Below are 72,089 nucleotides of genomic sequence, written 5' to 3' on the forward strand. Positions count from 1 at the left end.
ACGTCATCAATAACGGGCAATGGATATTGCTCGGTGGCACAAGCTGGAATCAAAGAGGCTTTAAACTCACCGCAGATTCGACCGTGCCGCTTTTCTTTACCACAACTGCAATTGCTGTTGCCCATTCGGAATGCTTCACTGGCGACAGCACGCCAGTAGAAACTAGCCTGTCCAACTCCAGTGTCCCTTTATCGCTTAAAGCATAAGGAATGGGCCGGGCCTTGCAAAACCTGGGAATGACTCCCTCTTTAAGGTGCAGACTAGCGGGTGTCCCATTGATCAGGCCTAGATCGGTAGAAAAGACGTCCTGGTAGTCTTCGAAAATGCTGTTGATGCGGTAGCTGCTTTTGCGGCCTTCCGGCGAGACGTCTTGAGCTGCTATCTACCAGATTGGAGCTCCTGCGTTGTTGAGTAGACTAAGCAAGTCACGCCCACAGAGGCTCGGTCCCACACAATCTAACACAGTTAAAGGGCAGACCACGGACGCCCCTCGGTAGCGGATGGGTAACTAAAGTTCACCCAGGGCAGGGAGGCGGCCTACGTAGCAGGACAACTTCATGTTTAATGATTACAGAGTTCGCCACTGCTTGCGGTATTTCTCAGAGTTCGCGAGGGATGACGCAAATTGGCGACCCGGTAGCTACCTCCATTGTCGATTCCACGCCTCCCCACGAGAATACTCTGCGAATATGTGGCTCTAGAAAGTTATCTTTCAGACGCTAGTGTCCAAATATGCGACGTCTCTGTGTCACCGCTCGACGAGCCTTCTGTGACAGCCCGCGTCTTGTCTGCATGCGACACACCCCGTCGGCACATCTGCGTGAGATGATCTTTCTTCCCGCACCGGTAACACCGCGACTTGGCCCACGAACAGGCGTTTTCGTCGTGTTTCTCACTGCCGCATCTACTGCAAGTTTCGGTGATAGAACGCTTCTGTTCAACTCGATCCGGCGTCTTTCCGCATGCCTCTACTTCGAGTAGTGGTGTCACCTCTGCGTTCATCCTTTTTTACATCGGTTTCTGCGCCCCACCGGGGTGGAGCAGTGGTTACGGAGCTCGACTTCTGTTCCCATGAACGCGGGATCGAATCCAGGCCTCGGCGGCCGCTTTTCGATGGAGGCGAAAAGCAAGGCGCCCGTGTGCTGTGCGATGTCTTCAGTTTTAGCGCAGTCAAGTCGGGTCTGATGATTTGCAACGGCTCAACTGATCAGGGTCTTAAAATACAAGGCTATGAAATGCCCAGAGTCCAGTTGAGTTGAGTCGTTCAGTCATGTCCGACTCTTCGTGACCCTATGGACCATATCACGCCACGCTTTCCGGTCTCTCACTATCTTCCTAGCATCACATAACTTCATCTGCAGTGCCTCGAGGATGCCATCTAACCATCGCGTTCGCTGCCTACCCTCATCGTTCCCAACATCAAATCTTTCTCCAGCGACTCCTCTCTTCTCATCAGATGACCAAAGTAGCTGCAGCTTTAACTTTAGAATTTGACCCTACAATGAACAGTCAGCGTTTATGGTCGACAATATCGACTGATCTGATCTTCTGGCCATCAGAGGAACTGTCAGCAGTCTCCGCCAGCACCACAATTTAAACACGTCAATTCTTCGGCGGTCAGCCTTCTTCACAGTCCAACTCTCGCATCCATGCATCACAACTGGAAAGACCATAGCACGAGTTATACGGATCTTGGTTGGCAGTGTAATGTCTCCGCTCTTAATTAGGGGGTCAAGGCTAGCCATGGCTCTCTTTCCCAGAAGCAGGCGTCTCCTAAATTCATGGCTGCAGTCTCCTTCCAGGGTAATCTAGAAGCCCAAGAAGTGAAAATCTCTCACAGCCTCCACTTCTTGTCCCTTGATGATCCAGTACTTGATAGGGCAAGACGCCATGATCTTTGTCTTTTTAATGTTTACTTTAAGCCCAAACCTCTCTCTCTTCTTGTATGCGCAACAGATGTCTTTTGAGTTCCACTTCACTTTCTGCCATTTAAGTGGTATCATCCGCATATCTAAGGTTGTTGATACGTTTTCCAGCAATCTTCACTCCAGTTGAAGACTCGTCCAGACCGGCCTTCCTCATGATGCACTCAGCATATAGGTTAAATAGGCAGGGGGCGACAGTATGCAACCTTGTCTCACTCCTTTTTCAATCAGAAACCAATCAGTAAGATCATGCCCAGTTCTGACTGTGGCCTCTTGCCCTTCACACAGGTTCCTGAGGAGACAGATGAGGTAATTTGGAACTCCCATCTCTAGGAAAGCTTGCCGCAATCTGCTGTGATCTACGCAGTCAAACGTTTTCGCATAATCAATAAAGCAGAAGTAGATGGGTTTCTGGAGCTCTCTTGCTTTTTTCATGATCCAGCGAAGGTTGGCAATCTGGTCTCTAGTTCCCCTGCCCTTGCGAAACCCAGCTTGCACGTCCGGAAGCTCCCGATCCCCATACTGCTGAAGTCTACCTTGTAGGATTTTCAGCATCACCTTGCTAGCTTGCGAAATAAGCGCGATCATGTGACAGTTGGAACAATCTTTGGCACTGCATTTCTTTGGGATGAGGATGTAAACTGACCTCCTCCAATCCTATTTGCTGACATAATGTATACAGAACGTTAACAGCGTCATCATGGTAGAGTTCTGAAGCAACTCAGCTGGAATGCCATCAATTCCGCTAGCTTTGTTCTTAGCAAGGCTGGCTAAGGCCCATTCAACTTCACTCTTCAGGATGCCCGGCTCGAGATCAGTAAGCACAGCCGTCTTATGTTGGGTTTGCACATCCGTGTCCTTGTACACTTCTTCTATGTAGTCCTACCAACTCTTCTTTATCTCTGAGGCTACATTGAGGTCCCTGCCTCGTTTATCCTTTATCACGCCCATCTTAGCACAGAAGCTTCCTTAGATATCTTTGATTGTCTTATACAGAGCTCTTGTGTTCCTCAATTGGCCGTTGTCCTCACTGCTTAGCACTGCGTGTTTAGGCTTCTTGCTATTTTCTGGAAATCCGCATTGAGAACCTTGTATCTCTCTCTTTCCCCCTTCACTTTTGCGTCCTCCTATTCTCAGCTATTTGCAAAGCCTCTTCAGATAACTAGTTTGCTTCAGGCTCTCTGTCTTCTAGATTTAATTCTTGAAATCGATTCCTTACTTCCACAGCATATTCTGATGGAATTTGATCCAGATCATACCTGAAAGGTATGATCTCAAGTTACCGACATTCTCAAGTGAACTCAAGTTACCGACATTCTAGTGGAAATTAAGAGGAAAAAATGGACATGGGCAGGACATGTAGTGCGAAGAAAGGATAACCGATGGTCGCTGAGGGTAACAAACTGGATTCCAAGGTAAGGAAAGCGTAGCAGGGGGCGGCAGAAAGTTAGGTGGGCGGATGAGATTAAGAAGTTCGCAGGGGTCAAGTGGATGCAGCTAGCACAGAACCGGGTTAAGTGGAGAAATATGGGAGAGGCCTTCGCCCTGCAGTGGGTATAATCAGGCTGATGATGATCATGATCATGATGATACCTGAAAGGCCTTCTAGTTTTTTGCGTTTTCCTCAATCGAAGCTTAGGTTTGGCAACAAGAAGCTGATGATCGGTGCCACAATCGGCCCCAGCCCTTGTTTTTACTGCTTGTATAGCGCTTCTCAATCTCTGCCGGCCCCAGCCCTTGCTTTTACTGCTTGTATAGCGCTTCTCAATCTCTGCCGGCAAAGAATATAATCAATCTGAATCCTGTGCAGACCGTCCGGCGAAGTCCATGTGTACAGGTGCCGCTTGAGCTGTTGAAAATGAGTATTCGCTATGGTCAGGTTGTTTTCTTGACAAAACTCTACTAGCCTCTGTCCAGCTTCATTTGGCTCACCAAGACCGAACTTGCCTGTAATTCCGGATATTTCTTCACTCCCCACCTTAGCATTCCAGTCTCCGGTGAGAAAAACGACGTCTGATGATGGAGCGCGGTATAAAAGGCATTGCAGGTCAGCATAAAATCTCTCAACGTCAGCTTCTTCAGCAGTAGTGGTCGGTGCATAGACTTGGATAACGGTTATGTTGAAAAGGCGACCTTGGATCCGAAGTGAAATCATTCGGTCGTTTTTGGGGTTGTACCCTAGCACTGCTTTGCTCATTCTTCTGTTTACTATGAGAGCGACCCCATTCCTTCTCCTCGATTCGCGCCCACAATAGACATAATGGTCGCCGGAATTCAATTTTCCCACTCCGGTCCACTTGAGCTCGCTGATACCCATGATATCAATGTTCAATCTGTCCATTTCTCGCTTGACGACATCCAGTTTACATTGCGTCATAGATCTTACATTCCATGTTGCTATGTGATATATCTCCTTGCAACATCGGGCTTTCCGGTCGCTTCCCGACACATCTACCACTGAGCGTCCTTTTGGCTTTAGCCCAGCCGCTTCACTCGTCCTGGAGCTACTAGTAATCGCCCTTTGTTCATCCCCAGTAACATGTGGGACGCCTTCCAATCTGGGGGACTCATCTGCCAGCGCGATATCATTAATGCTATTGTGACTGATAATAGGGTTTTCTTGGCAGGAAATACTGGAGCGGGTTGCCATTACCTTCTCCAGTGAATCACATTTTGTCAGAACTCTCTGCCATGACCTGTTTATCTTGGGTGGCCCTACACAGCAGAGCTCACGACTTCATCGAGTTTCGCAAGCCCCTCCGCCACGACAAGGTAGTCATCCAGAGTAGCAGAGTATAAATATCTCGGGGTATGGGTAAACGAAGAATTGGCATACATTGGAAAGCATCAGCAATCACTTAAGGCCAAAGGGTGAAGAAATGCCGGGATTATTATGCATAGGGCGTTGTTGGGATACAACAGGACGTTTTGAGGGCTATTTGTAAAGTTATTATGGTGCCCGGGTTTACTTTCGGAAATGCGGTTTTGTGCCTAAAATCAAGGTACAGTCAACATTTGAAATAAATCAGAGAGACGTCGGACGATTAGCACTAGGTGCCCGCTGCAAAACCAAAAATGAGGCTATACAGGGAGATGTTGGCTGGGCGTCTTTCGGTGTATGGGAAGCTCAGAGTAATATATTAAATGAGGAACGCCTGAGGCAATCGGACAGTAACAGATAGGCAGCTAAAGTATCTAAAAACCAATACCTAAAAAGCGTTGACTAAAAATGGAGGAAAAGAACTAGGAAACTAAACTAACCAGTACGTATGCTGGTCACAAGGACGAAGAAATAAAGAGCGTTAAGCAACACGTGAAAAACACTGAAGGTAAAAATTGGACAAATTCGAAGGAAAAGGAACAGAGTGTGGAATTTTACCAAAAGTGAAAAAGGCAGTTCACGAAGGAAGCTTGCTTTGATAACTCAAAAGGCAGTGCCCTACGTTTTGAAGCTAGATCAGGGTGCGTTAGAACACGCAGCTACAAAAAGAAATTTCGCAATCAAGATCACGCATATGTGGTGTATGTGGTCGCTCAAGTGAAACAATTGACCATATTATACTTGAATGTAATGGTATGCATCCGGAAGTCAATGCACGCGCAGTCATTCTTCCTGAAGCTTTGGCGTTTAGAGAAACCAGTGGCCGAGTGAAAGGTAGCAAAAAACCAGTGGCCGGCGGTGGAAGCTAACAAACGACTGAAATATTGGTGGCTTTAAAGAAGAAAAGTGACATAATGTTAGTAATGTAGAAACAAACATTCAATAAATTGCATGATGGTATAGTTACCAATCTAAAATAATAGTTAGGATTTAAGGAAAAAAATCAACATGATAGCTACTGCTACTACCCTGTTTCAAAGGGGACGCTCCTATATTTATTCCAACCAACTGAGGACAAGTACCCCATCTTCAATGTAGCTTGCGCATATCTCGCCGAGCCGCTGTGATCAGCCGCGTAGGAATTCTACGGCGCGGAACTAGCACACACGACTACCAAACACGGTTGTAAATTGAACTTGATAGAGACCCAAATCGTGAGACAGACTTCGTGGTTCCGATATATCGCTGGTTCGCCACTTCGGTGAAAAAAATACATAAATTTCGTTAACTTCGTGGAGTCGTCCCTTTTGTATGAACTCGAACGAAAGTGTTGCTGGGCTAGGTGGGTACAGTTCATAGCAAGTTACAGGCGCGAAAACACACACAGACACAAGAAAGATAATGGGACGGAGCGCCACTCAAAACTGCTTTATTGAGGGATTCACCTTACACACAAGGAACATCATCGTGATTCAAGGGTGATATTATACTGCGCGGGTCAAGTAGTTCTTTTCGGCCGTGTACAAAGTTATCGACGTATCATTGACACACATGCTTGATTTCTTTTCAATAAAAATGCCTAAATTACCTCCCTAGCTTTTGTGTCTTTACGTTTCAACCTCCGCACGTCAGAAGACCATGGCCCAAAAGAGCGTGACGGGCAAGACCTTATATGCTAGGGTACATTTTCCCCTTGTTTATTTTTTCAACGTTTCTCTCATGCTCCTTGATTCACTCATTAACACAGCGCCGAGTTTGTCCAACATTTCATACACCACCCCTTCGGGCACTTCATAAACGGTCGCCAGTAATTAGTGCCACAGCCTCCTTATTTCTTTCTTTCGCTTTTCTATGCGTGAGCAAACGTTTCCGAGCTTACCAGGGGCGGAAAAGACAAGCGGAACACCTTGCCTGCTCGCGACGTCCATTAAGTTGTGAGCCAACTTGTTTATGTAGGGCACCACCAGAGGTCTTCCTACCTCTTTTCGAGGAACATCTTTCACCGCTTTCAATGCCTTTGCCTTCAGTTTCTGCAGGAGGCTTTCGACAACCTCCCTCACAAGCGAATCAGAGAACCCGGCGAAAAACCCAAGATGCATGAAAGCTTTTAGAACCAATTGCGAATGCTGTTTTCAGCCGGGGTCCCCTATTTCCTTGCGGATGGGGTCGCCGAAAGACTCCTGGAGAAAATGAAGGCAAAGGCAGTGAGTGCGAGGAAAGACGCTCCTCGTAAAGAGGTAATAAGATATATTGTTCGCCCTACATACACAATGTGGCCCACAATTAAAAGAAGGCCGCGAGCAGCATGGCGCGCTGCTTGTCTTTTCCGCCCCTAGTAAGCTCGGAAGCGCTTGCTCACGCACCGAAAAATGAAGGAAAGAATGAGGCTCCAACACTAAGCACGTGCGACCGATTATGAAGCGCGCCGAAGGGGTGGTGTATGAAATGCGCCTCTCGTGTGGCCACTCCTATTTTACAAACTCGGCGCTGTGTTATTAAGTGAATTTGGGCGAATAAAATAAACGTTGAAAACAAAATAAAGCAGAATCAAATTTACCCATACAAACAAGGTCTTCCCCGTCACGCTCTTGTGAGCCATAGCTCTCCAGGGGCTAAAACAAATATAAATTGCAGAGAAACCTGGGAAGCCCTGCTGCGGAGCGAGGTCTCTGCTCCACAGCTACAAGCCATCCGCCTGGCGGAAGAAGCCGCGAAGAGCCAAGACCTCTCTGCCTGCTTCTGATCGCGGAGGTCTCTGCTCCCGTCCCTTAGGCCTGCGTGCCGGGGGCGGGAATTGGGGGCCTCCTTATCTGGTGGAAAAATACAGTTGTTATCATCATCAGCCATGATTTTCTGATGCGCGGTTTCTTTCAAAAAGAAAAGACAAAAAAGCTAGGGAGTTATTTGAGGCTTTTTTATCAATAAGAAAGCAAGAATGTGTGTCAGTGATACGTCGATATCTTTTTACAAGGCCGGAAAGAACTTCACCCGCGTAGTATCATATGAATATTGAATCACTATGATGATCCTTGTGTGTACTGCGACTATATATTTGCGTTTTTAATTCAATAAAGCAGTTGTTAGTGGCCTTTCTTTATCTTTATTGTGTCTGTGTGTGTTTTCGCGCCTTTAATTAACGTTGAACTGTCACTCATATGAAGCAAGCTAGTCATCATAATGTCATCAGTCCTACTGAAGAGCACGGGGTCACGCGTAGGCAGTCGAAGCAGAGGACCGGCATGGACATCGGAGCAGCCGGTGGGTGTCTGTCTTCTGCCATAGGATTTGCCGGTGGCATCAGGGTGAGGCGGGGATATTAAGCTCCACCTCTAACAAATGTAGGTTTAATTTACGACGCCGAGGTCAGCGGGAACAGCGGGGCGATCCAGATCAGCACGATCTGTGCGATTGCAATGCAACTGACTGCGTCTTCGTCGTCAGCGTTTAGCGAGGGTTCCGACATCTTCACAAAAACAAAATCGGACCCAAGAGGAGCCCCCAGGAACGCCCACAGCGACTGGTTCAAAATCAGAACTCAAACCGATAAGTTGTACTATTTGGCGCCTGTTATTGAGGTAAATTCTAAAACACTCAAAGCCAATACCTTTAAAGCCATAATCAACTAGATTCCTGAGTAAGATTAAGTGATCTATGGTGTCAAACGCTTTACTAATACTCAAAGATTTACCAAGTACTATTTTATTGTCGTTTCAGAAATAATTTATTGCATTCGTACGGATACAGCCGTTCCGGTCGATCGTTTGGATCAAATGTCATGTTTGTAAGGGGATAAGAGTGCTTTCTGTTCTAGAAAAGCCCTCGCTGTAATAGATATAAGTGTTCTGAAAACTGCATTCACGCAGCTTAACACACAGATTAGACGTTAATTTTCAATAAGGTTGAAATCTTCATTCCTACGAATTAGCACTATTCTCGCTAGCTTAAATTTGCATAGATGGAGAAATAGAACGCGAGGTTATATATTTTTTTCAAGCGGTACACATAAGATATGAATGCTTTTCTTCCGCACAGTTGCGATAATGCTGTTGCCAAGAAGAAGGTCGCCAGTGGCGCGAGAGCAGCCCTCGCGCTAGGCCAGACATTAAATCATCGTTCATCCTGTCGCCATGTTGTGCCGTCTCTTTGCTTGTCCCCACGTAACATTTTGGTGGAAGTGCGGGGTTGGGAACTCGCGCACTGCTCGAACTTTGTCAGCGTCGGGCTGGAAATCATTAGCATCAAACATATAACCTAGGACTTTGATTTGGCGCCGGCCGAAGCTGCATTTTTTGGCATTCAGTTGAAGACCGGCGAAAAACGACCACGAGAGTAGAAAGTCGATCAAGGTGGGTTTCGAACGTGGGGGAGAAAACGACGACGTCATCTTAGTAACACGAACATGTCCATTTGAAGCCATAGAGGAGCCAGTCCATCATGCGCTCGAATGTCGCAGGAGCGTTACAGAGACCAAATGGCATAACCTTGAATTAATAGAGTCCGTCGGGGGTGACAAATGCGGTTTTCTCGCGATCCCGTTCGTCGACAGCAGTTTGCCAGTAGCCTGAACTCATGTCAATGGAACAAAACAGCTGGCACCATGCAAACAGTCAAGCGCGTCGTCAGTTCGCGGGAGAGGATAAACATCTTTCTTTGTTATTCGATTAAGGTGGCAATAGTCAACACAAAATCTCCAACTTTGGTCTTTCTTTTTGATTAAAACGACAGGAGACACCCAGGGACTGCAGGAAGGTTCAATAATGTTTTGCGCCAGCACCTTGTCAACTTCTTTTGTATAACATGCAGCTCAGTAAGACAGACACGATAAGGCCTTATGTGGATGGGGCTGGCGTCACCCTTATTGATGCGATGGGTCACAACGGATGTTTGGCCCAATGGTCGGTCCCCGAAATCAAATATATCAGTGTACGATAGCAAAAGGTCGGAGAGAGTGCTGGCTTGGTCATCTGGCAGATCCTCGGCTATCATGCCTGAAAAGAGGTTCGAATGGGCAGAAACCAATATATTGTCACGGTGTTGGCGACAGGGGGTAGATTAACAGAGCCGGTACAGGTAGAATCACACGGTCCAAGGTTTAGATACGTCCTGCGAGTCCGAAGCCGATTCACTTCAACGTCGTCTTTCACTCTGAACGCCCCCTGGCATTCCTCCCTCCTTAAGCGTAACGCACACAGTTACACGTGCACACAAGCGTACAAAAGCAACCTCCTCCCCTCAAAAAAAAGTTTGTAGATGTAGTTTGTCAGTCACCGTGCAAAGTACGGCTTCAGTCGCAAGACATGAACTGTCTCTGGACGAGGTAGCCGACGGCCTGTGTGCTCTGATCCATCCGGGAGCACCTCTTAATTGACGTTACTGATGCGTCGCACGATTTTATACGGTCCGAAGTAGCGGCAAATTAGCTTGTCTGAAAGGCCGCGGCGTCGAACAGGAGTCCACACACACACCTGGTCCCCGGTGTTGTAGGAAGCTTGTCTGTGGCGGAGGTTGTACCGGCGTGAATCCCTGTCCTGTTGCTGGGTGATGTGGACGCGTGCTAGTTGGCGTGCTTGCTCAGCATCTTGGGCAAACTGCTCGGCGTCAGAACAAAGTTCGGTATCTGTTTGGTAAGGGAGCATTGCGTCCAGCATCGTCCGAACCTCCCTGCCGTAAACGAGGCGAAACGGCGTGAAACGTGTAGTCTCTTGGACTGCCGTATTGTATGCGAACGTCACATATGGTACGATCGCATCCCAAGTCTTGTGCTGGGCGTCGACGTACATCGCCAGCATATCCGCGATGGTCTTATTAAGCCTTTCCGTCAGCCCATTGGTCTGCGGATGGTAAGCAGTAGCTTTTCGATGCGCCGTACCACTGAGATGAAAGACTTCGGCCATCATTTTTGAAGTAAAGGCAGTCCCTCTATCAGTAATAATACAGGTAGGAGCACCGTGCCGTAGTATGATCTGGTGTACAAAGAAATGGGCAACTTCAGACGCTGTACCACTAGGTAATGCTTTGGTCTCGGCATAACGAGTCAGATAGTCTGTGGCGATGATTATCCAACGGTTGCCACCAGAGGACCGAGGGAAAGGACCGAGAAGGTCCATGCCGACTTGATCAAATGGTGCTCGTGGTGGTATTATGGGCATGAGGAGGCCCGCAGGCTTTGATTGCGGAACCTTCCGACGCTGACATTGCCGACAGCTCTTGACATAGCGCTTAACAACAGTGGCAAGGTTGGGCCAGTAGAATGTCTGTCGTATCCTAGCAAGTGTGCGAGAATAGCCCAAGTGGCCAGATGTTGGTTCATCGTGGCACGCGGAAAGGATTTCCTCTCTCAGAGCTGTGGGTACCACGAGGAGGTAGGTTCTTGACTCGGATCTAGAGTTCTGCTTATAAAGCACACCACCTCTCAGGCAGAAAGTTGAGAGGCTCCGAGAAAAGCACTTAGGTATGGTGGCTGGCTGACCTTCTAAATAATCAATCAGTGCTCGTAAATCTGGATCTGCACGCTGCTGATGTTACATATCTGAAGCATCAACAGCTCCGAGGAAACTGTCAGCGTCATCTGTGTCTGGTGGAGCGAGCTCGACAGGCGCGCGGGAGAGCGTGTCAGCATCTTCATGCTTAAGTCCGGACTTATAAACAATAGTGAGATCAAACTCCTGTAGGCGAAGGCTCCATTGCGCCAGGCGGCCGCATGGGTCACGCAGGTTGGCCAGCCAACACAAAGAATGGTGGTCAGTGACAACTTTAAATGGGCGACCATAAAGATAGGGGCGAAATTTCGCAGCAGCCCAAATAATGGCGAGGCATTCCTTTTCAGTAGTTGAATAGTTCGTCTCGGCGCGGGATAAAGTACGGCTGGCATAGGCGATGACTCGTTCAACACCCTCTTGACGTTGCACGAGAACCGCCCCAAGGCCAATGTTACTGGCGTCGGTGTGTATTTCTGTCTCCCCCTGCTCATCGAAATGGGCCAGAACAGGCGGCGATTGGAGACGGAGACGCAGCTCGGCAAAAGCAGCTTCTTGTTCGTGCGTCCAAACAAAAGGGGTGTCTCCCCGGGTGAGCTGAGTCAGCGGTTCAGCGAGATCAGCGAAGTTATCGATAAAACGCCGGTAGTAACTGCACAAGCCGAGAAATCGGCAAACAGCTTTCTTGTCACGTGGAATCGGAAATTCCGCAACAGCAGCAATCTTGTCAGGGTCGGGCTTCACGCCGGCGGCGCTGACGACATGGCCGAGAAATTTAAGCTCTCGGTAGCCAAAGTGGCATTTCTGTGGCCTAAGTGTCAAGTTAGCGGATCGAAGGGCTTCGAGTACTGACCGCAGGCGCTGAAGATGTTGTGCAAATGATTCTGCGAAGACCACCACGTCATCTAGGTAGACTAGACAACACTGCCATTTAAGGCCGGCGAGGACAGTGTCCATCATCCGCTGAAATGTGGCCGGCGCGGAACACAGGCCGAAAGGTAGAACTTTAAATTCGTAAAGGCCGTCGGGTGTGACGAAGGCCGTCTTCTCACGATCTCGCTCATCGACCTCAATCTGCCAGTAGCCACTTTTTAGATCGATGGACGAAAAATACTTTGCACGCCGAAGGCGGTCGAGAGAGTCGTCAATCCGCGGCAAGGGGTAGACATCCTTCTTGGTTACGGCGTTCAGTTTGCGGTAATCGACGCAAAAACGTAACGTGCCGTCTTTCTTTTTAACTAGAACGACCGGGGAGGACCACGGGCTATTGGAAGGCTGGATAACCTCATCTTCGAGCATTTCCTTAACTTGTGACCTAATAACTTCGCGCTCGGTCGAAGAGACGCGGTAGGGGTGCTGGCGGATTGGGCGCACATTATCGAACGTCACGATCTGGTGCTTGGCGATGGGAGTTTGATTCACTTTTGACGACGATGCAAAACACTCTTTGAATTCGAGTAACAATGAAAACAGCTGGTCGCGCTGGCTGACCGATAGCTCTGAGCTGACATCGAGATTGTCGAGGGATGTGGGCGGTGGCACGGTTTCTGCGGACAAGCACTCGGAGACATCAGATATGCGTTCGGCGAAAGCTACGGAAGTGTCACGAAAAAGGTGCCGATACTCGTGCGAAAAATTTGTAACAAGTACCTTGGAATGACCACGGTGAAGATGTATCAAACTGCGGGCCACGCAGACTCCTTGTGTCAACAGTAATGATACGTTAGTTTCGGCTATTGCGTCACCATCGTTAAGGGCATTGCATTTGACATTAACGAAGGTGCTGGTTCGGGGTGGCAGAGTGACACTGTCCTCATAAACTCGAAGCACATTGAGTGGTCGCTTTGCACCGCTGAGGGCCACTGCTTTTTCAGTAGAAAACGAGACCTTAGAATTCCGGAGGTCAATAATTGCGCCATATTCACGAAGGAAATCTACGCCCAGAATCAGGTCACGCGAACAGCTTTTCAGAACAAGGCAGCTTACCACAAATGCTGATTCTTGAATTTGAACTCCGGCCGTGCACATGCCCAGAGGAGTAATCAGATGACCACCCGCGGTGCGAACGTTTGTGCCAGCCCACGGAGTCAAAACCTTCTTGAGAACTGCGGCAAACTGGCTGCTCAAAATAGAATAATCAGCGCCAGTATCCAACAGAGCCCGAACATGGCGACCATCCAGTACTACGGGTATGTCCAACGAAATCTGCTCGCGAATGTCAGGCTTCTGAGTCTTTGAGTGCTCTGCGTTGGTGTACGCGGTCTGCTTCACCTGTAATTCGTCGTCGTTGCAGGTGCGTTGTTGCAGCGTCCGTTCCACCGGCAGTTCGTCGTCGTTGCGGGTGCCTTGTTGCGTCATGTGTCCCACCGGCAATTCGTCGTCGTTGCGGGTGCGTGGTTGCGTCGTTTGTTCCGCCGGCAATTCGTCGTCGTTGTGGGTGCGTGGTTGCGTCGTTTGTTCCACCGGCAATTCGTCGTCGTTGCGGGTGCGTCGTTTCGTCGTCGATTCCACCGGCAATTCGTCGTGGTTGCAGGTGCGTCGTGGTGGCGTCGAGGTGGCGGTATGATCGGTAACCGCGGACTTTTCCAATGTCGATGCGTAGTCTTTCCGTGTCCGCATCAATGGGGGGTCTCCCGCGCCGCGATTTCCAGCGAGCCTACCCCCGAAGGTCGCTGGTTTCAGTTTTCCCTCTGGGGACTGGGCGAGCGGCCCTGCGCTGCCCATGAGGAACTCGCAGCAGATGGCGACGGGCGAGACCTGGGGGACGGTGATCTAGATGGTCGCAGACGAGACGGAACGATCCGGCGCTGATCATTGACGAAATCTTCAACCGCTCGAGGCCGTTCGCCGTAGCGAGGCCGCGGAGAATCAGCGGAAAACCCTTCGAGACCTAGTCGACGGTAGGGACAGCGCCGATAGACATGACCCGGTTCGCCGCAGTGAAAGCATAGCGGCCGTCGGTCGGGGGTACGCCACTCGTCTGCTTTCCGTGTAGGCGGTGGAGAATCTGTGACGTACTGGATCACGGGGGCTGCTGTTTTCGGCCCAGCTACGTTCGGAGGAATCAGGGACGGCGACGAGGGCGGAGAGTATTGCAGCACCTGGGAGTATGTAGGGCGGTGACACTCTGGTGATGCAGGAGGAGGAGTAGGGCCAGGTTCACCGATTGGAAATGGAGGCCGGAGCGCTTGCTGTACCTCGTAGCGGACAACGCTGGCGATGGAGGAAGGAGCTGGTTGAGGTGTGCCATACATCAGTCGGAGTTCGTCGCGCACAACGGAACGTATGAGCTCCCGTAGCGCCGATGTGTCCATGCTATGCGATGGGAACTCAGCAGAGACGGAGGCGGCGTGGATGGTGGGATCCCGTGCCGAAGCTCGCTGTTGAAGCACTTTCTCTATAGTGGATGTTTCAGCAAAGAATTCTGCAACAGTTTTCGGCGGGCTGCGCACCAGGCCAGCGAAAAGCTGCTCTTTGACGCCACGCATGAGGTAGCGCAGCTTTTTGTCCTCGGACATCGTAGGATCCGCACGCTTAAACAGGCGCATCATGTCTTCGATATACGCCGCTACAGTTTCGTTAGGCATTTGGATCCGAGTGTGTAGAGCGCGTTCGGCCCGTTCGCGGCGATCTGAGCTTCCGTAAGTTGCCGCAAGATGACGTTTGAACTCACTCCAAGACGACAGCTGCTCTTCATGGTTCTCGAACCACGTCCGAGCGCCATCCTCGAGGCTGAAATATACATTTCGAAGCCGTGCAGCGTCATCCCAGAGGTTGAATGTAGCTACCCTTTCGTAGTGCTGCAACCAGTCGTCGACGTCTTCATAGGTGTCCCCGTGAAAGGTCTTTGGGACGCGGGGGTTTTGCAACGTCACGTACGTGGGGGTCGTGCCAGGCATTGCGACGACGTCGTGGCTACTGGTAGTCATGCCCGAGGGGGAATACTCAGGTGGTAGGCCTCGTTGCCGGCGGCTAGTGCGGTGAACGGGCGTTTCCACGAATATATGACCAGCACTCCTGCTTAGCGTAGGGGTACGGGACATCAGACTTGACCTCCACCAGATTTGTCACGGTGTTGGCGACAGGGGGTAGATTAACAGAGCCGGTACAGGTAGAATCACACGGTCCAAGGTTTAGATACGTCCTGCGAGTCCGGAGCCGATTCACTTCAACGTCGTCTTTCACTCTGAACGCCCCCTGGCAATATGCTGGTTCGATAGATGCTGAAGCGTTAGGGCAGCAACTTCGCAGTCTGCCAATTCGCAGTCTTCGCAGTCTGCAGAATTGCAAGTCTAAGCGAAGAAGCCCAGTTGGGCAGCCAATCAGGGCAGAATGGGCCGTTAAAACGTCGATGCCGAGAATCACGTCTTGAGGGCAGCGATGGATTACAGTGAACAGAACAGGAGTAGTGGGACCGGAAATGCTTATGCGAGCAGCGCAGAGTCCCACGACGGCAGCGACGCTTCCATCGGCGGCACGAACGGCGGATTAAGCGGTGGGTGTGACAACCTTTTTAAGACGGCGGCTAATGGATGAGTTGAGGACTGAAATTTGGGCACCAGTGTCAGTGAGGGCAGTAACAGGGGCAGCATCCACATAGATGTCTAGAAGGTTGCGGCGAAGAGCGAGGGTCAGCAGAAAATTTTCGGGCCGGGTCTTCAATGCAGCGTCACCTCCGGAAGCTGCATTGGCTAGTTTTCCGGATGAGATCCAGAAAAGTGGGGAGATGAGGCGCGGCGAGATTGGGGCGAGCGGGACCGCCGGATCTGAGGAGACGGTGAGCGGCTGGACATGCGCAGGGCTGGCGATTTAAATTCACGAGAGCGCGTATCACGAACATAGATTAGGCGTGGAACATAGTCGACGCTGCAATCAGAATAGTACGAGGTCGAGGTGGCGGAACCCAACGGCTGCGGCAATGGTGAGAAATGTGGCCGACCCGTGAGCAGTTGAAGCATATGGGGGGCAATGACAGGGGCAGCATCCACATAGATGTCTAGAAGGTTGCGGCGAAGAGTGAGGGCCAGCAGAAAATTTTCGTGCCAGGTCTTCAATGCAGCGTCACCTCCGGAAGCTGCATTGGTTAGTTTTCCGGATGAGGTCATCCGAGGTTCACCATTCATCCGGGTTGCGGTAGCGGTAGCGGTGTCGCTTGGGTAAGGGCGTTGTAGCAGCCGCAGCAGCTACGACTGGAACGTTAGGTTCGAGCGAGGGCTGTGGGGAAGGCTGGCCAGAGTTGAAGCCCACGTTCGTGTTGAGGCCCAAATTTGCGAACTTCTGGTGAACGACAGATTGGATTAAGGCTATAGTAGGATTTCCTGGCTTAGGAGCGAACGCAACGGGTGTCATTGCTTCTGTTTCTTGGCGAACAATCCTGGTCAAGTTGGAAGGATGAGATGGTTGCTGCAATGTTGGACCATCTTTGCACAAGGATGTAGCAGCTGTGTTTGGCAAGTGGTCGAAGCGGTGAGTAATACGGCGGTTCTTTGCCTGCTCAAACTGCCGGCAAACTTGGATGACTGAATCGACCATCGGACAGTCTTTTGAAAGCACAAGCTGTCGGGCTAGTTGGTTTTCCATAGTTTTTGCAGCGCGTAGCTCCGTCTTCGTCCTTGTCCGGCTACGCGCTGCAAAAACTTTGCAAAGCAGCAGATTGTAAACATCGTCTCTAATTCCCTTTAATATGTTGCCCACCGTGTCTAATTCGGACATGGCGTTATCCACTTTTCGGCATATGGCTACAATGTATTGAATACAAGACAAGTATGATTCCGTCGAAGACTGGGCACGGGATGAGAGAACTTTTTGTGCGCCGAACTTGCGTCCGATCGGCTTGCCAAATAGGTCTCGAAGCTTCTCCTTCACCCTATCGCCATGTTGTGCTGTCCTCTTCGCTTGGCACCACGTAACATTTTGGTTGGAGGTGCGGCGTACGTCATCCCCATCGTCGCCCTGGAGCATCGACACCATCTGTAAGCCGGGACCATCGACCGAGATCCCTGGGACATCGCCGAGCAGCTTCGCCCCAGTCCTTCCTGCCCAGATCCGACCAACTACCAGCGCCCAGCCCCAAGCCCGGATCTGAAGACAAGAAGAACAGACAGACCAACCAGACCCAAGACGAAGGACCCGTAAGACCGAAAGGACCAAAAGTAACCAGACATGTACACGCAACCCTCGCCCAGCCGCTCCTCGCGACCTCGAGCCCTCGGTCCCATGGACTCTGGTGAAGGATGATTGACAGCTCCAGGGAAGACGGATAAGCATCATCGGGCTTATCGTCATCGTGGTAGCAAGCGCATCATTCTCTCCTATCTTTTCTTGAACATCTACAGCATCATGCCACCGTCGACTTCAACGAAACGACCGGGACGATCGCTCGGTGGCCCCGGGAAGTGTTGCGAAAGAAGATCAGCAGTGGCGCGTGCGAGAGGAGCCCTCGCGCAAGGCTAGACATTCAATCATCGTTTATCTTGTCGCCATGTTGTACCGTCTCTTTGCTTATTCCCAGGTAACAATGCCGTCTCACTAGAGATGGGCAAGACGGCTCACTTGAACGGCTCACTGGCTGACTTACATCTGTAGAAGTGAGTGGGTCGCGGAGGGGCCGAATCTTCTATATATATATATAAAAGTAACATCAATTTTGGCCCTCACGTTAAACAGCAAGTGGTGGCATTTAGCATCAGTTTCTGCCGGCGGATTGTTGATTGCAATTGCGGTTTCGGCCAGTGGAGACGACTGAAGAAGGTGCTACGAAAGAACGCGAAACATTCGGACCACTTCGCTTTGTTTTTCTCCTCCCCGGAACATAGCTTTGTCTTCAAATGGCGTTGTTGCCCATGTAAACAATGCACGACCGATGAGCGTCGTGACACATTATTCGAACAGCAGCATGGTAATGAACGGCATCATTCTTTGCAAATTAAGGCTTCTTTACTCCTTCTTTCAGTGACATCGGGTATCACACTATATTACGCATACAGAGCCAAAGGGATTGCCGTGCATCCCTTTACACAGCGGACAAGTACGAGTACCGGTCCCCACTCTTCAGCATGAAACGAAAGCACAAAACTGCAAGACAAAAAAGTGTCGGCATCAGCAGCAGTGCGCCCGTGGTACACGCTCCGAAGGCAATGAGTTGGTTGTGACACTGACAAGGAAGGGTGGTATTGTTGCTGTTTGTGCATTGCGTTTTTAAAAATCGCACTCGGCCCCAACAGACAAGACTCACTGAACGAGAGAGAACCGGCTTTTCAAAAGAACCGCCGTTCCAGCCATCTAGCAGATCTATATCCATAGAACAAAAACAAAAGTACCACCTCACTTGCTCTACAAAAGAACGACGCACTCCACTCAAACGACAGCCGAGGGCGCAGACATTATTGCGAATCTTGCGAGAAAGTGCAGGGGGTTGCTTTCTCGGATCGCTAATAGATGGCGCGGAAGTTGCATCAGCCTGGGACGGGAAGGTTCACTGAACGAGAGAACCAGCAACCAGCTCTCCGAAACATCCGACGGCTCCGACCGCTCCGGCGGATCTGGCTCCGACTTTGCGGAGCCAAATGGCTCAACCGCTCTTTGAAAGGACGGCTTCGAAGATCCGGCTCGCTCCGGAGCGACCCCTCCCTACATCACAGCCCACAGACAGTTTAGATGACAAATTATTAACTTCGAAACAATGTCGTCTGTAGTAATATCATGGTAGGCAAACGATCCTGAAATATTTTGTGAAGGCGCAAGGTATTTCCTCAAATGCCAACTATTTCCCATATTACTACGAAAAGTAGCAAGTAAAAATAAATCTTGAAACTATCCCTAACACACAAGTCCATCTAAAACTAAAAGTCTGGAATGTGAAAGCCTGCCTACTCTCCATGTCATGAGATTTTGAGATTTCACACAACCTACTGAACTGAACTATCAGTGAGAGGGCAATGTCACCTGCCAGCTGCCGTCACACTTCAGTTTCGCTCATAATTCAGAGGCCACTTTAACGTTATCGCTTTAAAAGGACCACACTCTACATGACCTAATTCGTTCCGCTGTCAGGATGCTATAAAACACCATCCTATGTGCTTTTTATGCCTGCATCTATTCTGTCTTCATTCATGTCTCCGTAACATCCTCTTTTTGCTTCTCTGCCACCAGTGCAGAGTATCCGGCAAGATCTTTCATGCTCATCCTACTCGGCTTGCTGTTCTGTTTAAAAAAAACGCCTTTATTGCATCCTCACCCTCTTTGTTGAAAGGGCCCGTTCAAGCTTTTCACAGGTAGAAAATATATGATTGATAATGCATGTCAGTAATCCTGGTAATGCGAAAGGTAATGGTTTCTGTGCTGCTTTCATTACAGCTTGCCAATTCCACTGACTATATATCATCATCATCATCATCATCATCATCAGCCTGACTATACCCACTGCAGGGTGGGTATAGTCCCCATATTTCTCCCATATTTCTCCACTTAACCCGGTTCTGTGCTAGCTGCATCCACTTGACCCCTGCGAACTTCTTAACCTCATCCGCCCACCTAACTTTCTGCCTCCCCCTGCTACGCCTTCCATCCCTTGGAATCCAGTTTATTACCCTAAGCGACCATCGGTTATCCTTTCTTCGCACTACATGTACTGCCCATGCCCATTTCTTCTTCTTGATTTCCACTAGAATGCCGGTAACTTGAGTTATTTCTCTGAACCACTCTGCACGCTTCCTATCTCTTAATGTTACCCCTACCATTTTTCGTTCCATGGCCCTCTAGGTTGTCCTCAACTTAAGTAAAACTCTCTTGGTTAGCCTCCACGTTTCAGCCCCATAGGTGAGTACAGGTACGATGCAACTGTTGTATACTTTCCTCTTGAGCGATACCGGTAAGCTGCTAGTCATAATCTGCGAGTGCTTGCAAATGCGCTCCATCCCAATCTTAGAATAAGAATAAGATTGGGATGGTGCGCAGATATATACAGCAGGACATATATAGTCATCCCAATCTTAGAATAAGATTGGGATGCCTATATATGTCCTGTTGTAAATATGTCCCGGCACTTGGCTGTGTCCTTCAATACCTAATTACCTTGCCTTGAAGAAACGTTCGTCGGGAGAAGAATATTTTCTCCCATACATTTTAAAAATTGATGAAATAGAGATTTCAGCTATCTGTATGGTATCTTTTTTTTATGATTTTAAGGGTGTCATTGTACTCAACAACGCCGCTTCTAATGACATAGCCTGCATAAAAGCCTTAGATAACAAAGCTTTACATAAAAAAACGAAGGCCACGCGAGATGATCTTTCAGAATGAGCAGTCCAGAAGAACAGTTGCGATGGAGAATTTGTGCTTTTCTTTGAAATGTATTTATGATTATTCCTTGAACAAGAGTAAAGGAGACGTTTTCAATACCTCAGTAGTAAGGCAAAGAATTACACTGCAAAGATATGAAACGCAAAGCTTCGGATCAGTCAACACTGTGCTCTGATAACGTCCATTATCAATTCACGGCGCTTCTAAATATTTTCGGCGCCATTGTGTATAACTCTTTCTGTTCAGTTGGGCATATGTTTAAAACCTTTCAGTACGTCAGCCCGCATTCTAAAATGAATATAGGAATTAAAAGGTCAAATTTCCCTAATTAAAACATTGAAGCCTGGTCACTGACACTTAAATTATATACACTGCCTGTCTTTGGTAGTAGAATGGAAGTGGTCTTTTGAGAGGCCTTTAAACTTTTAAGAATTTCTATTTAACCCTCGAGTCGGGGCCACATAAACATACTGCGGAAAGGCTTGGAGGTAACCGCGCGCTTTGTTGGGGGTGTACAGGCCATTACTTGTGATGTTCTGCAATCCAGCTGCAGTGTATCGCTGCTGCTTGCTCTGTTTAATAGTACCAGTCATGTCTGCGATCGGTGCAAGCACGGAAAGGTAGGCGCAATGCTTTTATTCAAACCTTCTAATTCGTGCTCAATGCAACGTGTTTTAAAGAGAACGAGGACTTCTACAAATTTTCATATAGAAGTTCTCTGCAAGCGGACACCTTTCGAGTAATTATCCTAAAAGGAAATTGATGCATACAGAGGCATATAGAAATGCGGGCAATTGTCTTGAAAGTTTTTGAGATAATTCCCAATGTAGAAACCGACGTCGTTTAATACAAAGCATGAAATTCTATTGTAACGATGATGATGAAAATGTTTTATTGAAAGGAAAAAAGGAGGGTGTTTTATAGGAACATTTGTCGGATCATGTTGGCCAAGGCAGCCGCCCTCGTTTCACGAAGGCTCGCTGGCCCTCGAGGTCCCAGCTGGACAGGGCTGCCTCCCATCCTTCACATGTTGGCTGCTGCGCAGTTTCTAAGGCAATGTTGGCCTGACAACCTAAGCCATATAGTGCAAATCTGCTTTCTGCTGGCAAAATTTACAATCGGCTGAAATGAATTTTGGATCGATAGCCTGAAGCTATGTTGCGCTGTTACAAGACAAGGTTTGTAATGGGCGTAAATTCCACTGTTCTAATTTATCTAATCCCTTGGCTGGGCCCGGAAACTTTCGTCTTGATAAGCGAAAGTGCTGTAATACGTAAGCGTAGGTTATTAATGGTTGTATGTGATCAAAGACTTCAGGATGGAAGGAGGAGGGAATCGGATTGAGAAAGGCTCAGGCGGCGCCATGTGCACACTCATTTCCCTCGACAGCGTGATGACCTCGTAATCAAAGGAGCTCTTTGCGCGATTCGCATACGCCAGATTGTTTCAAGATCTTGCAGTAGATGCGCACTTCTGCTCCGAATTTAATTTCTGTACGCAGTCTGCGAGTCCTAAATTATGCATCCAGAATTAGTGTGCGAAGAAGCCATGGCGATCCCCACCTCCTACTACTTTGAAATTGTCCCGCGCCGAACAGAAAGTCCATTGACCGTCTGCCCATGATCCACTACCAATATGGTCGAATCCCTCTTACAGGAGCCACAGCGTCCACGAAGAATGCTCCCTCTGACTTAGAATAGCACTTTGTCCATCATCATGGCCATCGCAATCCTCCTTGCTTGATGATGTTCTACGTGCATGTTTTAAGTGAGGGGCAGTGTCCCAAACTTGCCCATCCACTTCTTCGGGATATCTTATCTTTCTTCCGCGTAGCAAAGGAAGCTGATATTTAAGTCTTCCAGCACCATGCGCCCCGGTTTGGTGCTAATAGTGTGCCATATTGACTTCAGAGGTGGGCCTCAATCAGTTAGTCCATGCTATTGAACACTCCCCACCGTATCAAGCGCTCTACAGATGTTTCTACCGACGCTTTTTATACGCTGTTGTAATTATGACGTTGAAATGGCTTAGCTCGTACTTCTTCATTAAGGTACGGGGCTAAGTGCAAGATTCAGCTGAGTATGAAGGCGTGAACCAACCGAATAGTGTGTTTCCCCATAGTCCCATTCTTTATAGGGGTAATACGGGTGATCATACGCATTATTTGATCGCAGAAAGTACGCAGCTTAGTAATCATTGGTGCGTTGGTGCCCTTGTTGTTAACTATTTGCCAGCCTTTAAAGGGACACTAAAGAGAAAAATGAAGTGGGCTTGCATCGATAGAAGGCCAGTTTATGGTTACAAAAAGGCCACTCTTACTGAAAACAGAGCTGTTATAAGGTGGTAAAAAGGAAGAACAGGAATACAGGTATCGCCGCCACAGCCGTAACGGCCGAGACTCGCAATTGCAAATCATGTGACGCGCAAGGGATCCCGGAAGCTGACAAATGCGAATTACATTGCTCGTTTGAATGCGGTAGTATTTTTGTCTCGAATATAATAACATGCTTTTATCAGACGTAAACGACAGCAAAAAGATAACATAAATGTTGCAAGGCAAATATAAAAATATACTTTGCGGTGCCACAGGCGTTCACTTCAATATCGATTATGTTCCGGCTCAGGCACTTCGTGCGCGCTCGGATTGTTTTGTTTTGGTCCTGCGGCGCCTGAAATACGAGCTCGAAGCATCAGATGCGCCTACCCTAAGTGCGTATGGAATAAAGATCATGACTCGGCACGCACCTGCGAAATATTTTCAGCTCCCCGCGCGCCCGAAATCACGGAGTCTTCTTTTGCGTCATAGTGTGCGTCGTCCTACTCTACCACGTTGTAGGAGAAAACAGTGAATTCGACGGGCGGGAATATAAAAAATCGAAACTTCTTATCAAAATATCTCAGCAATTATTCAATTTTTTGCCGCCGGACATGCGGCAACAGTGTCACCATAAGCCGTTTATTACATTTTGACAGCTTATTTAGGGGTCTTTAATATCTCATACCATCGTTCGCAGAAGGTGTCCCATTTTGCAGTCACGTGATGCCACCCATAGTGACGGCCAGAATATGCTAAGTGGTGCCACTCAAGTTTGCGGCCATCCTAAAGCCTACCCAAGGTCAAGTGATGCTATCCTAGATGGCAACCAACCAAAGCTCACCCTGGGCCCACGCCCCCCAAAGGGGGACATATTAAGGAGTAAGCCTTAATACGCTTCCATTACGTGAGAGGCGGTAGCTGGCAGCCGACATGGCTGAGCACTAACTGGACGTAGGGCTTCCTCACATTACGTTTGGCAGGAGCTGCCAACTCGGGTCTCTTTTTTTCAATTGGAAGGATATAATATCATAATCAGCCTGCCAAGGCCCTTGCATTCCCATTACCCCTAGGCGACGCAGGCACGTTCATACTGCTCGGTTAAAGCGGGGCTTTATATTGTCACGTACGCGGTGATTCGGGATACCAAGGATAATTTTATGACAGAGTGTTAGCCCAGACACAACGGCAAGCGCAAGCGACGCACAAGCGCAAGCGACACTTCGTCCTCCACTAAACTTCGTCTTCCTCCACTCCTCAATCATGCGCCACATGCGATGCTAGGTGGCATTAGCCCCCTCCCGAAAACAATGAAAAAAATGAAGATGGCAGGAAAGAACGGTGTGAAAAACCATACACTGATCACAGCGGGCTCGTTACGCTGACCTCGGTAGTACGGCTTCAGCCGCACAATGCGCACAACGTCGGAGCTGGGCTTTCAACGTTTTGCTTTTGCGGCGCCGCCTGGAATAACTTCATAACTGAGGTCACTCACACTACGCAACGCTTTGTACGGCCCGAAGTAGCGGGAAAGGAGTTTCTCTGAGAAGTAGTCAGAAAAACTTGTACTACGACGGTCTTGTACTACGGGACCTTCTTCTGTACAACTCTTACTGTGTCCATTTTTTGTATGTATGTATGAAATAAATAAACTTGAAACTTAAACTTATGTCTGGAAGGCAAACTGGTGTCCACACACAGACTTGGTCTCCAGTTTTGTAGTCAATCTGGCGGTGCCGGAGGTTGTAGCAGTGCGCGTCAGAGGTCTGCTGACGCCCAATGTGCACACGAGCGAGCTTGCGGGCTTCCGCAGCGCGGATGACCTATTCCTGGGCATCTGGGGCAAGCTGGCTATATTCTTGGTACGGGAGCATGCAACCAAGCATGCTCCGAACTTCGCGTTCATAAACACGTCGAAATGATGTGAAGAGCGTTGTTTCTTTTAAGGCTGTATTATGCGAAAATGTGACGTACGGCAGCATCTCGTCCCAGGTCTTGTGCTACACATCGATGTACATAGAGAACATGTCCACAATCGCCTTATTCAACCTTTCAGAATGTCATTGCTCTGTGGATGGTACGTTGTCGTCTTCCGATGGGTCGTGCAAATCAGCTCAAATATGTGGTCGATGAGCTGCGAAGTGAAAGCTGTCCCTCTGTCAGTAATGACGTACGATGGGGCGTCATGCTGCAAGACGGTGTTGTGCATAAAATACTCGTCTACTTCGGAAGCTGTGGCACGAGGGAATGCCTTTGTCTCAGCGTATCGAGTCAAGTAGTCAGTAGCGACTACTATCCATTTGTTTCCCGTCTGCGACAGAGGGAAAGGGTCAATGAGATCCATGCCAATTTGGTCAAATGTAGAGATGGGCAAGACGGCTCATTTTAGTGAGCGGGTCGGAGTGGCTCCGCTCACTAAAGTGACCAGACTCACTTGAACGGCTCACTGGCTCATGTACATCAGTAGAAGTGAGTGGGTCGCTCAGGAGGGGCCGAATCTTCGACTGTTGGCTTCTTTCCTTCACATATATATATATATATATATATATATATATATATATATATATATATATATATATATATATATATATATATATATATATATATGATGGTCTGGGAGAAGAAGAGGTGAAAGCGTTGGTGCCTGGGGGCTAGTAGGCTTCACCTTATCCCACTGCCATATCACTGTAAATAAACACCCCTTTGCTATTTTATCGCAGCAACTTGGTGGAAGGTGCTCCGTTCGATCCCTAAGTACGGCGCAGCAAGACCAACTGGAGTTTCGACGTAGTAGTCGCCTTGCTGGACTGCCACCGCTTCCAACCATCATGGACCACACCGAATCTAACCGTGCCAGCCGCGACGCTGCAAGCCAGGCTGGTGACAGGCCTGCCTCCTCCAGCTCTATTCCCTGTCAGCCTTACCGGGAACCACGACCGTTTGCAGGAGAAGGTGAGGACGTTGAGAAGTGGCTACTTCATTATGAAAGACTTAGTCGGTACAACCGGTGGGACCCTATCACCATGCTCACAAATGTCGTTTTCTTTCTAAGTCACACGGCTATGACCTGGTTCGAGAATAACGAGGACAATTTGACAAATTGGGAACGGTTTGCCACCGAGATCAAACACCGTTTTGGGGACTCTGTACCGAGCAAAAAGCGGGCTGAGCAGACCCTTGCTCAAAGAGCTCAATTGCTGGATGAAACTTGTACCACTTATACAGAAGAGATCCTCAGATTGTGAAAATGTGTGAATTCCAACATGCCCGAAGAAGACAGAGTCGGCCACAATGTGAAGGGCATCGCGGCTGACGTGTACAACTTTTTCATCGCCAAAGATACCCTTGAAACCGTCTCCGGTGTTATTAAACACATCCGCGCTTTTCAAGCTCTCAAAACGCGTCGTATTGCGCCAAAACCTGGACGGCTGGCCAACGTGCCTACCATGGCCAGCCTTGATAATTATGCCCAACTAGATCTTCCGTCAACGATCCGGAAAATCGTGCGGGAAGACCTCCTGCGGCTCAACCCACTTCTCCTGCAGGAATCTGCTGAGGTCTCTGTCCAGAGGCTATCTAGACGGCCGGCTTCACCACCATAAGCGATTACAGTGCAGCCTTTCCCACAAGCTCCTGAAGTTGCAGCTTCTATTGACTATCCTCCTATGCATTTCGCCAACCGGAAAGCGTCGATGCCTGAGGCCCCAAGGTATGACGTCGCCTCAAGTGCACATAGATCTTCCATTCGATCTACAAAGATTCCTGAGCAGTATGAGCATTCAGCCAGACCTACGACGCACCCAGCGTTTCCCTGCTCTTATCCACAACAGCATTTTCTACCTTCCCCGCCGATATGCTACCGCTGCGGCGTCGAAGGTCACATCGCCAGATACTGCCGCAGTAGGTTCCCACCTTGCTATAACCGTCCGGCGCTTCCGACAGTACAAAACAATCGGCAATACAGTCCCGTTTTTCAACAATCAAATACTCAGCGTGGGTATTACCGCAACATCCATAACCAGGAATCTCCGTGACCACTCCCCTGCATCTGATATAAGTGTTACTCCACCACCCGCCTTCCGTGCGAGTCGTTCTCCATCACCGCGACGGCGCTCCATGTCGCCTCAGCATCCTCAGCAGGAAAACTAACCAGCGCGACCAATGGGGGTGAGGCCGCTGGAAATGTGCTTTGTGCAAACATCCCTCCAACTATAATGCTCAAAAACAAAATTGGTGTGTTCATTGAGTGTGTGTGTACATTAGCTTTGGTGGATACGGGTGCGACTGTGTCTGTGATGAGTAATCAGTTTCGGCGCTTGTTGGGAGGCAAAGTGATGTTTTAATATGACCGTGCTTCAACGCTTTGTGGTGCGAGTGGAGAGCGTTGCGGCCACTGGGTGTGTGTAGTGCGCAAGTGTCTGTGGGTGGTGCAATTTTTCAAGCCGAATTCGTAGTCTTACCCCACTCTACGCATGACATCATTTTAGGAATGGACTTCTTGAAGTTTTGTGATGCTACCGTGGACTGCCGAAGTCAAGAGGTTCATTTCGACGGCTTGAATCTGCCGACTCTCTTTGAAAGTGGCCGCAATGAAGAAACAGTTTTTAGTGTTACCGAAGACACAGTAGTTTCACCTTTGTCTGCAATGTTCGTCCCCGTGTCCGCTCCACTTCTTGACCAGGATTCATTTCAGGCCGTGGTGCACCCTGTTCACTCAGCATGCCTGAAGAAAAATGTTATTATCCCTCACTGTATGATTTCCGTGCATCATGGCAGTGCCTCGTTATGGACAATCAATCCATCGTCCGAGCCCGCAGTTTTACCAACGGGATTGAAGCTTGCCTCCTGTGGACCCGATGCGCCCCACATCGTTGCTTTGGTCACAGATGCTACGAGTGCCACCGTACCTCTGCCTGCTGATGAAACTTTGATCTTCCGCATGATCAGCGCTATCTCAGTTCACCTCAACGCCTTACTCTTGTGGATATTATTCTACCCTTTTCTCCTATGTTTGACTTTTCTCAAACAGATGGACCGACCTCTCGCCCTGCACGTCGGACCCATCATACTATCGACAATGGTTCGGCTCGTCCAATTCGTCAAAAGCCATATCGCGTGTCCCCATCTGAGCGCAAAGTCATTAATGAACAAGTGGAGGACATGCTACGGAAGAAGGTGATACAGAAGTCAGCTAGCCCCTGGGCTGCCCCTATTATTTTTGTACGCAAGAAAGACGGTTCGTGGCGATTCTGCGTCGATTATCGGCGTCTAAATTCTGGTACGAAAAATGACGTCTATCCTCTTTCTCGCATAGACGATGCCCTTAACTGCCTCTTTGGTGCGTCATATTTTTCTTGTCTTGATCTCAGATCTGGATACTGGCAAATTCCAATGGACCCTGCGGATAAGAAAAAAACAGCCTTCGTAACACCAGATGGCCTTTATGATTTTTATGTTATGCCATTCGGGCTGTGTAATGCGCCAGCCACATTTGAACGTTTTATCGACACAGTTTTGCGCGGCTTAAAATGGGACATTTGTCTTTGCTATCTGGACGATGTCGTCATATTTGGGAAATCCTTCCAAGAACACAATGACCGTCTAGTACGCGTCTTGAATTGTCTGCACAACGCCGCCCTAATTCTGAACTCGAAAAAGTGCCGCTTTGGAGAGTGCCAAGCGCTGGTGCTAGGACACCTTGTCAATGGTGATGGTGCAATGCCGGATTCCCAGAAAACTGCCGCTGTTGAGTCTTTTAAACCCCCGCAGACAGTGAAGGAGTTGCGCAGTTTTCTAGGGTTGTGTTCGTATTTTAGACGCTTTATACATCGCTTTGCTGACATTGCTTACCCATTACGTGCCTTCTCAACAAAAACTTCACTTTTGACTGTACGCCAGACTGCGATACGTCATTGCCTCAGCTGAAGTTTCTTTTAATATTGAAGCCTATCCTACGTCAGTTTGATCCTGCTGCAGTGACAGAAGTTCACACGGACGCTAGTGGAATCGCTCGCAGGGGAGTCCTTGTCCAACGGCACGATGAGCGAGAGCATGTTATCGCGTGCGCAAGTCGTACCTTGAGCAAGCCGGAGCGAAACTACACAGTCACCGAACAGGAATGTCTGGCTGTAGTTTTCGCTGTGCAGCGTTTTCGTTCATATTTGTACGGACGGTCATTTACTATCGTAACTCACCATCATTCACTCTGTTGGCTGCGGAACCTCCTAGACCCATGTGGTCGCCTCGCACGCTGGGCCCTCCGGTTACAGGAATATGACTTTGCCGTGGTGTACAAGCGCCGGAGGCGTCATGCAGACGCAGATTGTCTTTCTAGGATGCCAATGGCCACTAGACCTAACAGTTACGATTTCGACCATTATATATCGACCCTCGAGCCAGCATTCCCCGCCACAATGTTTTCAAAACGGAACCGCAAAATGATAGCAGTCTGCTGCCTCTATTTGCCGCTGCCTAAGCCAGCGTACCTACAAGCCGTTTTTGTGTGCGTGATGACCTCCTATGAAAAAAGGGTTATTCGCCTGTCGGCCAGCGATACCTACTCGTAGTTCCCAAGACGCTGTGCACGGACGTATTGCGTGTTATGCATGATGATCCAACTTCTTTGCATTTGGGATCAGTTCGAACACTCGACCGTGCCTTCCTTCAGATTTTACGGGCCCAGAATGCGCTCGACGATTGAACAATACGTTGCCAGTTGCAAGCAATGTCAACGCCACAAACGTCGAACTGCGACTCCATCTGGCTTGCTGCACCCTGTGAAGACCCCGAGAGCTCCGTTTGATCAAGTAGGCATTGAGCTCGTTGGTCTGTTTTCGAAGTCCGTGGATGAAAATCGCTGTATTGTAATCTGCGTGGACTATTTCACACGTTGCTGTGAAACCGCCGCTCTTACATCTGCTACGGCGCATCAGGTGTCGCTTTTCTTGCTGCACTCAGTCATCTTACGACACGAGCCGCCGCGAATTGTCATCACTGATCGGGGCCGACAATTCACTGCTGATGTTATTGAAGAGCTCATGCGTTTATGCTACGTAACTTTCCGACACTCGACACCATACCGTCCCCAGACAAATGGCTTGACTGAGCGCTTCAACAGAACGCTTATCAACATGCTAGCCATGTATGTGGACGCAGGGCATAAGAACTGGGACACCATACTACCCTTCATCACGTATGCGTTTAATACCGCGACACATGGAACGACTGGGTACAGTCCATTGTTCCTGCTCTATTGTTTTGTTTTTTGGTGCGCTACAGGAAAATAGGCAGACACTGCTTGGATCCATAGCCAGCGGCTATGCTAGACCGCCACGCTTCCCCCTGGATATTATCCTGCCCTTCACAAGCCGTGAAGACCCCTGCCTGGCTGAGACCCTCTGTCTCGCAGAAGAAGCTCGGAGAATCGCCCGGATACGATCTGGTGCTTCACAAGAACGTTCTAAAATGCGTTACGATGCCAGTCACAGGCGGGTCATGTACTCTGTAGGTGATTTAGTCTGGCTGTGGTGTACAATTCGGCGCCGTGGCCTACATCAAAAACTCTTGGCCCACTATGACGGACCATATGTGGTTGTCAAACGCATCAGTGACTTAACTTATGCAATAGCCCGCCTGACAGCATCGGGTCGTCGGTCTGCCAAATCCGAACTATGTCATGTTGCCCGCTTGAAGCCGTGTCAGCCTCGCACGACTTACGAACACGCCCAGAGGGCTTAGGCTGAGTAGGGGGGAACTGTCACGCCACTGACGACGATGAAGGATTGTGATGGTCTGGGAGAAGAAGAGGAGAAAGCGTTGGTGCCTGGGGGCTAGTTGGCTTCACTTTATCCCACTGTCATATCACTGCAAATAAACACCCCTTTGCTATTTCATCGTAACAATATATATATATATATATATATATATATATATATATATATATATATATAAATTAAAATCAATTTTGGCCCCTACCTGAAACAGCAAGCGGTGGCATTGAGTATCAGTTTCTGCCTGCGATTTGTTGATTGCAATTGTCATGTTTAAGAAATCGAAGGCAAGCTGTCAGCATTCAAGAATATGTGTCAGATATAGAACCGATTTCTCGTGTTGTTCCTCAGTGTAGGATATTGGGTCCTTTTCTTTTTAATATCTTTATCAATGATATTGTGCAGGTATTTGCTCCTGCAAAGTAAATAATATATGCTGATGATACGAGCATATTTTTTACAGGAACTGACGTAAATGACTTAATAGATATAGTAAATTCTGCGCTCTTCCATTTATACGATTGGATTGAAAAAAAAAAACGGCTTACAAGTTAATGCCACAAAAACTAAAGCAGTAATTTTTTAGAAAGAATAAGACAGGTAAACTAACAAAAGATATTAACTTTCAAAAGCTTTCCTTTAGATATAGTACCAACTTTTAATACCCTGGGCGTCGTATTCAATGAAAAAATGACCTGGGATGATCACATCTATTTTATTGTAAACAAACTCTCGCAGATAATTGGATTGCTATATCGCCGTCGCCACATCTTGCCTTCAAAAGCAGTGCTCGCAGTTTATCATTCATTATTTAATTCTTGCCTCAGGTACAGCAATTTAGTTTGGGGTAAAACATCAGAAGAAAACTTAAGAAAGTTACATATCTTACAAAAAAGCTTTTTAAGAATACTTGAAAATGTCCCTAGAACATATCACACACTAGAACGTTTTTCTAAGCATAAAATACTTCCGATTACTAAACAGTATAACTTTCATTTATGCCGCGCTTTAAAACGCGAGATTACTAATAACACGTCTTTTTTTTGATAAAATGGCTAACATTGGACTCAGCTACAAAGTCTACGAAACGAGAAACATCGATAAGTGGCATATTAAAACATACATAACAACATACCGCTGTGAAACAGTGAAAAGTACGCTGCCACGTCTCCTCAATTCCCTTCATTTCAATAATATCCAACTTGAACATACCTCCTACAAAAAACTGTTTGAATATTTCCTACTAAACGACACTTCATTATGAAAGTAAAAATTCTACATGGTGATTTTATTTTGCATGTGAATAATTATGTATGTGGTGTTAGTTTTGTTTTTGTGACGAATACTTGTCATGTGCTTATGTAACTTTCTGAGATACATGTATTGCCGTTTTTCTAAATATGATGTACTACTTTTGCTGCCAAAGTAAACGGCTTGGTGCCTGTGGCCTTGTCAAGCTGCCCAAGAGGCAACATTTACTGTAGGCATTCTGCCACAATGTACATTTTGGTGGTGAAATGAAGTTATTATTATTAATATTATAATTGTGGTTTCCGCCTGTTTAGACGACTCAAGAAGGTACTACGAAAGAACGCATAACATTCAGACCACTTCTCTTTATTTTTCTCCTCTCCGGAGCATGACTTCGTTTTCAAATGGTTTTGTTGCACATGCGAACTATGCATGACCGATGAGTGTCGCGACACACCGTTTGAACAGCAGCATGGCAATGAACGGCGCCATTCTTTGCCAATTAAGGCTTCTTTACTCCTCCCTTCAGTGGCATCGGGTGTCACAATATATTACGCATACAGAGCCAAAGGGATTGCCGCGGACCACTTTACACAGCTGATTAGTACGAGTACTGGTCCCCACCCGTCAGCATGGAACGAAACCACAAAACTGCAAGACAAAACAAAAGTGCGGGCATCAGTAGCAGTGGGCCCGCGGTACACGCTTTAAGATCCGAAGGCAATGGCTTGGTTGTGACACTGACAAGGAAGGGTGGTATAGTGGCTTTTTTGCGTTGCGTTTTTAAAAATCACACTCGGCCCTGACAGACTCACTGAACGAAAGAGAACCGTCTTTTCAAAAGACTCGCCTTTCCAGTCATCTAGCAGATCTCCATCCATATAACGAAAGCAAAGGTACCACCTCACTTGCTCTTCAAAAGATCGACGCACTGCGCTTAAAAGACGGCCGAGGGCGAAGACATTAATGCGAGTCTTGCGAGAAAGTGCAGGGGGTTGATTTTTCGGATCGCTAATAGATGGCACGGAAGTTGCAACCGCCTGTGACGGAAAGGTTCACTGAACGAGAGAACCAGCAACCAGCTCTCCGAAAGATCTGACGGCTTCGACCACTCCGATGGCTCCGGCCACTCCGGATCCGACGGCTCCGGCGGATCCGGCTCCGACTTTGGGGCGCCAAATGGCTCAACCGCTCTTTGAAAGGAACGGCTCCGAAGATCCGACTCGCTCCGGAGCGACCCATTCTTAGTCAAACGGAATGCATGGTCCCTAGCGTTGGTTATCCCCAGTCAAACGGAAGCTCTAACGGGCTTGAGAAATCCGTCAGACTTAAGGGGCGGTGTCTTATGGCGCTGGCATTCGCAACAGCTTCTTACATAGCGTTTGACAGCTGTGGAGAGTACTGGCCAGTAACACTTGTTGCGCACTCGAGCAAGCGTCCGTTAAAACCCCAATGACCAGACGTCAGTTTTTCGTCGTATGCAAGAAGAATATCTGCACGGAGCTCGCAAGGCACTACCAGAAAGTAAGCCCTTTCTTGGCCCTGGAAGTTCTTTTATACAAGACGCCTTGCCACATACAGAAGGCACCAAGGGGCCGAGATAGGTCTCAAGGGATGGTCGTATCATGTCCTTCTAGATGTTCTATGAGTGGAAGGATGTCTGGATCAGCTCTTTGTAGGTCCCTAGGCTAAGGTGCACTAAGGACTCCTAGAAATACGCTATCATCATCGCCTGCAGCATCGCCAATGTCAACGGGTGCTCGTGACCACGTGTCTGCGTCTTCGTGTTTGCGGCCTGACTTATAGACAATAGTTATGTCAAAATCCTGAAGCCATAACCTCCAGTGTGCGAGTCGTCAATTGGGTCTCGCAGATTTTCCAAAAAGTACAAGCAATGATGGTCTGTGACGACTTTAGATGGTCCGCCGTAAAGTAAGGGAAGAAACTTCATAGTGGCCCACACGACCGCAAGGCATTCCTTTTCTGACGTGGAGTAATTCGTTTCGGCACGAGAGAGACTGCGGCTCGCATAGGCTATTACTCGCTCAGTCCTGCTGCTTGTTTGGTTAGTAATATATTCCAATGCCCTATTATTGTGCTCTCTATAAACAAGTGCAGTGAAATAGTTATTAAACTCATTCTGAGGGCGAGGCCAGCATAATTAAAGTCATCAACTGTAATAGTCTCCGTTATATTTGCCAAGTTGCGGTGTAGCACTCGATTAAGCCTATTCCAAACTTTATTTTGATTTCTGAAACCATCGAAAAATTGGAGATAACCATTTCACGTTTTCCTCAATGTTGAATTAAGCTTGTTTCTGTGTGTCTTAAACGTTGTCCACACTTTGGACTACGACTTTGGAAGAATTTCTGATAGAGAGAATTTTTTCTAGCAATCATTCGAAGAATATGCGAACTAATCCAGGGCTTACAAGCTCGTAATGTTTTTTTTTTTTTACTTCTGTTTATCAAAACATGTCACGATATATGCGCCTGAATATCTCCAGAAAGCAACTAAATGCCTTTCAGCTGTCAAAGCAGCAAAAACTGGTTCCCAGTTGACGTTCATTTTTCTGTGTCGAAATGAATCTAACGTCGTCGTGTTATTCCATTGTAGGTCTACATTTCTCAGTTCACAATTCAGTTTTAATGTGGGATCACCACAACAAACAATATACACAGGCAGTTGATTACTAATAACATAATACCCCTGGTAGCGAGTGCTTTTCTTCCGTTATTCCTGATAAGCAAACTCAGAAGTGTTGCCGTCGTTGTTACACGTTTAAGAGATGCCGAAACGCTTATAATACAGTATGATAAATTCGTAATAAGAGTCGTGACTTTCTGGATGTATTTTAAGGCATGTCAATGTTGTATTCACAGGCAAACTAAAAAACATGTTCTATATTGAGTAAAACGTTCTCTATGCAACCATTTGGAGGGGGGGGGGGGAGGGGTAAGGTTAGGGGGTGATATACAACAGTGAGGAGCACCTTGTTGCTACAAATAGACAGGACCTCATACTCAGCGTAAGTGAAATAAATGCATCCACCCTTTCTAATTTCACGCTATCAAGCATGCACAGGTGCGGGCAGAAGTAAATGGAGCGCCCAGCCGATGCATGGATGGATGGATGGACGCAATATATGAGCATCCCCTTTTAAACGGGCTGGTAGCAGTAGCTATCATGCTCATTTTTCTTCCTATATCTTAATTGTTGTTTTAGATTGGTCAACTATAACATCTTTCTATTTATTAAATTTTTGTTTCTACATTACTAACATTATGTCACTTTTCTGCTTTTAAGCCACCAATCTTCCAGTCGTTGTTTGCTAGCTTCCATCACCGGTTTATTTACCCGGCCACTGGTATATTTAAACCCCAGAGCTTCAGGTACAGTGACTGCGCCTGCATCGACTTCTGGATAGATACCATTACATTCGAGTATAATATGGTCAATTGTTCCACTGGAGTTACCACATACAGAACATGCGTCATCTTCATTGTTAAATTTCTTTTTGTAGCTGCGTGTTCTACGGCACCCTGATCTAGCTTCAAAGACTAGGGACTGCCTTTTGAGTTACCAAAGAAAGCTTCCTTCCTGATCTGCCTTTTCTACTTTCTATATAATTCCATACTCTCTTTCTTTTCCATCGAATTTATCCAATCTTTACCTTGTTTGTTTTTCACTTGTTGCTTAACGCTCTTTATTTCTTCGTCCTTCTGACCAGCACACTTACTGGGTACTTTCCTAGTTCTTTTCCTCCATTGTGAGTCAACGCTTTTTAGGTATAGGTATTTAAATACGTTAACAGCCCATCTGTTACTGTCCAAGTTCCTCAGGCGTTCCTCACATAATATTTTACTCTTAGCTTCCCGTACTTCGAAAGATGTCCAGCCCATATCTCCTTGTACCACCTCACTTGTGGTTTTGCCGTAGGCACCTAGTGCTAATCGTCCGACAGCTCTCTGATTTATTTGTAATGTCGACTGTACCTCTTATTTTAGGCACAAAACCGCATTTCCGAAAGTAAATCCGGGCACCATAATTCCTTTGCAAATACCCCTCAAAACCTCATACCTGTTGTATCCCCACAATGCCCTATGCTTAATTATCCCGGCATTTCTTCGCCCTGTGGCCTTAAGTGATTGCTCATGCTTTCCAATGTATGCCAATTCTTTGTTTACCCACACCCCGAGATATTTATATTCTGCTGCTCTGGGTATTTTATGGTCTTGTATTTTAAGACCCTAATGAATTGAGCCGTTGAAAATTATCAGACCCGACTTAACTGCGCTGAAACTGAAGCCTAGAGCGTCTCCTTCGTTTCCGCCATACTTAACTAGAGTACGCAATTCTTCCAGACTCGCAGCTAGCAGAACATTATCATCTGCATACATCAAACCGGGGAGGCGCTGCTCTACCGCCTTTCCACCTAATCTATATGACAGGTTAAAACCTAGGTTACTGTCTTGTATCCTCTGTTCCAGGTTTATCATATAAAGTATGAACAGCAGCGGTGATAGAGGACAGCTGTGTCTTAATCCTTTGCATACTTTGACATCTTCCGTACTTCTTATCCCTTCTCACGTAATTTCTACTTTGTTATCCCGGTATATCTCCTGTAGGAACTCTATTATCTCATAACCGATACCTTCTTCTTTTAATATGTTCCACAGGAGTTCCCTGCTTACGTTGTCGTACACCCCGTTTATGTCCAGGAAGGCCAAATACAAAGATCTATTTTCCACTCTAGATATTTCGGTGGATTGGGTAAACACGAACAGGCTATAATCTAAGCGCCTACCATTTCTAAAACCGTTCTGAATTTCTCCGAGTAACTTGTTATTGTTACTTTCTACCCATGCTTGCATCTTTAATTTCACCGCCTGCATGGCCAACCTGTACATAACAGATATTATGGTAATCGACCTGCAGGATTTTATGTGCGTCCTTTCTCCTTTCCCTTTATAAATCAAATTAATTTTACTCTGCCGCCAGCTGTCCGGAATTTCCTTATTCGGTATGACTGTTTTCAAAGCTTTTAACAATGTTTCCTTACTTCTTGGACCAAGTTCATTAATCTGCTTGATCGGATTTCTATCTATTCCTGTATATGGGCTTTTAGGAACATATTTTTCTGCCTTTTTACAGTTTAGATTGGTCAGTTCTAAGCTGCTTTGTGTTGTGCTATCTTGTGTTGCTTCGTGATTTGTGGAGATTACCCTATCGTCGCTCTTAAATGACTCGGCTATAAGTGATGTAATGTAGTTCACTGCGTTGTCTCCATTTAAACATTTCCTTCGTTGTCTTGAATCCGGTCCTGCTTTCTTTGATTCTTTTTACCTAGCCAGCCTGTATGGCTCCCGAATGTTCTTGGTCCGCCTCTAAATGCATCGTGTATGTTAGCTATCCAGCGATCTCTTGACTGCTTTATTTTACTTTGGACGAGGGGCTGTACATGAAGTTTCTTTTATCGATACGATTCCCATTTTTGGTCGATTTCCTCCTGAGATACCTGTGCTTTCTTTGCCGCTTGGCGTTCCCTTGAAGCAGCCCGTCGTTGTTCAATAGCTTCCCTGATTTCCTTATTCGACCAGCTCCGTGGCTTCCTTTTTCCATTCCAGCGGCTTGCTACTTTAACCTCCTTAATTTTCCTCCTTATGAGTAGTTCTACCTGTTCATAATCCCAGTCTTCCATGGGGCATTTCTCTATTGCTTCCTCTATGTCTGCTGCTGTCGGCGCTATTTGATCGACGTTTTATTTTGCGTTAACGTTTTGTCTAAGTTCCATTTCTCTTTTCATCAAGGGCCCCATCTTCAGATTAATACGGTCAGGATACACTCCCCTTCTTCGTCTATTTTCATTTTTGTGATCTTCCTATAAATTCCCTGCGACATTAGACAGTAGTCAATGGTCGACTGCCTGTTGCGGAATTCCCACGTGATTTGGCCTTCGCATTTTGTTTTCTGTTTACTATAACTAGGTCTTGTCGCTCACTGAAATATAGCAGTAGCTTCCCGTTACAATCCGTGTACCCATCCGGATCGTCGATGTGGCCGTTCATGTCCCCCAGCAGAATAATATCCGCCCCGTCACCAAACTTGTTCATATCGTCACTGAGACATTCAAGATCCTTATTTTCTTGCCTGCATTGGTGTCCTGTTCCTAAATAAACTACCCCTAGCTATATCCTTGCGCCGGCAATTGTTCCTGATACCTAGATATGTTCTTTACAAGATGATTTTATTCTTTGCCAATTTGTTCCCCGGTGCATCAACATACCTACCCCTCCACCCTTTTTTTTTCGTTCTCGTTCTGTTGCACCAGCCCCAGAGGTAGCCTTCTATAAACGGCGGATCTTCCAGATCCCTGAGATGAGTCTCGCACAAGGCGTACACACCTTTTTTGTCATCCTTCAACTGCTGTTCTATATCTAGCAATTTCGCTCTTTTTCTACCTCCTTGCATGTTTATGTAGCTGATCCTAGTGATAGATTTCTTTTTTTGCACTTTTCTTTCTCGACCTCCTCCTTGCCATTTTGTGGGGCTCAGCCTCCGTTATTACGCTTTTTTCTGCTTTACTTCTAACCACCTCTGTGCAAGGAGCCCTCTCGGACCCCCTAAACAGCTACAGCCCTGCCTTCCAGGCGCCAGGCGATCTCTGCTCCCACCCTTCCGTTAAAATGAATGCCATCTCTTTGAAAACCCCTGCCAAAACCTGCTTTATGCACCTCCCTGTTTACCTCAACCACTTCTAAACCCTCCGGGGTGGCGCAGTGGTTACGGCGCTCGACTACTGTTCCCAAGGACGCGGGATCGAATCCCGGCTTCGGCGGCCGCTTTTCGATGGAGGCGAAAAGCAAGGCGCCCGTGTGCTGTGCGATGTCAGTGCACGTGAAGGAACCCCAGGTGTTCGAAATATCCGAGTCCTCCACTAGGGCGTCTCTGATAGTCCGAGTTGCTATGGGACATGAACCCCACAAACCAACCAACCAACCAACCAACCAACCAACCAACCAACCAACCACTTCGAAACCCTTCTCCAGGCATAACTTTCTTATGTCCTGATTAACTGTCACCATGTCCTTTTCCAGCTTTCCGTTCGATCCTAGCACCTCCGGTACTGTGCATACAACTATCTGCGCTTGCGGTGCTATCTCTCTGATCTCGTCAACTCCCTTAACTAAACTTTCCACCACTCCTGCAGGGTCACCATTTAGGACATCGTTTAGCCCCGCGGCTACTATCACCATACTGACGATCAGGGCCGCCTGGCTGAGACAGCTGAAAGCAGGAAATCGTGGCGACCATCTGCACAGCCCCCGCCGGCGTGATCCTCCCTTTGCTCCGCATAGCTTGTCACGGTCCCGGCGTCATTGTCGAGATAATGAAAATCACGATCGGATGGTCGCGCTCTTCGAAGTGAGCGCTCTATGGCGAGCGGGCATTTAAGGTGCGCGGACCGCTGCTTTATAGCAGAGGCCGCGTGAGCTGCGCGACATTTAAGCTGCTTTATAAGGACAGCAGTAGAGGCATGTACGCAGCAGATGGCAGCTTGTCTTGTTTTTCGAAGTTTTGTTGCTGCCGGGATTCCTTTTTATCTCGCTGCCGACAAAATGTGCTGGAACTCGACGTGCCGTCGCAGATTCGGGTTCGTTTATTAGAGTTACTGTCAATGCTTCAACATTAATAAGACCATCGTGCGGAAAGTACCTGTATATAGAATATTTCTGCAGAAGGGGTCCGGATAAAAATAAGATCAATACGGAGTTATTCGACAAATACTAATCGGTGTATTAATTCTTATCTATGGTAACTCAGTGATGACTACCAAAGTGATATGGCCACCCCGTAAGTTTGGCAAACTGGAGTCTGAAAATTTGACATGGTCCGAACTTCAAATTTGGTATTTAGTCTGATTTGACATTGACCAGCTGAGCAGCGCCCTCGACGTTTAAGGGTGCTACCCTCCAATATGGACCACTGGTCCTCCAAATTAAACCAACCTAATTTGCGGAGGCACCTCGAGTATTTCGATCAGGTCCACAGCGAGATAAAAATGAGTGGCGGCGCGAAAAAATGTTTAAAACACGCCATCCATCTGTAGCGGAAATGCACGTACCGCTTTCTAAACGAGGCAGCTGAATAATCGCTGCACCAGCGGACTATGATGTTTCAAGGAAGCGATCCGCGCAAGCGGTTCCCGTTCGCTTAGATGAGCGCGACTATCCGTTTGTGACATTATCGCGACAAGTACGCCAGGACAGTGGTTAAGCACGCGGAGTAAACGGAGGGTGGCGCTGGCAGGAGGCGGGAAGGTGCGCGTCACGATTTTCTGCTTTCGCCTGGCTCATCCAAGCGGCGCTGACCCTCAGTTTTTTCTTAGATTAGGCGCTCCGTTTACTTCTGTTCGCATCTGCACAAACAAATGCCTCCGCCGCTTCTACTAGTGTTATTAAGGAGAAACGACTGATTGTTGATCAAGCGTAAAGCAGTCAACTTCCTCCTTGATCCATCCCAAGTAGCACAAAGTGGGCTATGAAGAGTGGGCCCCGGTGGGCCCGATGTAGGCAATGCTGGACAGCCCCGGTGGGCTCAATGTCGGTGCTGCAAGAGGGGCCGACGTAGGCCCGAAGCGGGCTGTCGACAAAGCCCCAATGGGCCCCACTAGGGGCCGATGCAGGCAGCCCTTGCGGGGCTGCCCACATTTTTCCGGCATTGTTAAAAGGGCACATCCCGCCAACTCCCCGCGATGGTCCTACTTTAGACCGATTTGGGCAGCCGCTTTGGAGGAACATTTTTTTTTTTATTTCAGTTAGCCCCTCAGATAATGACAGGACCAATGCGGGTTCTATAGCGCTAGCCGCACTTGGGCTTGCCCACATTATTCTCATAGGGGTCCGACGCAGGAAATTGATGGAAAGCCCTAGTCGAAGTTTTCCCAATCAATATTTATGCACGTAATTAAGTAATTAATTTATACATGTCTGCACTTTCTAAACAGCCACAATATTAAATTTTACAATAATTCATAACATTCATCTAGCCGAAATGACTTCATGTACATCTAGTTCAGGCTATGGAGATGTGTGTTCTGAACAGCAATATTGTGCTGGGAGTTTCAGGCTGTCCAAAGCAACCGCATAAGAGGCAACAGTTAGCAATCAGTTTGTCTTAATTTTTGTAGCGCAATTTGCATGAGCCTGAGAACTAAAGCCATGTAAATTTCTAATCTACTAAACATGGCAACAACTGTTATACAAATCATCTATAATAGTAATTTAGGGCAACATCTAATGCAAATAAAGGTTGGAAACAATGATTACGCAATTGCACGCACGCCTTCTAGCCCTATTACGGCCGATATGGGACCTACAGCGGTTTTGTGTGGGCAGCCCCAATTGGGCTGGGTGTTGGTTTTGAACCTAAAGCCCACTTGCTGTTGCACGTGCCTTCAAATTCCCCACGAATGACAAATTTTGGTATCATGCGGGCCCTCCCGCCTTCCAGCCCCATTACGGCCCATGTGGGATATAAAGCAGTTTTATGTGGACAGCCCGAATTGGGGTAGACGTTGTTTTTGAACCTAGAGCCCACCTGCTGTTGCACGGGCCTTCATAGTCCCCACAAAGGACAGATTTTAGTACCATGCGGGCACACCAGCCTTTTAGCCCCATTACAGCCTATGTGGGACCTAAAGCGGTTTAGCTAAGGCTGCCTCATTTGGGCTTCACGAGGGCTTGCCGAAATTGAGCCCTTACTCATATTTCACCTGCCCTCAAGTAATCTACAAGGGGCCGATTGGGGCAACCTGTGGGTATGTCCGTTTTCTTGCCCCACTACGGCCGATGTTGGTCCCATAAAGATTTAATGGGGGCGGCCTCATTCCGGATATATGAGGGCTTTCCCATAAAAAGCCCACATTTAGATTGGATTGCCCTCAAATATCCGGCAAGGGACCCTTCTAGTCTGGATGCAGGAATGTGCTCTGCATTAGCCCAAGAAACGCCGCTATGGGACCCATGCAGAAGGAGCAGGGGCAAGCCCAAGTGGGGCTTGCCCACTTTTGCCCCCTCGGGGACCGATGCAGGTTTTATGATGGTTGCCCCAGCCCCACTTGCCTACATCGGACCTACTGGGGCCGCACATTCTGTGCTACCTGGGATGTCTCAGTGATCATTACCACAGTGAACAAGAATTTGAACCCTTCGAGAAATACACATAAGATGTGCTTATCGCGAACAGACTGAATATTCAAACTTAGCACTGAGAAATGATGAGGCAGACCTTGAACATTACTATTCGCGTCATTCGGAGTGTGGTATTTTGCACATACTAAAGGCTAGATGCTGTGAACAGCGGCGGCTTACTGCAACAGCTTCCTCAAATCGCAGTCACATTGAATACGTGTGGTAGTTCGTACAAGTACCTTGTTTTTCCGGTGTACACGTACTTGACATTCCCGTAAGCCCGTTTCATGGCAATATTAAGTAGTGTCCTTTGAACTAAGTCAGGTTTTCAGTGATTGACACCTCACAGTCAAACGGTTTAAGTGATTTGCCTTTGGAAAATTATTGTTCCCTGAGTTTCTGGAATGCGAACCAAACTAGCATACCTGGAACGTTGCCTTCGTTCGCGGGAAGTCTGTGTACGGCATCCATATCGTTTCCCCACAACTCCGGAAGCTGAACAGGTCCGGCTACGTCGGTAACGTTTTCAAGCAAATTCTCGTAATTTGACTCTGAGATGCCATTGAATACGACATTTTACTGTCTACTACGTATGGGGTCGTTTTACTCCTCCACTCTGTCATTCACAGTTACCTTCAGTTGTTTAACTCCCTAATATAGCTCTCAAGACCAACAACATGCTTTCGAAGTTCCTTGATTTCTGCATCTTGTCTAGCCATAGTTTTATCAGACATCATTGTGATAGATTTGTCAATATGGTCTACCGCTTCTGGAAGATTTTTAAGTTTGTCTAGTCTTGCAAGAAAACCACTAAGAATGACATGTATAATGTTCTCCTCGCCTTCCTTGCTACTCCCCGTCCCTCTCATGCGCGAAAAATAGCATGTACCAACTCACCTCGAAAAAGCCTCAGCCTTAGCGGTCGAGTCTTCCACAACAGAGCATTTTCTAATGTGGAACACATTGTCGCATTCAGAATGTTTCATTACACGGCCTTTGACTGGAATCGCTTTCTAACACCGAGCATATTTTACCGCGGATGTCCATGCCTTATCGAACACAGGCCGAAAAGACAATAAAAAAGAAATTAACAATCTGAGGAACTTTTGGCAATGTAGGCAGCAAGGTGAGACCCAGATTCGAACAGATGAATGCAAAGGCACCAAACTGCAGCCAGCTGAATGGAGCAATTAGGGAACTAACTGCTCTTCGCCACCACTGCAGCCGAAGTGACGAGCAGTGGACGTAACAGGAGCGGCGCGAATCGTTCCGCTGATAGCAGGCCGCTGAGGTTAGCAGCGGCTGTTGCATGAGGGAAGCAAATGCCGTGCGGTCATGGTTGAAAAGCCCGAAGAAGATATCAGCAGGTCCTACAGTCCTTCTGCGAATTCCAGGGGACGTTCAAGCCTGTCTCGTAATACGCAACCTGCAGCCAGTTGAATGGAGCAACTAGGGTACAAATTGCTCTCCGCCGCCGCCACAGCCGAAATCAGCGATAAGAGCTCAAAATGGAGTGAGCATGTTTCCGCCTGTGAATTTGGGTTTTAATATATGCATTTTTTGAGGAACTAATCCATTATCACACAAACATACTCCAGTTTCAGATAAATCAAGCATTTGAAGGGATCAGGGAGAAGTTCAAGTGGAGCGTGCTTTCATTTGTGGCTCAAAAGACAATGGCCGGCAAATATTTCTGATATGATATAGATAGCATTATGCTCTTTATAATGGGGACATGAATAATCGTATTCGCTCGCATGCTAATTATTGCGTTAATGAATTTGTATGACATCTTTTATGTGTCATCTAGACACGAACAATTTATAACTATTGAAGATAGGTTTATTGGGGGTTATTCGAAGGACTGGAGACGGCGACTGGTGACACAAGATGATCGTAGAGCGAAGCACAATCTCGTCCGAACAAGACAGTCCGAGCTCCCAGTGCGCGCGCCAGCTAATCGCGTCTTCATCGTCGTTAGTGTCGGTGCTGTATCATCTTCTTCCTTACAATTGCTCCGGCGGAAAGAGGGAGCCATCCTGGCGACTTAAGGCGAGGGAATGACAAGGGGATCGTAGTATGGCTTAAGTCGACTGACGTAAACAATGTCTCGCCCGCGGCGACGGTGGTCCGAAGAAGGCGTTGCCGGCTCCACGACGTAGTTAACTGGTGATGTACGCTCCAATACACGATAAGGGGCATTATACTTTGCAGAGAATTTTGAATCAACTGAAACAGAGCCAAACGAGAGTGTTGGTAGGAAAGTCAGATGCGGGCTTGCCGTGATCGCTCTCGTGTCGGCGAAGATCTTGAATGTCCGACGTGAATGAGCGAGCCAGCTGGGCGGCGCTGCTCAGCATTACGGGCAACAGCAAAACGAGAAGTGTACTCTGAACTGTCGAGGTGGTAAGGAAGTATGGTGTCCAGTAGACAAGAAGGCTCACGATCGTATAGGAGAAAGAATCGGGAAATTCCAGTCGTCGCCGGAGACGCTGTGTTATAAGCATAGGTGACGTACGGAAGCACCTGATCCCAATTAGACGCGTCAGAAGAAACGTACATGGCGAGCATGTCACCAAGAGTTCGGTTAAACTTTTCTATGAGGCCGTTGGTTTGAGGATGGTAAGCTATGGTGATTCGATGTATTGTTTGGCAAGCTTCCAACAGCTCGTTGCCCACTTGAGATAGGAAGACGCGGCCGCGGTCACTGAGAAGGTCACGAGGAGCCCGGTGACGTAGAACGAAGTGATGCAGCATGAAGGAGGCGACGTCACGAGCACTAGCCGTAGGCAGGGCTGCAGTCTTCGCGTAGCGAGTGAGGTGATCCACGGCGACTATTATCCAGTGGTTGCCTGATGTCGAAGATGGAAGGGGGACATAGAGGTCGATGCCGACACGATCAAAGGGTCGCGTGGACAAGGCAATGGCTGTAATTGGCCGGCGGAGGGGCTCCGAGACGGCTTCCGCTGCTGACAAGCAGTACACGAGCGAATATAGCGGCAGGCAAAGTTGTACATCCTCCGCCAGTAGTACCGCTGGCAGAGAGGCTAGTATGTCTTTATCAAGCCAGCATGTGCGCTCTGCGGGTCGGCATGATGATTGCCACAAATTTCTTTGCGAAGATATAGCAGACCACCCCGAATTGTAAAATGGGAAGCTTGGCGACGAATAGCTAGCGGGAATGAAGACGTTGAGGACGCGATGAGGACATCTAGGAGCGAAGATATCCAGGAATCCTGTCGTTGTTCAAAAGGCAGGTCGTCGGAAGTGAGGGCTGCAACGGAGGATTCGGATATCGAGTCCGAGGGTGTGGAAGAAGGCAGCGGCGAGTGCGACAAGGTGCCAGCGTCAGAGTGTTTGTGTCCCGATTGATATATCACGTCAAAGTCAAAGTCTGGAAAGCGAAGAGCCCAGCGGCCGAGGCCTCCAGGGGTCTTTCAGGGAAGCCAACCCGCAGAGGGCATGATGGTTGGTGATGACGTTGAAGTGGCGGCCATATAAGTAGGGGCGAAACTTTGTTAAGGCCCGCACGATTGCTAGACACTCCTTATCTGTAACGGTGTAGTCAGATTTAGCTTTCGGTAGCGCTCGGCTAGCGTAAGCAACCACATATTCTGAAAAGCCGGGTTTGCGTCGAGCGAGGACAGCACCGAGGCCGATGCCGCTGGCGTCGGTGTGCACCTCCGTAGGATGCGGATGGGTCGTAATGGCGAAGTTAGTAGACGTCGAAGCGTAGTGAAAGCATCGTCGCAGAGTGGGGTCCATGTAGACAAGTCGGCGGGACCATTCAGCGTTTTTGTAAGCGGTGCAATGATGGTAGCGAACTTGCGGACAAAATGGCGAAAATATGAGCATAGGCCGACGAAGCTGCGCAGCTCTTTAACAGAAGTCGGTTTCGGGAATTCAGTGACCACACGTAGTTTGTCCGGATCGGGCAGGACGCCATCTTTGGACACGACATGACCCAGTATTGTCAGCTTGCGGGCGCCAAAACGACACTTCTTCAGGCTAAGTTGAAGACCGACGCCAGTGAGACAGCTCAGGATTTGGTGCAAGCGCACGAGGTGGGTCGTAAAATCGGGAGCAAAAACGACGATGTCATCCAAATAACAAAGACAAATGTTCCACTTGAGGCCGCGTAATATGTTGTCCATCATTCGCTCAAACGTAGCAGGAGCGTTGCCATGACCAAACGGAATCACGGTGAACTCCTATAGTCCATCAGGGGTAACAAAGGCTGTCTTGGGTCGGTCAGACTCAGCCAAAGGGAGTTGCCAATAGCCAGAGCGCAGGTCCAGGGACGAAAAGAACTCGGCTCCTCGTAAACAATCGATGGAGTCGTCAATAGGGGGTAGTAGGTATACGTCTTTACGTGTAATTTGCTAAGACGGCGGTGGCCTACGCAAAATTTTACGGAGCCATCCTTCTTTTTCACAAGTACCCCGGGAGGCGACCAAGGACTAGATGAAGGCTGAATTACACCACGTTGTAACATGTCGCCGACCTGCTCAGCAATAACACGGCGCTCCGTACGCGAAACCCGGTGAGGGCGCTGGCGAAGAGGGGCATGACTGCCGGTGTCGATGTGGTGAACAACCTCGTTCGCACGGCCCAAGGAAGTTGTCTGAGCGTCAAACTGAGCATCAAACTGAGTCGTCTGAGCGTCAACTGGTTGAGGAGAGCAAACAGTTGCTCACGGGGAGTCGGGTCGAGGTTACTGGCCACAGACGATTAAAAAAGGTCGCAACTCGGTATATCGGAAGACGCTGTAATCGGCGTTAGGGAGGCTACGAGGGCACTCTGTGGTATAAACTCATCAACCTCAAATGGCGAGATGAGGTCAGCAATTTCAATATGACCAGGGCATTCACCACGAACTAGCGGGACTACTTCGGTTGAGGCATTCGAACAACAATGTCAGCGGCACTGCAGTTAATATCCACGATAGCAAAGGGAAGAAGGCGGTGACGGCGAGAGGCGAACATGGGAGAAGCGAAAAATGAACAGTCGCGTCGAAAGAAAAGCGTACACAAACGGGAACAATCACAGCACAGTTGGGCGGAATGTCGGTGTCGTCGGTGACAAGTTTGGCTTAAGAAAAAGACGGCGCATGGTCAAGAACCGCATCACAGAGCGCAGAGAAGGCGAAGTGGGCGCGGGCGCGCAGTCAGTGGCAGCATTGTGACGGGAAAGGAAATCCTAGCCAAGAATTAAGTGATGCGAGCATGACGCAAGCACTAAAAACTGGACGATGTATAATACATCCCCGATAACTACACGCGCTGTGCACGCAGCAGACAGACGAATGGAATCCGCCCTGGCGGTGCGAAGAGAGTCCAGAAGGCGGGGTAGTGACTTTTTGAGGCAAACGGCAAAAACTTGCGCTAGTCACGGAGAGAGTGACCCCTGTATTGGTGAGTGCAAGTGCACGAACACCGTCAACAAAAACTTCGAAGTGTTCGGCAGACAGACGAGGACTTGTAAGCGAAATGTGCGCAGTTCGTGCCCCAGGAACTGCGGCTGCTAGTTTTCCGAGTCTTGTGTCACGCTCCGACGCCGCATAGGCGACAAGGACCGACGGCGAGGGAACGGCGAACGGTGCAATGGAATGTGCTGGCGCCCGATGAGCTGTGCGGCTGCCCTGGAGATATCACCGAAGGTGGGCGCAACGGGTCGTACTGATAATTGCAGGTCAGCCATAGTGTGTGCAGGGGCAGAACGCAGAGTGCGACGGCACAGGCGGGCGCCGTGGCCCGGAATACCGCAGGCATAGCAGATAGGCCGGTTGTCATTCTTGCACCAAGGATTTTAGGCAGGCGTCTATGATCGGTACCATGGAGCGGCAGTCGGTGGCGCCATAGTCGGCACGTACGCAAAGGACTGTGGCGGCGGAGGGCAGTCGGTAACTTCAACATATGTGGGAGGCATTTGTACTGGCACAGGTAGCGGCGGCACGGCAACAGGGGAGTTGTAACTCAATGGTGCAGCAAGAGGTGTGGGCTGCAGCGGAACAGGGCCGAAATGAGTTCTGACAGGCGTTGGCTGGCCAAAACTGGGAAGTGCATCGGCAGCATCCTGCGTGATGGTGTGTCGGATGGCAGGGTTAAGTAGTTTGGCTGTAGACGACGGGCGTGGGCCTGACAAAAGCCCAAGCTGTCGGGAGACCTCACCTCGAACAAAATCTTTGATGTGAGCCAAAAGGTCGCTGCTCACAGGCAGGCCAGAGATGGATGCAGCATTTGCGGGAGACCGACGAGTGCAGAGGCGTTGCTTGAGCATTTTGTCGAAACTTTGGCAAAGGTTGTATACTGAGGCAACCGTGGCCGAGCTCTTTGCCCACAGCATGTGAAATGCATCGACATCAATGCCCTTCATTATGTACTTTATCTTGGTAGCCTCATCTATGGACGGGTCGACACGCTTGCATAAATCCATGACGTCTTCAATGTAGCTTTTGAAGGTTTCCCCTTCATGCTGAACTCGTACGCAAGGCTTCTTCAGCGCGTAGTTTCCAAACTGGGGGAGGACCGAAAACGTCCGGGAACTTTACCTTGAAGCTGGCCCAAGTTGGCATGTCGGCCTCATGATTTCGATACCATAGATTATCAACGTCACTCAGAAGATGACGTTGTTTGTGTTCATGTGGTCATACCAGTTGTTATGACGACTCATCCGCTCGTACGAGGCCAACCAATCTTCAACGTCCTGGTCGCCGTGCCCGCTGAAAACTGCGGGGTCTCACTGCCGAATGGCACCGGAGCATGAGATGGACTGCGAAGGGGCTGCCGCCGGCTGTTGGCCTACCTCGTTTGTCGCCATAGGTATAGTACGGCTGCGGAGTTCCACGGTGATCGTGTAAGAGTCGAATCCCGGCACCTCCACCAAATGAAGAGGGGTTTACTGGGGGTAATTCGAAGGACTGGAGACGGCGAGCGGTGACACAAGACGATCGTAGAGCGAAGCACAATCTCATCCAAACAAGACAGTCCGAGCTCTCAGTGCGCGCGCCAGTTGATTGGCGTCTTCATCGTCGTTAGTATCGGCGCTGTATCATCTTCCTTACAAAATGAAATTATTTCGGGCTCGGGCGAGTCTAGGGTGGCCTCCAATATGAATGCGTACCAACTGGCCCAGATTGCAGCTTTACTTAAGTAGAGATATGCTGCCCGTCGTCGTATTACAAATAACATGTTTTCCATCAGAACTAGATATATTTTTCAATAAGCGAAGTTTTTCTCAAACGGTAAGTATTAATTTGGACATTGTTTATCAGGATATCATTATCTTGTGTCTAAAGAGAATGTTAACGTAAATGAAACGATGAAAGTCATTGCTGAAATCTCAAGCTAATTCGCCAGTCAGACCAGTCTTTTCAACTAAAGTATAAAGTTCGAAGCATCTAAAAAAAGTTAATTCTGTCTGACGCTTTGAACGTACCACAAAAATGCCACAATACCCGTAGTGGCAGTTACGCGCACTCTTGGCGGAAGCTGCTCACTAGTGCAGATTTGCGGTGGCCGTTTGCATCCCACTCATTCAACATAATTCAGAACTTTCTTCACATAGCTCTTGCCTCAGAGGTAGCATCTGTGACCAAGGGCAAAATTTGTCTTTTTGGTCGTGATCTTTCGAATTAGGTTTAGAGGGCTACGAAAATTGTAAACATTTATGGAATGGCAGAGAAAAGGCTTCTAAAGGTTGTGCACCTCATGCGTATAGAAAAGAAAGTAACAAAAAGATTCAACACAGCTTTTGCGCTTAGCAATTTTGAGGAACTTTTTCAACTGAGGTCAAGGAACTATATCGGCATGCAGCGACTGAAGAATAAAATACAAGTTGTCATAATAAAGTTTATGGAGAATTTCGATAAAATCACAAGGCTAATCTGGACACCTCTCGATAAACCAGCGGAGAAGATCGGCAGAAATTCCTTGGCGCAAAAACGAAAGTTAGGAATAATCTAGCTTCTTCGTTTGCATCTGATCATAAGCGCTATATTTTAGGCCGAGCAAATGTCGGTGCAGAAGAAAACAACGGCACGTTTACACTCCAAATACTTCAGCGAGATACTAACATCCATCATTCGGTTTGCTTTCTGTCACGTTTGCTGTCGATGTAACTACCTGCTGTGTAGGGGTGGTGGGGACGCTTTCTTTTCTTTTCGTTTCCTTTCTTTCTTTCTTTCTTTGTTCTTTTCCATTACAGAAAGCCGGAGCGAAAGCTAAAGGCTACAAAGCCTGACAAAGGCTTTCGCTCCGGATGACGTTCAGCGTGCAGTTTAAAGAACGTATGCAAAAGACATACAAAAGAGCACTTGAAATCAAAAACACAATGCGCAAACTCAAAAATCTGTTTGCATAAAACTGAGTAAGTCCAAATAACTATGGATAGAAAAAAAAAACAGATACAAAAAGTTGGCATTTTATTTCTGATTGCTTTATAATAGACAAACTGCAATAATTGGTTTTAGGGACAAGAAAAAGTAGCCAAGTTTCATTTTCAGTGCTACCTTGCTTGTGATGACCTGCATCTGAACATAAACGAGTATGTTCTTGGTGCGCGGTATAGTGTTTTCCTAAATGGTGTATTTGCCAAAATTATTTGACGTTTCCAAAAAAAAAACAAGCTTCAGCTCTTCAATCTTATCTACGAGCAGGCGCACATGCATCTCATGCAAGACTGGAGGTAGGCGAACTTACTGGTCGCCCGAAAGAGGAAATCAATATTTGAGAAGTTATGAATCACATCCATCGCGAAAATGATGTGTTTCTATGCGGCGCTCCGAGTATGAATGAACTAAAGCCGTGTGCTCGAAGAACAGCTCTAAATACAAGCACATGTGGTCAGAAATGAGCGGTAGCAAAGCAGTAGACAGCGATTCAGAGTGTAGGTAGCAAATAACGCTGCTTACACTGCGCCAGCCTTATCTGCTATCAACATAAGTTGACCGCGCGAATATTGCAGCGGATTTCGAAGGTCCGCCTCGCCATTATTGAGATTGTTTTTATGCCTGGAAAGAGGTTTTGCTAGTATCAAAACATTGCCTCTGATTAATCGGCCATCCGAAGTATTGATGCAGTTTTCTTGTCCGTTTGCCGCTGAAGGCAACTACTTTGTCACGACATGTCTGTAATACGACTAAGCGTGTACGTAGTTTAATTAAAAATAAATGAGGCGAAGAAAACTCGTCCACGTCCACAGATTTCGGTGACAGCATACCCACAGTGAGCTCGAAAAGTAATGATACGAAGCGGATTTTATCACAGTATCAAGCGAGAATCCTGATATGCATCTTCGAAATAATACACTGAAGAGAACGCCCTGCCGCAATGGTGCGATCGTTACAGCGCTCGACTACTTTGCCAAAGGATGCGAGATGGAATCGAGGCTCCGGCGGCCGCTTTTCGATGGAAGAGAGATGCAAGGCGCCTGTTAGCCGTGCGACAATAGTGAATGCTAAAGGACCCAACGTGGCAAATATTTCTGAAGCCTTCCACTACGGCGTCTCACATTGTCTAAGTCGCTTTGGAACATTACAGCGCACGAACCAAATGAAACCGCTATAGGAAACAAAAAAACATTTAGGGCACTGTAATACTACTGCTGTGAAAATAAACAGGCGCCCTGTTTTTGTAAGTCTTTCATACTCGCAGTTATCTTCATGTCAAGAACTTATTTTATTGAATTTACCAGCTAAATTTCAGCTCCTAATGTCTGTCACCGTTCCCTCCAAGAAGCAGATATACGTACAGAAGTTGCATGATTACTAGCAGGGGTATTGTAGTATATTCACGGGTGTTGTAGTAAATCTTACTTCAAAATAATGTCTGGTGAAGAAGTGCACATTGTTAATAGCCTTTTTTTATTTTCTACCCCCAAAAGCGACATTGCGAGAGGTAAATAATTTTTAACTTCCAGCCTGACGCCTAGGATCGCTGCTACTGTGCATCTGCGGCCACCTAATGGAGCAGCGGCGCCAGCGGCGCCAGCGGGGGCAGCTAACGAGCACCACAATTTTGTTTCAATCGCGTTAACGACACTGGCTGTCGCCACGTGTGCGAATGTTCCATTTACACTGCTAATAAGGTTATTTTGCTTGAACAATCATTTTTTTTTATTTTGCAGATCCCACTCGTCAACAGCCATCTATGTTGCCAAGCCGCTATGAGCTTGCTTATTGTTATTATTCCTCTTCAAGCCACTACCAGATGCCCATCTTGCACTGATTACATCTTTGCACGCCTCATCGATATAACTACCATAAACTATAACATGCCACAACTCGTTGTCCTACCCAACAGCCCTGGAGCACACGCGTGATTAAACTGAGTTTTCTCACATTCTGCTTGTTTTTACGTCAACAGAACATGGGCCAGCACGCATGTTTTCCTGGAGAGGTATAGTCTACGCAGATTAGTTATCAAATTATTTCGCTTGAAGAAACACTGGTGGGGAACTTTCCAGGCGTAGTTCTAACGGCAATATATAAGTGAAGTCAAGAGGACATCTATCTGCACATTGTGCTTCTAGTAGAGAGCAAAAGTACTGCATTTGGTCCGAGCGTCAAACAAAAATTTCCCTCATTCAGATGCGCAAAATGTTTCAAACTATTCCCGCTATTATTTTGCCAATTTAAGGTAGAGTTTGGACGCCGTATGCGCCCTGCAGTTTTTCTTCTGAGCACTATTTTCTAATTTGCGAAAAACCCGTTAATAATGATTGAAGTCTTTGGCAGGTGGTGGTTGGTTGGCAGATGACGCGACCGGGCAGTGATTGTTCGGCAGGACTTGTGACGTCGATAGCATATGAGCGTGACGTGGAGCCGCCAACTCGAACAGCTTCCTTCAGATGGGAAGGTCATATAAGACTCTAACTTCACCAATTGCCACCAAGCGAAGTGCGCTAAACTAAGGCCACGCTTTAACTGTTGTATTGCTAAAAGGGGGCTTCAGATCTATCGCAGGTGTTCTATCATTTATTGAGAGCAGCTCGACCAGATACTTTGAATTGGGAGTCGTAGTATGTGCCCAATGTTATTGGTTTGGTTTGTGAGGTTTAACATCCCAAAAGCGACTCAGGCTATGAGAGACGCTGTAGTGGAGGACACCGAAAATTTCGACCCCCTGTGTTTCTGTACCGTGCACTGACATCGCCTAGCAAATGGCGGTTTGGTTTTCGCCTCCACCAAGAAGTGGCCATCGAGGCCGGGATTCGACCCCGCATCTTTGGGAACAGTAGTCGAGCGCCGTAACCACTGCGCCACCGCGGCGGGGCGCGCCCAATGTGAAGCCAGGGGAATGTCTCAGTGGTTGAATGGAAATAGCGAGCTTTTCGTACGGGAGAATATTTAAGGGAGCAGTTCTTATTATCGATTCCCAAGAAAAATTTCTCAAACTGAGATTATCACAGCGACACTATAATATCTCCCATTAGCAAGAAAGGAGGCCCTGTTATCCGGCTTAGACGGCCTTCTGAAGCGCGAACTTCGCATAACGTCACTAAGCCGGTGAGGAAGTTCTAAACACAAGTAAGCACACATCTATAGTCGCGAAGGATGAAATATACCCTGTCCCGACCTCCGATACTAATACCCTTCCACATGAATGCGACAAATGACACGAAGGACGGTTTGAAACTATTCTGAGTAATTCAGTGTAACTTGCGAAACTTGGCAAACAGTAAGCAGAGTCATGTCTCATAATCAAATTCATGACTCATTTCAAATGTGCACAGTCTCATATCTCGCCGCTTCAGAAAAAAACATTACGAGCAGCCTAAAACGTAGCATGATTGACAACTTTAAAAACATCGTTACAGCGCTCCTGAAGAGCAATAATTATGTACAGTCTTTGTCAAAAGTGTAGAGCCCAAGGGGTCTTGTTCTGAGCCACTTCGTGCGGCTTCTAATGAATCTACGGTGTTTCCTATTATCGTGATGGTAAGAAAATTTTTTGCCCTACCCATTCAATGGGAAGGACCTCCACTAATGCTAAATCAGCGCCACTACACGGCTCGGAAGCAGAACCCCCGGGCTGTACACGTTTGACAAAGGCTGTACATAAAATCCTTCATTTCAAGGTGCCATCATCGTCAGCAGGCTGACTACATTAAACACATAGATAAGGTTTCTCTCGTATCCTTCCAATTAGCGCGGTCCCGTACCTGTTGTATCCACATTCTGCAAATTCATCATCCATTCACCTAAAATTTCTTCCCCCCCCGTGCTACACTTCCCTTCCCTTCGAATCTGATGTGAAAACGCAGGCATCATCAGCTACCTTGCATTCTCATCACAAGACCTGCGCAAGCTTCTTTCTTCGTCTTGAGTTCGAGTAGAATCACTGAATGCTCTCCGTTCTTCTAGTTTTATCATGCTACAGCTACCTTCTACCGTTCCATAGGTCTCTGCAGCGTCATCAATTTGTGTTCAGCCCATTAAGTTAACCCCCATCCTTTTCGCCTCTAAGGTAGTACCAATAAGACAAAGGCATTCTGCTTTCCTCTTGAGGGTTACTGGTAAACCGGCAATCATGATTTGAGAGGGTATGCCTAATTCGCTCCATACCAATGTGACTTTACTCTCCTTTCGTAGTTGCGATATAGAAGCCTCCGACATGTTCTAAGTACACGAATTCACCACTTCTAGCGGTTCACCGCATGAGGTCTCTGCATCTGTCAATTTTTATTAACTATTGAGCTGTCGATAACGCTTGAAACGAAATAGCATCGTAACAACAAGGTTATGGAGACTGAACACCATGTCAACTGGCATAGCGCTCTCTTTTATCTGATTTTGAACCAAGGCCAATGTGAACGGCCATCATCATGACAACTTGGCTTCAATGAACTTCATGCGACCAAAATATTTCCAATCGTAGTTCAGCAGCACGCGGGTTTTCTCTTCTGCTGCTTGTCCTGTCCTCTGCGCTGCTTAGGCTGCGTATCGTTTTGCATAGTCACCAACACGCCCAAGCTGGCATTCTTCTACAGTTTAGTTCTTGTACATGGGCTTCTTTATGTGCCAAGGTCTCGACCTATAAAACCCGGCTGTTCTCTCGCCAAACATCGCCGTGTATCACTGCTGAAGAAAGAAGGCGAATTGCTGTCATATCATATGTACAGGTGTAGTCAATAGTTCCCAGGCCGCCGGTTCTGCTTCTGGTCAGCATATTCTGACACTTGAGATTCCATTAAAGCAATCAATTATCTCGGAGGTTAGGATAATGCTTGGTATACCCTGCACAGACATTTTGATACTTGTGGCTGTCTTAGTTGCCTAACTATACTGCTCAGAAGACGACTTTGTGGCCTGGGAAATTTTGACTATCCCTGTACATGCTGTATCGCAACGCTTTAAGAGAGTGGGAGCCAACTTTCACGTAACGATCATTTCTACGCCTAAAAAGCTGACACGAAGGTTCCAAACGCAAGAGCAAATTGAATGTAGAACACGTGAGTACACTTATTTGTTGCCAGAAGGGCATTCTATACCAGATTACATTATCCGGTGGCCATAGGTACATTTCTCAGACTGGCCCTTGTGTGAATACAAGACTTTCTGAGCATGTTTTGAAAAAACGAGAAACAAATTTGGCAAAACATTCCAGTGTATGTGAATGCGTTCATTTATTGACGATACAGAGGTGTTTTTGCATAATGATAAGACCACCAGGGAAGTTGTTGAGGCTTTTCATATCCTCAGAAAATCAGAAAACTAAATGTATGCGTTAGCAAGACATTGGTAGCTTTATCCGCAAAAGAAATGAACATTTTTATGAAGAATAGTAGGTAAGGCGGGTACAACAGATGCGAATGTTATCGCTTTTTTGTGTAATGTTATCTGAGCTTATTTATATTGGTATGGACGAAGGAGGAAGGAAGATAGCAGTGGCGCGGGCGCTAGGCCCGCACACAGATTCATCAACCGTAATATCACGACCATCCAGCATCTTCTCTCTGTCCTGTGTTATCTTGTTGCCATTGGTTGTCGCCACATAACATTTGGTTGGAGGTGCGGCGTACGTCATCCCCATTCTCGCCTTGGAACATCGAAGCGATCTGTAAGCCGGGACCATCTACTGAGGGCCCGGGGACATTGCCGAGCAGGTTCGCCCCAGCCCTTCAAGCCCAGACCTGACCAACTACCACCGCCCAGCCCCAGCCCGGACCTGAAGACAAGGGGAACAGACAGACCAATCAGAACCGAGACGAAGAACCCGAAACACCCGAATGACCCGAAGGAACCGTTGGGCACGAACACGCAACCCCCGCCCAAGCTACCCGACGTGACCTCGAGCCATCGGTCCCATGGACTCTGGTGACGGATGGTTGACAGCTCCAGGGGAGGCCGATCACCCACACATCAAACATCGTACCGGCAAGCCGTTGTAATCTTACTTCTTCCTCTTCCTAAAGCATCCAGATACGCCCACCATCATGCCATGGAATCATCATCGGAAAACTTCCTAGTCTACGATCGGGACGATCGCTCGGTGGTCGCGGGTCATGTTACAGACGAAGGAGGAAGAAGAGGGCAGTGGCGCGGGCAGGAGAGCGCGCGCTAGGCTCGCACACAGATTCATTAAACGTCATATCACGACCATCCAGCATCTTCTCTCTGTCCTCTGTTCTCCTGTTGTCATCGCTTGCCGCCACGTAACAATATGACTGTACGCATGTGCGTCCACGCTTGTATATGTTGTTACTGAGCGGTATTAGCTGGTCGTCCTGACGGCAAAGAAGTGCGACAGACTCCCAGACGAAGAAGACGCAGACGAATGCTGTGCTGTGCGAGTGCTGTGCCGTGATCATCCTCAGTGGTGTGGACAGCTGCCGTATTGTAAAGATTTCCTGTAACATCTCTTGGTGGAGGTGAATCTTTCGATCCCCGTCACAAGCTGGATCTCCGAAGCGGCCGACGCATCACCATAGAGAAACATACTTACGTAAAGAGCGGACACTTCCATAGGGCCCTGCGGCCGAGCAGCGGCAGCGTCCCGACCGGCTGGCCAGACCGCTAATTTCGTCCTCCGAGATTTTGGGCACGTGATTTGATCTGTTTTGGTTTCGGTTTCGATAGAAATGCTTTCAATTCCAACTTACCTTTAGCTGTTAAAATATTCAACTAGATAATGTAGAGTAGCGCTCAAGTGCTTTAACGATGCCATGCATATGGACGTAATAAAGTCGCGGATCGCAACCTCTTTACTGGAAATACCGGCAAGTTTCTCGCAGAACATAAGCGTGGCTGACAGTCCATGCAAGTTAGAATAATGCGATCTAAGCTGTTCCTATATTTGCCGTTATTGAGCCGCTTTTCCTAGTGGCACACAAGGAGGCAATGGCTCCAAACAAAAAGTTTATTTTCTTGTTTACATATTGAATGCCATAGAAAAAACACTGTATCACACACTTTATAAAATACATCATCTTACAAAGAGCAACAAGATTGATGGTATAGTGAAGCACGCAAAACAGTGTCACGATGAAAGCATTTCGCATACCGGTTGTGTGCTTTTACTGTAAAACATCACCCGTGAGAACAACAGGAAATGAATTGTGAACTGGTAGATACATGCGAGGAGAAAAAATGCAAGCACAGCCCGCGCGGAATTTCTATAAAATAGCCTTGATCAATAGGCTGTTGAGAAATTTAAACACATCACAATGAATACCTAATAGTAGCCCAATGCTATGCATACACTCATGATCGCCGATAAAATTGTCCTCTGCCCGTTATGCAAAGGTATTACAGAGAGTCGACTGTTAGCGACTAATAGCAGTATATGTCGCCAAATGCAAGCCACGAATAGCCAGCAGCGCATGTTAGACACCAACGACAATGCTTTAGCCATGGCAAGGAATTCGGCATGTAAAAATGGGGCTTACGAAGCCGCAAAAGCCCATGAATTATGCAAATATAGCGAAGTAAACACCATTCACAAAACGATCTCAAATGGGCAACACACAGTTCCTGCGCTAACGAATAAACGTTTGTGTTAAGATACACCTGAGCAACCGAAAAATTCTCTGTCTTAAAGCTGTCTCAGAAAATTACACAATCGAAGGACTGCACATGTTTTTCAGAAAAACACGACCCAAAAACATACCGTAACTGCACACTAAAAGTACGTCACGGCTCCTATTCTATGTTAAACGTGCAAAATACCTTCACTTTGGCAAACAAGCGACTTGCTAAAAGCGTTATTAGGTCGAAAAGGAACAAAATTATTTCTGCTGACTAAAGAAAACAATTTACCGGCGAAATGAGGCGACGCATTGAAAAGCACGGTGAGGTGGGCATAGTCGGCGGCACATGACCGGCGCAGCATCAAAGTTTATATGGACAGAGCAAGGAAAGCATACGATTTGATGCAAGCCGTTGTACCTATGATTAGCTATCTGCCTTTGAGATGGATTGGAAACGAACATAGCTACGCCGCCTCGCGGGTGGTCAGAACCTTACTTGCTCGGCCGCAAAAAGGCTCGAGTGTCCACTCTTTACGTAAGTATGTTTCTCTATGGCATCACTACCACCACTATGACTACTGACGCCGCTACATCTACTGCCGTCGCACCTGCTGTGGTCATGGCCCACATCCCCGTGACCCAGGATTCTTCTGTGGGACCGACGACGTTGATGTCGACGGCTGGCTGGCCCTATACCAACGAGTTAGCAGCACAACAGCTGGGATCCCACATTTATGCTCGCTAATATCATCTTTTACTTGACTGGGACAGCGCGGGTGTGGTTTGAAACCCATGAAGAGGACCTCACATCTTGGGATATCTGTAAGCAGAAGATCCACGATCTCTTCGGAAAGCCCATTGCCCGTCTCCTTGCCGCCAAGAAGGCGCTCGCTGCTCGCGCGCAAACGTCTACAGAGACTTACATCACTTACATACAGGACGTCCTATCCCTGTGCCGCAAAGTCGACGACTCCATGCATGAGGAGGATAAAGTCGGCCACATAGTACACGGCATTGCGGACGATTCTTTCAACCTCCTTTTATGCAGGGATTGTTCCACCGTGGACTCTGTGCTACAAGTGTGCCGACAATTCGAACAAGCGAAACAGAGGCGCATATCTCATCGTTTCGACCGGCTACCTAACAAGGCTGCCAGCTCCTCCTGTGTCGATCTTCCGACTCCTCTACCGCCAGCTAATGACACTACTTTGATCCACATCGTCGGCCAAGAGCTCGAGGCAATGACTCCTGCAGCTTCACTCTCGCATACCCCCCACAACACCTTTTGGCTACAATATCACTCATTCAGGCTGTTGTTCGCCAAGAGGTTGCGAATATGGGTCTCCCTTCTACTTGTCGCACCGACACCGTGGGTTCAGGATCTGCCCCTCCAGTGATTGCAGCTGCCTCACCCACCGCCGGTTTCACGCCCCGATATCGGTACCGCTATCCGAATGAGTGGCGTACCCATGACAATCACCCCATCTGCTTTACTTGTTCCCGCGTTGGCCACATTTCCCGTCACTGCCATAGCCGTTGGTACACGCCATCTCCTCAATTCACCTACGTCGACCGCCGCGGAGACTATGCCCCTCGCTATTTCTCACCTCACCCCGACCAGACCAGTCCCTGTTCGTTCTGCCAACCGTTCACCATCTCCGTATACCCGACGCTCGCGTTCTCCTCTTCCTCGCCGCATTTCGTCCCCGTCCTATTCCAGCTCATACCGGAAAACTAGCGAATGCAGCTCCCGGAGGTGACGCTGCACTTGTGACCCGGACTGAAAAACCTCTGCTGACTCCTGCCCTATAAAATAATCGCATCGACGTCCTTGTGGATGGTGTTCCCGTTTCTGCTCTCATTGATACCGGCGTCCAACTCTCCGTTCTCAGCTCCGCATTTCGCCGTCGCCTCAAAAAATCCTTACTCCAACCGTCTCGCCCACAGTTCTCGTCACCAATGGAAGCCCTGCTGCCGTGGTTGGCATGTGCACACCGCGAGTGACCATTGGTGGTCGTCATGCTCCAGTGTTGTTCACCGTCCTCGAAGAATGCCCCACGACGTTATCCTTGACATTGATTTTTTAACAGCCCACTCTGCCCTCATTGACTGCTCTAACGGCCTACTTCGCTTGGACCTTCTGCGCTGCTCTGAAGACCCCTTCTGCTCCCCCCGCCTTCGATCAGCACAGTTCTGCCGCCTTCCTCCTGAAACTGCCGTCTATATCCCTATGTCGCCATTCCCATCCGTCCCAGATGGCGACTATCTCGCGTGTCTCATTACTGATATCATCTTGCAGCGGCACGTCACCCTTCCTCCTCTAATTGTGGGTATCGCCCAGAACCGTACCGCTCTCCCGGTCCTTAACTTCAGATTGCCAACTCAAGTTCTGCCCGAGGGGATTTCACTAGCAGAGCTGTCGCCGAAGACCGATTGTGCCCTTTCGGCTCTGACTGCACATAATCCAGATGCCGTCCCTGCAACCCCTCCCTCGTCCTCTACATCGCGCCCTGATCCTGTTAAAAGCATGATTGCAGCTGATCTCCAGCCTGAACTTGCCGCAGAGTTGAAACAGCTTGTGCTCACCTACAGTGACCTTTTTGACTTCGGTACCCGCCCATTGGGTCAGGCCACAGTTGTCAGTCGCCGCATTGACACCGATGACGCCAGTCCTATTCACTGGCAGCCCTATCGTGTTTCGCTTGCCGTGCAACGCGTCATCCAAACAGAGGTCGAAAAATGTTGGCGAAAGACATAACTGAGCCTTCCAGTAGCCCCTGGGCATCCCTGTTGTGTTGGTCAAAAAGAAAGACAACAGTTGGAGATTCTGCGTTGACTATCGTCATTTAATTAAGATAACCAGAAAAGATGTGTATCCTCTTCCGCGTATTGACGACGCGCTTGATTTGCACGGAGGCAGCTACTTTTCGTCCATCGACCTTCGTTCCGGCTACTGGCAGATCTCTGTCGACGAGAGAGACCGTGCAAAAACAGCGTTCATCCCCCCTGACGGCCTTTATCAATTCAGAGTCATGCCTTTTGGCCTTTGCAATGTCCCAGCAACCTTCGAACGCATAATGGACTCTTTGCTCCGAGGCTTCAAGTGGACAACTTGTTTGTGTTATCTTGACGATGTAATAGTTTTCTCGTCTACATTTGAAAGCCATCTCCGTCGCCTTTCTACAATCCTAGCCCTTTTTCGCCGCGCCGGACTGCAATCAAAATCCAAAAAGTGCAGCTTTGGTCACCGACAAATCACAGTCCTTGGTCACTTTGTTAATGCTACCGGCGTTCAGCCTCACCCCGACAAGATTCGTGCCGTCAGAGATTTTCCCACTTTACGTTCATCCAGCGATGTTAGAAGCTTTATTGGCGTATGTTCTTATTTCCAACAATTCGTCCAGAATTTACCAGCGCTAGCTCGTCCTCTCACCAATCTCCTAAAGAAAGACGTTTCATTCTCCTGGGAGCCTGAACAAGTTTCAGCTTTCTCGGAACTTATTGCTGCTCTCACAACACCACCCGTCTTGGCCCATTTCAACCCATCTGCCAATACTGAACTCCGCACTGACGCAAGTGGCCATGGCATTGGAGCTATGCTTGCCGAGCGACAACAGCGTCGCACAAGGGTGATTGCGTATGCCAGCCGCCTCCTATCTACGCGGGAACAAAATTACTCTATCACAGAGCGACAGTGCCTGGCACTTGTTTGGGCTATTACAAAATTCCGCCATTATTTGTTTGGCCGGCCTTTTACTGTTATAAAACCATCATGCTTTGTGTTGGCTTTCCTCCCTCAAAGATCCTACAGGCCGTTTGGGGCGCTGGGCGCTTCGAATACAAGAGTTTACATTTTCCGTCGTGTACAAGTCCGGCCGGCTCCACCAAGATGCAGACTGCTTGTCCCGTCATCCCGTCGACTTCCTTAGTCCTACAGACTCTGACGATGACGCATGTGTCTTGTCTGTGTCGGCCTTTTCTAACATTACCGACGAACAACACTTAGATCCTTTGCTCCATTTCATTATCCTCCGTCTGACCTGCGACCGACCTGATCCATCTCTTGCCTTATATGTACTCCATGAGAACACCCTATATCGACGCAATATGCGACCAGACGGCGCAGACCTTTTTTTTTTGCGAAGTTTATTGCCTCAGGGCATAAAAGGAATTTTATGATGGATGAAGGGTGTGGTCAAATAAATGAAAAAAGGTTGGCTGATGCAATGAAATCGAGGAGTGAACGATGATGCGGTCCCAGTGTCCAAATAGCATATGACTGCGGGTTATGGGGGGAGAGGCCAGCTGCCACCAGGTGCCGGATCCGAGTTGGTCCTACAGTAGGTGATGGATGTCAGCTTCTATATTTCTTGACTTGCAGATGGGGCACCCAGGGTGTGGATATAAATACCGAAATTGTGGCCACTTTCGGATCACTGCTGGTGTTAGGGCCACCCCAACTCTAATCCTCCGAAGCACCACCTCCTCTGCACGGGTTAGACCGCAGGGGAGGCTTATTGTACACGGAGGTATAAGAGCACGTGTACGGCGCCGGAGGTGCTCCTTTCTTGTTAAAAGCAGAATGGCGTTGTCCAATTTTATGAGGTTTGGCGATGTCGATGTTGAATTTGAAAGGCGGGTCGCAGAATCTACTTGGCTTTGAGCCCTTAAAAGGTCACGCGGGGTCCATTCAATACGAATTGAATTTGGTATGCGAGCCGCTAGACTGTGTATGTTCTGTCAGATTTCCGGGCTACTACTAACTCGTCTAAGTAGCTTTGTCACCTGGAGGGCATCTGTACGTATGATAATACGGCCGTGGGAAGCATGGGAATGGCGGTCACAGAGCATAGCGCCTCTTGCACTGCAAGTAGTTCCGCACAAAAAGAAGATGGAGGTTCCGGTAATTGAAATGTTGACGTCTTGCTCAATGAAGATTTGCTAGGACAGTAAACTGCTGTTATCACTTCACATGCTTTGATGCTTGCGTCGACGTAAATTATAATGGAACCATGTGGCAAGCGGGCGTCTTGTTCCATAATTCGGTCGCGAAGTGACGACGCCGTTTCCTGTGTTCTTGGTCGGCGTAAATCAGTTGACTTGTTATCGCTCAGCTGTACAAAACGCCAAGGAGGAAAAACTGGCAGTGGCTTTTGCTCGTCGTTCATCAACATCTCCGTTCCACCATCCTTGACCAGCTCCATGATGCTCCTCTGGCTGGCCACCTGGGTGTCTCTCGCACATACGACAGCCTGCGCCAACGTTTCTACTGGACGGGGCTCTACCGCTCCGTACAGCAATACATCGCCGCATGGGAATTGTGTCAGCTTCGAAACAAGCCCACGATTTGGCCTTCAGGCCACTTCCAGCCGGTCCCCATACCCACTGACCCATTTTTCCGTGTAGGTGTTGACATTCTTGGGCCCTTTCCAGTCTCTGCCTAAGAGAACAAATGGATCGCCGTCGCCACTGATTATGCTACGCGGTATGCTATTACCAGAGCCATCCCGACCAGCTGCGCCACAAACGTCGCTGACTTCCTCCTAGTAAACGTGATTCTACATCATGGTGCCCCTTGTGAACTACTAACTGACCGTGGCCGCTGCTTTCTGTCGCGAGTGGTTGACGAAATTATCCGTTCGTGCTCAGTCCGCCACAAATTCACCACAGCCTATCACCCCCAGACCAACGGCCTCACGGAACGTATAAACAGTACCCTCACAGACTTGCTGTCCATGTATGTGTCTGACGACCACCGGGATTTGGACGTTCATCTACCCTTTGTGACATTCACCTACAATTCATCTGTCTATTCTACCGGTGGATAAACTCCATTTTATCTGTTATTTGGCTGACACCCGATACTCCCTTCGACACCTCACTACCCGCGGCAGACGCCACCAGTACTTACGCCAGTGATGCCGTAGCCCGCGCTCATGATGCCCACCGGATCGCTCATGCCAGGCTTTCTGCATCCCAAGACTCAAAAGTTCCGGTACCACAGTCGCCACCGTTATGTCCACTACACTCCTGGGTCACTCGTCTTGCTGTGGCTCCCGTGCCGTCGCGTGGGCTTGTGTGAAAAACGTTTGCCCCGTTACACAGGCCCTTACCGAGTTTTGCGCACCGTGACCGACGTCACATACGAAGTTGAATCTGTGCCTCCCAAAATCCTCGTCCAGAGCGCCACCCTCTGAAATAGGGCATGTGTACTGCCTGAAGCCCTATTATGCACGTTCTGTTTCACAAACTTAGAACGCACCGGGACTGTGCTTTTCCAGGGGGCGGGGTAGTGTTACTGAGCGGTATTCGCTGGTCGTGCTGACGAAAAAGTGCGACAGACTCATAGAAGAAGACGCAGACGAGTGCTCTGCTGTGATCATCCTCAGTGGTGTGGACAGCTGCCGTACTGTGGATATTTCCCGTAACAATATTGTCTTGTCTCGATAGAACGCCAAGGTGGACCCAAAGATAGGACGGGTTTAATAATCAACCAGGACGAGTCTTGCGCTCAAACTTCCTTCTCTTCCAGGCTCGCGCTTGTGGGGCCAGTCATCATCTTTGGCGTCGTCTTCTATGCGGCATTTGCCCCCTCCTCAGGAAGCATCGTCCCGATGAGCAAAAAGGAAGTAGGAGGTTAAGGTCAGTCCGAGTTGTACGGCTTCATGCGTACAACGTGGACGAGGCCGGCTTGCTGCTGGCGTCGCTTTGAAGTCGACACCCCGTCTGGCACCACCTCATACGTGACGTCGGTTAAATGTTGCTGAACAACATAGGGCCCGAAATATCGCCGCAATAGTTTTTCGGAGAGTCCAAGGCGGCGAATAGGCGTCCAGACCCACACTTTGTCGCAATGTTCGTACATGACATGTCGTTGTCTATGATTGTAGTATCGTGCATCCTGCTCTTGCTGATTTTTGATCCGCGCATGCGCTAGTTGGCGAGCTTCCTCTGCACGCTGAGCGATTATCTCGGCGTCCTGATCGAAATCGTCGGTGTCGGCATTCGGGAGCAACATTGCATCCAGCATAATTGTTACTGGTCGCCCGTGAAGGAGGCTGAATGGTGTCATACGAGTGGTGTCTTGGCTTGCCGTATTGTAGACGAATGTGACGTAGGGTAGAATTTCGTCCCAATTCTTGTGGTTCACGTCAACGTACATGCAAACGCATGTCTGCGATGGTTTTATTGAGGCGTTCCGTCAACCCATTGGTTTGGGGGTGATAGGCTGTAGTTTTATTGTGACTGGTCACACTGAGCTCCAAAAGTTCGGCCGTAAAGGCAGTTCCTCGGTAAGTTATAATGAGCGCCGGAGCGCCATGCCAAACGACAAAGTTCTCCACGAAAAACCGAGCTGCTTCGGCGGTGGTACCCCTTGGCAGAGCCTTGGCCTACTCGTAGCGGGTTAGATAATCGGTGGCGACAATTATTCATTTATTCCCGGCTGTGGACGTCGGAAATGGTCCCAGGAGGTCCATGCCGATTTGCTTAAAAGGTGTCGTTGGCACTTGAAGAGGGTCGAGTAGGCCAGCTGGTTTTACAGGGGGTGATTCACGGCGCTGGCAGTCTAAGCACGTACGTACATAGTGTTTCACTGTAGCCGGCAGTTTTGGCCAGTAGTATCCGTGCTGGACTCTAGTCAACGTGCGGGTGCAGCCTAGGTGACCGGCGGTTGGCTCGTCGTGACACGCTTGCAAAACTTCACCGCGGAGAGCAGATGGGGCGACGAGTAGATGACTGTTTCCCCCAGGGCGGAAGTTTTTCTTGTAAAGTCGGTTGTTGCGAATAAAGAGTGAAGAGATTACTCGGGCGGAAATTTTAGGCACAGCCGTAGTTCGTTTTTCCAAGATCTCAATAAGAGGGAGCAATTCCTGGTCTTCTCGCTGCTGCTGGGAAATCGCTGCGTCATCTATGACACCTAAAAACGCAGTGTTCATCGGTCATAGTGGAAGGTTTGACCGGCGCTCGCGAAAGACAGTTAGCATCCTTGTGCTTTTTTCCAGATTTGTCATCATCATCAGCCTGACTATACCCACTGCAGGGCGAAGGCCTCTCCCATATTTCTCCACTTAACCCGGTTCTGTGCTAGCTGCATCCACTTGACCCCTGCGAACTTCTTAATCTCATCCGCCCACCTAACTTTCTGCCACCCCCTTCTACGCTTTCCTTCCCTTGGAATCCAGTTTGTTACCATAAGCGACCATCGGTTATCCTCTCTTCGCACTACATGTCCTGCCCATGTCCATTTCTTCTTCCTAATTTCCACTAGAATGTCGGTAACTTGAGTTATTTCTCTGACCCACTCTGCACGCTTCCTATCTCTTAATGTTACCCCTACCATTTTTCGTTCCATAGCCCTCTGGGTTGTCCTCAACTTTAGTAGAACTCTCTTGGTTAGCCTCCACGTTTCAGCGCCATAGGTGAGTACAGATAAGATGCAACTTTTATATACTTTCCTCTTTAGCGATACCGGTAAGCTGCTAGACATAATTGCGAGTGCTTGCCAAATGCGCTCCATCCCAATCTTATTCTTCTTGTTATTTCCTTTTCATGGTCCGGATCTGCGGCTACTACCTGTCCTATAGACGTATTCGCCTACTACTTCGAATGATTCGCTATCTAACGTAAACTGCTGTTCCTTCCCGAGGCTGTTGAACATTACCTTAGTCTTCTGCATATTGATTTTCAAGCCTACCTTTCTACTTTTCCTGTCTAGGTCAACAATCATTATTTGCAGTTTATCCCCCAAGTTGCTTAGCAAGGCAATGTCATCAGCAAATCGCAGATAACTGAGGTATTCTCCATCTACCCTTATCCCTAACTGCTCCCATTCCAAGTTTCTGAATACCTCCTCTAAGCAAGCTGTGAATAGTACTGGGAAGATTGTCTCTCCTTGCCTAACACCTGTCTTTATGGGAATTTTGTTTCCTTATGCAGAACTATGGTTTCCGTGCTGTCACTATATATATCTTCCAGCACTTTCACGTATGGCTCGTCTACCCTCTGATTTGGCAATGCCTGCATCACCGCCGATGTTTCAACTGAGTCAAATGCTATTTCGTAATCAATGAATGCTATGTATAAAGGCTGATTATATTCCGAGCATTTTTCTATCACCTGATTGATGGTATGGATATGATCTATAGTAGAGTACCGTTTCCGAAAACCTGCTTGATCCTTTGCTTGATTGCAGTTTAAGGTTGTCCTGATACTATTAGCGATTACCTTAGTAAATACCTTATATGTAACACACCGTAAGCTGATTGGTCTGTAATTTTTAAGGTCCTTAGAGTCCCCTGTCTTATGAATGAGGATAATGTTTGCATTCTTCCATCGTTCCGGTACCGTCAATGACACCAGGCACTGCGTATACAAGGTGGCCAGTTTTTCTAACACGATATCCCCCCGTCCTTCAGCAAATCCGTAGTTATCTGATCCTCTCCAGCTGATTTCCCCCTTTTCATAGTTTCTAATGCTTTCTTGACCTCGTCCTTTGTCACTGGTGGAACGTCTGAATGTTTTTCCCTACCGCCAATCTCATTACGGTCGTGACTACTTTGGCTACTGTAGAGATTTGTATAGAACTCCTCGGCTACTTTGACTATCTTATCCATATTCGTGATGACGTTACCCGCCTTGTCCCTTATCGCATACATCTGGTTTTTGCCTATGCCCAATTTCTTCTTTACTGCTTTAAGGCTTCCCCGTCCTTTACAGCATGCTCAATTTTCTCCATGTTATACTTGCTTATATCGGCCACCTTGCGCTTATTGATTAGCTTTGATATCTCGGCCAAATCGATCCGGTCTGTTGGATTGTAAACTTTCATTCTCTGGCGTATCTTAATCAAATCTTTCGTCTCCTTAGACAGCTTACCGGTATCCTCTCTAACTGTCCTACCGCCTACTTCTACCGCGCACTCAGTAATAATATCTCTGAAATTATTGTTCCTTGCTTCTAGGGTAATGTCGCCATCCTCGGTTAGAGCTGAATACCTATTCTGTAGCGAGATCCTGAACTCTTCTGCCCTCCCCCTCACCGCTAATTCGTTGATGGGATTCTTTTTACTAATCTGTTGCGTTCCTTCTTCAGATTTAGGCTAATTCGGGACCTCACTATCCTGTGGTCACTGCATCGCACTTTCCCGATTACCTCTACATCTTGCGTAATGGCGGGGGTTGAAGACATTATGAAGTCGATTTCATTTTTATTCTCCCCGTTCGGACTTTTCCATGTCCATTTCCGGTTCTTCCGTTTGCTGAAGACGGTATTCATGATTCGTAAGTTATTGGGCTCTGCAAACTCAACTAGTAACTCCCCCCTGCTATTCCTAGATCCAATGCCATAGTCACCTACTGCCTTGTCTCCTGCCTGCTTTTTCCCTACCTTGGCATTGAAGTCGCCCATTAGTACAGTATACTGCGTCTTTACTTTTCGCATTGCCGATTCTACATCTTCGTAGAAGCTTTCAACTGCCTGGTCATCATAACTACATGTAGGTGCACAGCCCTGTACAACCTTCAGTTTATACCGCTTATTTAGCCTAATTACGATGCCTGCCACCCTCTCATTAATACTATAGAATTCATCGATATTACCCGCTACATACTTATTGACAAGAAAACCTACTCCTAGTTCTCGCCTCTCCGGTAAACCTCGATAACACAGTACATGCCCATCTTCAGTACAGTATACGCCTCATTCGGTCTCCTAACCTTACTAAACCCTATGACATCCCATTTCATACCTTCTAGTTCCTGTAAGAGCACTGCTAAACTAGCTTCACTAGCTAGGGTTCTAGCAATAAACGTTGTCAGGGTCAGTTTCCAATTGTGGCCTGTCCAGCGGAGCCAGGCTTTCTAGCACCCCCTGCTACGTCACAGGTCTGACCGCCGCCGTGGTCAGTTGTTCCGCAGCCGCTGGTGACTGAGGGCCGGGGTTTTGTGGAGCTTATCATGAGAGGTTGCGGCCAATTACTGCACCAGAGTGGCCAACTCCTGTTCTGGTGAGGGAGTGCGCTGCCGGAGGTGTTCACCGGCATCAGGTCGCACCCCAAACCTATTTATGCAATTCCATCGACACGCGGATTTTTTTTTTTAATTCGGTGGAGAATTGCGCGGCACCGGGATTTCAGCCCCGATTCTCTTGCATGCGAGGCGGATGTTCTACCGCTACGCCACCGCTGCTGCTTCCATATTTGTAAATAACTGCTATGTTGAATTCTTGTAATCGAAGGCTCCAACGCGCGAGTCTCCCTGAAGGGTCCTTCAGATTCGTTAGCCAACAGAGCAAGTGATGGTCGCTAACGACTTGGAAGGGGCGAGCGTACAAATAAGGGTGGAACTTCATAACCGCCCATACCACTGCATGGCATTCCTTTTTGGTTGCTGAGTCGTTCGCTTCTGCTTTAGATAGGGTCGTGCTGGCGTAATGAATTACTTTTTCAACACCATCCTGGCGCTGCACCAGCACAGCACCTAAGCCCACGTTGCTGGCATCCGTAGGAAGCAGTGTAGGGGAGTCGTCATCAAAGTGCATCACGACAGGTGGTGTCTGTAAACGCCTCCGCAGCTCATTAAAAGCTTGTTGCTGTTCTTCACCCCAGCGAAAGACTGTTGTCACGCATCATCGAAGTTAATGTCCAGGCAATTCGTGAGAAGCCAGCAATAAACCGGCGGTAATAGGCGCAAGGAACCAAGAAGCGCCGCAATGTCTTTTTGTCCATAGGTGTTGGGAACTTGGCGACTGCGGAGAGCTTTTCAGGATCAGGCTGGTAACCTTCTTGGCTAACGACGTGACCTAAAAACTGCAACTCCTCGTAACCGAAGTGGCACTTCTCTGGTTTTAGTGTGAGGCCCGCAGATCATATGGCCTGAAATACCGCTAGCGAACGGCGTAGATGCTCTTGAAATGCGGCCGAAAACACAATCACGTCGTTAATACACACCAGGCATGTTTGCCACTTAGTCCCGAGAGCACAGTATTCAACCTCTGAAATGTTGCTGGTGCTGAGCATAAACCGAACGGAAGGACCTTAAACTCGTACAATCCGTTGGGAGTGACGAATGCTGTCTGCTCCCGATCTCTCTCGTCTACTGCTATCTGCCAATATCCACTTTTCAAGTCCATTGATGAGAAGTAACGTGCATTTCATAGGCAATCAAGGGAATCGTCGATGCAAGGAAGAGGGTTCAGATCTTAATTAGAGTCTTGGTTGAGCTTGCGGTAATCTATGCAAAATCCTAAGCTGCCGTCGTTCTTTTTAACAAGTACCATGGGGGAAGCCCAGGGGTTCTGTGACGGCTGGATAACGTCGTCTTTAAGCATTTCGGCCACCTGGCGATGAATGGCTTCACGTTCTTTCGGAGCCACACGGTGAGGATTTTGTCGAATCGGGCGAATCGAGTCATCCGTGATGATTGGATGTTTTGTCAAAGGCGTTTGGCCGATCCGCGATTCTGAAGCAAAGCAGTCTCGAAATTGATCTATGAGATCCAAAATACGGTCCCGTTCTGAAGAAGACAAATTTGGACTGACATCGATGATGGTTACGGGCGTCTTGCGCATTGATCCTTCCTGTTGCCGTGAGAAGCAGTGCTGCGCATTTGGGAGGCTGTCGAAACAAGCCAAAGTTGTGCCTTTCGGAATTTGCTGAAGCTCGTCGCTGAAGTTTGTCAGCAGCACTTCGGTCTGCCTATTGGCTAAGTTGACTAGCACTCGAGCTATAGAAACACCTCGGCTTAGTACCAGGGCGACTGCCCTTTTCGGCGATACCATCACCGGTATGCGCCCATGTCGCACTTCACTTCAACAAGAGAGCATAATCGCGGAGGTAATGTCACCGTCTCATTGGTGACGCGTAAGGGCATCAGTGGTACTTCCATAACCAAGGTATTCTTGAATTTCGGTGAAGGCAACGACGCTGTCAAGAATGCTGATTACAGCTCCCTAAAGACGCAGAAAGTCCATGCCCAAGATTAGGTCTTTGCAACAGTCAGGGAGAATAACGAAGCTGCCAACAAACGCCGCGTTCCCTATTCCTATCCGGGCAGTGCACTTCCCTGTCGGTGCCAGTAGCTCGCCTCCAGCACTTCTTATTACTGGCTCAGTCCATTCAGGTTTTACTTTGCGCAGCGTGTCAGCCAGTGTCTGGCTAATAATTGAAAAATCCGCGCCGGTATCCACCAGAGCATGTACCTCCAGCCCATCAATGAAAACGGCGAGGTCAGCGCTGACAGCATTATCTGGGTTGCTCGTCTCTTTCGGCATTTGCGGCGGAAGTGCGGCAAGGTCGGCAGTGTCAGCTTCGTCGTGGGGGCTGCTCATCTGGTGCGGCATTTTCGGCGGTAATGTAGGCGGCATTTTCGGCGGTAGTGCGGCAATGTCAATGCTAATGGCAGCGTCAGAAGCACGGGTTGTCGGCAGTTGCGGCGGCAGTGAGGGTTTTGACCCTTTCCGACTGTGTGCAACCTCCCCTTGCGAGATGGCGGCTGTTAGTTTCCCCGGTGAGGGCTAGGGGACCGCCATCCGCTAACGTCAGTATTGCCATGACGCATCGGCGAAGAACAGCGCTGTGGCAATGGGGAGGAGCGGCGGAGGAAGCCCGGGGATTCGGGTTCCCTCCTGACCGGGAGGCCGTCCTCGGTTTGGGCAGTGTCAGCGTCGAAGCGGCGGCGAGCAGAAGCAGGCGGAAAGGCCTGCCCCTCTTCGCGGTAGCGGCAGTACCGATATACGTGTCCAGGTTGTCCACAGTAGAAACAGTGTGGCCGGCTTTCATAACTGCGCCACCTGTCCGTTCGGCGTGGTTGAGAGCATCTGGAAGGCGCCGACTGAGGCCCCTGGAAGAATCGCTTCTCCTGACGGCTTGGTGAGCTTGGTGGGGCGCGGTCTGGAGGCGGGCGACGTAGGAACGCGGCATAGCTCTCAGAGTGCGGCTCGTGATATGGTGCAGGAATGTTGGCCGTGTAGTTGACCGGTTGTGGAACGCGCGGTATGGTTCGGAAATGGCTGCCACATTGTCGACTGCATAAAACTCGTTGCACTGGGCAGACGGTGATAGGGAGCATCGAAT

Source organism: Amblyomma maculatum, chromosome 2 (genome assembly GCF_055883805.1).
Source record: "Amblyomma maculatum isolate TAMU_Amacu chromosome 2, ASM5588380v1, whole genome shotgun sequence".
In the NCBI taxonomy this organism is placed as follows: domain Eukaryota; kingdom Metazoa; phylum Arthropoda; class Arachnida; order Ixodida; family Ixodidae; genus Amblyomma; species Amblyomma maculatum.